This window comes from Carassius carassius, chromosome 19, assembly GCF_963082965.1.
Source record: "Carassius carassius chromosome 19, fCarCar2.1, whole genome shotgun sequence".
NCBI classification, from domain to species: domain Eukaryota; kingdom Metazoa; phylum Chordata; class Actinopteri; order Cypriniformes; family Cyprinidae; genus Carassius; species Carassius carassius.
The window spans coordinates 31,991,213-32,056,766 of NC_081773.1; the positions used below are offsets into that span (position 1 = coordinate 31,991,213).

Sequence of the window (65,554 nt, forward strand, 5' to 3'; positions counted from 1 at the left end):
CAGGTGAGCTGTGATTGATGTGTTGGATATTGCTCCTGACCGTACATTTTCAGCATATTTTTCACGTACAGGAGAGATTTATTAACCTTCCTCCAGTCCGAGCTATTGTTCCATTTAATCAATCACACTTCTCTGGATGTGAGTGATGTGGGTTTAAGCATCTGTTTCTCTAACATAAAGAGCTCTAATCAATCTGAGACCAAAATAAAGCAACATGTTTGGAGTGTTAATCAAACGTGTGGAGCTCGGATTGATTTGATATAAACCAACAATTTGAACTGTAGTATCCTGACCTGAGAGTTTCACTCAGAGAGTGTCGATAGATGAAACACTTGTTTCTGTTCGGCTCTGCAGCTTCACAAATTTAGTGTTTGCTTGGTGAGTTACTGTTGATGAGGACGTTTTTACTGCTGGGGTTTGAAGATAGGGTTCTCCCAAAAATTATTAATTACAGAGATGTACTCCCCCTCAGATTTGGAGAAATGTAAATATTATTATTATTATTTAAAAAAAATATTATTATCATATAAAATATTCATATTTCTAAATTAAAACAAAATAAGAAATATTACTATTGTAATATTTTACTATTTGAATTAGACAGAATTTATGGGAAAATATTTTGGATTAAGAAATTAAATTGGTCTTATTAACATAATTTTCAAACATTAAACCATTAAAGTTTTATTTTATTTTATTTTATTCAGAAGGTTGCTTCCATCTAAAATACGAGTCCACAATAATGCTTTCTTCATAATGATTTATAATCACAAGAAAATGTGGCCAAATTCAGCAGCCCTAATTTCTTTTCACATTGCAAATAAATTACAGTCACAGTTTTTAATTGGCACCAAAAAATAAAAAAAAAATCTGTCTTGTTAAGAAATGAAAAGGAAAAAATCTGAAACTGTCCATCATGTAAAAACAGGTAATAGCTGTGGTCCACAAAAAACAGACTGTAAATCTAATGTTACTCTGTTTGACAGGAAAGAGTTGAGGGAATGTGTAAAAGTACAAAACTGTCTAACATGCAGAAATCTCTCGATCGTTCAGTAAACACATTTCTCAGCTGTAAGCTGGTAATATTTTTAGCAACTTTTCTCAAAAAATGTCTGAAAGAAGATCTGTTAATTGACTGCTATCACAACCTCTCCGGGCCACTCACGTTAACTCTGAAATCTAATTAAATGTGAGGAAACTAGCAGCCTGACATCTCCAGAATGGATCAGAGTATGTTCTCATTTGCATGATTATAATAATAGTAATCTCTGACACTAATGCATCCATGGAATATTTTAAGCCAGTCATTAGAACTTATTTGAAGAATGGAGCAAATTAATTTTAAAGGAGGTGAAGGCATGGAGAGTAAGAAACAATAGCTGTGAGTGTTTTCTGACCATGTTTCTGTCAGCATACAAATATGTTTTAATAAATGGAAACAAGATGCAAAAATGTAGTAAACTATATAATGAGTAAAACTGTTTAAAGCCTTATTGATGTCACAAATATGAATGCATGTTTCCACCACAGGATATATAAATATATGTATATAAAAAGGTAATTGTTACTTTTTATCAAATTTTTATTTAATTTTATCTAATTTTGAATTTTTGTCCAAAGCAATTTACAACTGTAGCATACAGTACATTAAAGCGATTCTTCTTAAAGAGGCAAACAGACACAGGAAGTGCTTGCAATACAAAGTTTTAAACATTGTTCAAATAAGTAAAAGCCAGAAAGAAAAGGAATAAATAAAGAGAAAAACAATTTATTTATTTACTATTTTTATACAATGAAGTCAATTGAAAAGAGATGAGTTTATTATTCCGGATAGGGGTGGGAAGATCATTCCACCAGCTAGGAACAGTGAAGGAGAATGTTCTGGAAGGCGTCGCTCACTAGTGGATCTCAGACTTCTGGAGGGGGTGTAGATTGGTAATAATTAGTGGAAGTAGAGGAGTGCTGAGCCTGTGGCTGGAAAACCAGTTCAGAACACCTTAGGCTGTGTTAGGAAATTATGATTATGATAATAATTCATCATCTTAACTGAACTAGTTCTCCATTTAAACCCCACAACCTGTATTTAGTTGGGGACACTTCATCTACAGCGATATCGTTGACTTGATTGCAAATAAATGGACAGACACTATTTAACTGAACAGAGATGACATAACTGAATTCAATGATGAACTGCCTTTAACTATCATTTTTGCATTATTGACACTGTTTTCCTAATGAATGTTGTTCAGTTGCTTTGACGCAATGTATTTTGTTTAAAGCGCTATATAAATAAAGGTGACTTGACTTGACTTGATTATTTTACCAGAACCATGAATAAAGCAGCTGTTTTCCAAGACAAACTCCCCATCCAGACCCTATTTACAGATTGAACTTCAGTAAATGTGATGAAATGGTCGAGTCAGTCAGGTCTAAACTGAAGATATATGTTTTGGAATTATTAGTTTCAACATAAACTAATAAACTTAATGTGATGCATATTTTTCAGTCATACATAAAAGAGGTCTGAAACATTTTGAATCATTTCCATAATAAACAAATTGATGCTGATTCCAAGCATACATGGATTTTGGAAATGTGATTATTTAAGTAACACCAAAACACTTTTTCTATTTTGAGTGCAGAAATCGGACCGTTTTCATTTAAGTATGACTGCCATATTTGCATCATATTAAGTTTTATTATCATATAAGACTATATATATATATGTCACCTTTATTTATTTGTCAAAGTCACCTTTATTTATATAGCGCTTTAAACAAAATACATTGCGTCAAAGCAACTGAACAACATTCATTAGGAAAACAGTGTCAATAATGCAAAAATGATAGTTAAAGGCAGTTCATCATTGAATTCAGTGATGTCATCTCTGTTCAGTTAAATAGTGTCTGTGCATTCATTTGCAATCAAGTCAACGATATCGCTGTAGATGAAGTGTCCCCAACTAAGCAAGCCAGAGGCGACAGCGGCAAGGAACCGAAACTCCATCGGTGACAGAATGGAGAAAAAAACCTTGGGAGAAACCAGGCTCAGTTGGGGGGCCAGTTCTCCTCTGACCAGACGAAACCCATAGTTCAATTCCAGGCTGCAGCAAAGTCAGATTGTGCAGAAGAATCATCTGTTTCCTGTGGTCTTGTCCTGGTGCTCCTCTGAGACAAGGTCTTTACAGGGGATCTGTATCTGGGGCTCTAGTTGTCCTGGTCTCCGCTGTCTTTCAGGGTAGTAGAGGTCCTTTCTAGGTGCTGATCCAGCATCTGGTCTGGATACGTACTGGATCCGGGTGACTGCAGTGACCCTCTGATCTGGACACAGACTGGATCTGGTGGCCACGGTGACCTCGGAACAAGAGAGAAACAGACAAATATTAGCGTAGATGCCATTCTTCTAATGATGTAGCAAGTACATAGGTTGTTATGGGAAGTGTTCCCGGTTCCGGTTTACCTAATTAATGCAGCCTAAAAATCCTTTAACGGATTTGGATAATAAAAGCATATTAGTATGTTATGTGTATGCCAGGTTAAAGAGATGGGTCTTTAATCTAGATTTAAACTGCAAGAGTGTGTCTGCCTCCCGAACAATGTTAGGTAGGTTATTCCAGAGTTTGGGCGCCAAATAGGAAAAGGATCTGCCGCCTGCAGTTGATTTAGATATTCTAGGTATTATCAAATTGCCTGAGTTTTGAGAACATAGTGGACGTAGAGGATTATAATGTAAAAGGAGCTCATTCAAATACTGAGGTGCTAAACCATTCAGGGCTTTATAAGTAATAAGCAATATTTTAAAATCTATGCGATGCTTGATAGGGAGCCAGTGCAGTGTTGACAGGACCGGGCTAATATGGTCATACTTCCTGGTTCTAGTAAGAACTCTTGCTGCTGCATTTTGGACTAGCTGTAGTTTGTTTACTAAGCGTGCAGAACAACCACCCAATAAAGCATTACAATAATCTAACCTTGAGGTCATAAATGCATGGATTAACATTTCTGCATTTGACATTGAGAGCATAGGCTGTAATTTAGATATATTTTTGAGATGGAAAACTGCAGTTTTACAAATGCTAGAAACGCGGCTTTCTAAGGAAAGATTGCGATCAAGTAGCACACCTAGGTTCCTAACTGATGATGAAGAATTGACAGAGCAACCATCAAGTCTTAGACAGTGTTCTAGGTTATTACAAGCAGAGTTTTTAGGTCCTATAATTAACACCTCTGTTTTTTCAGAATTTAGCAGTAAGAAATTACTCGTCATCCAGTTTTTTATATCGACTATGCAATCCATTAGTTTTTCAAATTGGTGTGTTTCACCGGGCTGCGAAGAAATATAGAGCTGAGTATCATCAGCATAACAGTGAAAGCTAACACCATGTTTCCTGATGATATCTCCCAAGGGTAACATATAAAGCGTGAAGAGTAGCGGCCCTAGTACTGAGCCTTGAGGTACTCCATACTGCACTTGTGATCGATAGGATACATCTTCATTCACTGCTACGAACTGATGGCGGTCATATAAGTACGATTTAAACCATGCTAATGCACTTCCACTGATGCCAACAAAGTATTCAAGTCTATGCAAAAGAATGTTGTGGTCAATTGTGTCAAACGCAGCACTAAGATCCAATAAAACTAATAGAGAGATACACCCACGATCAGATGATAAGAGCAGATCATTTGTAACTCTAAGAAGAGCAGTATATTTCAGTATATTTCTAAATAAAAAAAAAATTAAGAAATATTACTATTGTAATATTTCACTGTTAAATGATAGGTTTCAAAATTATTATTATTATTATTATTACATAAAAATATAAACATTTCTAAATTAGAATTATCATTATTGTAATATTTCACTCTTAAATAAGAGTATTTAAAATTTGAATTATTCTTATTTCATAAAAAATAAACATTTCAAAATTAAAACAAATAAATATTACTATTCATATTTCACTGTTAAATAAACTGAGTATTTAAGAAAATTATAATAATAAAATGTTTAAATAAAAACAAATAAAGAAATATAACTTTTCTAATATTTAACTTTTAAATAAAAGAGTATTTAATAAACAAAAAAATGCATTACAACTGTAAAATTACAGTATAAACATTTATGTATGTCATCATTTTTTTCATATTAATTTCTCATTTTTAAACCATTAAACCTTTATTTTTTTTTTTACATAAATGTGCATGTGTTCTATTGAGAATGTGATTTTCTTTCTTTCTTTCCAGAACAGACTGGTGCTCTGTATTCAAGTCAAGTAAATTATTTTTTCTTTAGTGCTTTTTACAATACTGATTGCTTTAAAGCAGCTTTACAGTGTCAAACAGGAAATTATTGTTTCATTAATGTAAAAAATGAAAATCTGCTGTTTAAGCAGCTCTAAAAAGAGGGCAATAATAAGAACAACAATAAAGTCAGTGATGTGGTTTTTCTCACTCTCTGCTGGGATTGTACATTAGATTTGTTGTAAAAAGTGTAAATCTGGTTGACTGCGGTAAATCTGGTCGTGTTGTAAATCTGGTTTTGTGCAGGACGGTCTTCTCTTCTCTTCAGTCTTAATTTGTGTGGATGTCCTGTCTGTGAATAATAGGTTTCTGCTGGATTGTCGTTGGCGACAGCATGTGGACGGCTGCTGTATTACCCTCAGATTCTGCTGCTCTCCACATCCTCATCAAACACGTCCCGTCCTGTCCTTCTGATGAAGAAGAGCACAGACAGTCATCAGCTCTGTGCAGGTTATTCAGAGGAAAAACAGCTGTTTGTGTGATTTACTCTTGCTGCTTGCGGTTTTATTTATTTATTTATTTATTTATTTATTTTTGGTGTCTGAGTTGAAGGTGACATTGAGGTGACTATGAATGATTCATATGGCAGAGGATGCTTTATGAATGTCAAACATGTTTTCCTTAGGCTTTACAAGCCCAGAGCGGCCTGATGTCTAATTGATACACACAGTGTGTCCAGCAGAGGCAGCAAAGTATGAACACACACACACACACACACACACACCCTCTCACACACACATACACAAACACACAAGCACTCACTCACTCTCCCTCGCTCTCTCGCGCTCTGTATGTATTGGCCGTGTTGATTGGTTAATTGCAGATGGTTTGAGATGATCAGTATCAGCTTTTTTTTTGGGGGGGGGGGGGCAATGTATTTTGAACGTTTTATTACTTTCATGTTGTGCTGTTTAGATAAGGTTATTTTCCTTTTCTAATTTTAATATTTAATTTGAATTAAATTTATTTATTTTCCATTTTCCATTTCTATTTTATTAAAAGAAGGACATTAATATTCATTCTTTCTTTCATTGACCAGTGTTTTGCATGTATTTGAAGTAATTCAGGAGTTGTATTGTGACATTTGGGACACGTCCCGTCTCTGTGGGTAATAACCAACAGAAGAACACATATTAGCAGGTCAGAACATGCACTGCTTCTATTTCTGTGCTGGTGGAGACGCTGTGATTCAGAGCTGATTCATGCTGCTGCTGTCATCTTCACCTGCTCCATTATAACATCATATTCCTGCCCTTGTTATTTCTGCCCATGAGGCGGCCAGTTGTGCCTCTTCTGCAGTCAGAAAAGGTCCCTCATCCTCTTGAGCTGTTCTTGGATATAGTTTAGCACTGTGAGACATTGATGCCAGTCCTTCCTCTGCCGTGTTTTTGCTGTCATTATGCATATTGTATGCTTTGGTCAAAGACGAGCACCTGCTAATAACATGCAATGTAGAAAATTTGGGGTTATTTGTTCATTTATTTATTTTAAGGTGAGACACTACAGGCAAAACCATTTGTTTTCATGCACTGGTCATTTTTAAGATTTTTTGCTATTAATATATTTGTCATTATATATTTAAAGAGTAACTAAACCCTAAACCAACTTTTTTTAGTTAATGATCTATAAGAATGGGGCTTTATCAGTGCTGTTCATTGATTCGAGTAACTTTTTTTGACATTTGAGTATAAAGTGTTTTAATTCTACAATATATGGTGTAAAAACGTGTGAGTGCTGCCCTCTTCAGGTTGAACGGTGGCTACTGCAGTTGATCTTTCCTATTGGATGTTGCGGTGGCAGGTGACGTAAGCAGTTTCCAGCTCACCACGCCCCTTGGTACGAGCTACCACGCCCTTGGCAGTATAAAACCATCAAAATCATTGTAGTGAGTCAGGAGCTGGAATTGCGAGTATTGATAATGACCAGGATAGACTAATATAGCATCTATTTAGCATAGCAATTGTATAGTTATTTATATCTTCAAGTTAGCGTAGATTTATCTGTATTTAGTACAGTGGTCAGGATGGTACGGAGGTGTGTTGCTGGTTGCGACAGCACTGCTGGACTGCATAGTTTACCAGCAGACTTTAAAATTAGGCGCCAGTGGTTGCATGCACTTGGGCTGGAAGACCGTGAGTTCCCGCCTAGAGCTCGAGTGTGCAAACTGCGTTTTACACGGGATTGCTTCTCCAATGCAATGGAGGTGGAAATGGGCTTCTCCACACAGCTCGCGCTGAAAAGTGACGCGATGCGGGAGTTAAGACCGCAGTTTGAGCCAGCGGCTTGAATTGATATGAACAGACACCTAGACACCCTCCACTTCAGGTGAAGGTGGGGGAGAAAAGTCCTCTACTTCAAATGATCGCTCTGTTGCAAAGCTACTTGCGTCACTACAGTCACTCTCCATTTTAGCGTCTCTGACAGCAGCTGTCAATCAATCCGTCACTGCGGCTCTCAGGTTCACGCCGCACTCTCTCAGCCCCGCCCTCGGTTCGTCCCCTCTATCTCCGCTGTGATCTGCCCACTTTTCAGCATTTTTCAAATATTGTCAGTGGGTGGAGTCAGGCTCTGAGCAGGAGTTTAGTTACACTTTAAACACACATGTATATGTACACCTTACTAGTATTGGGTTGGACCCCCTTGGAAACATTCCTCAGAGATTTTGGTCCATGTTGGCATGATGGCATCATGCAGTTACTGCAGATTCGTCGGCTGCACATCCATGATGGGAATCTCTCGTTCCAGCACATCCCAGAGCTGCTCTATTAGATTGAGATCTGGTGACTGTGGAGGCCATTTGAGTAAAGTGAACTCATTGTCATGTTCAAGAAACCAGTCTGAGATGATTTGAGCTTTGTGACATGGTGCATTATCCTGCTGGAAGTATTCATCAGAGGATGGGTTCACTGTAGTCATAAAGGGATGAACATGGTCAGAAACAATACTCAGGTAGACCGTGGAATTTAAACAATTCTCAGTTGGCACTAAGGGGCCCAAAGTGTGCCAAGAAAATATCCCCCACACCATTACACCACCTCCACCAGCCTGAACTGTTGAGACAAAGCAGAATGGATTGATGCGTTCAGGTCCTTAGGCGAAATTCTGACCCTAACATCTGAATGTCGCAGCAGAAATCGAGACTCATCAGACCAAATCCCAGTAGATCAGCAGTTTTTGAAATACTCAGACCAGCCCAAATGGCACCAACAACCATTCCACGTTCAAAGTCACTTAAATCCCCTTCTTCTCCATTCTGATGCTCGGTCTGAACTTCAGGAAGACATCTTCACCACATCTAGATGTCTAAATGCATTGAGTTGCTGCCATGTGATTGGCTGATTAGCAATTTGTGTTACCAAGCAATTGAACAGGTGTATCTTATAAAGTGGCCGGTGAGTGTGTGTGTGTGTGTGTGTGTGTGTGTGTGTGTGTGTGTGTGTGTGTGTGTGTGTGTGTGTGTGTGTGTGTATGAACATCATTCCAATCAAACAATCATAATTGAGAGATAACTTTTCAGAAAATGTCAGTTTTAGGCTTATAATCAGGATAAGGTGCTTCATTATATAAGTCATTATAAATGTCATTTTTGTTTATATAGGGGTTATCATTCACACTGACTTAAACAACTTTACATTCCTAAAATCTCAGAGGTGTCAAGTAACGAAGTACAAATTACCTTACTTAAGTAGAAATTTGGGGTATCTATACTTTACTTAATTTTGCCGTTGTCAGACTGCTTGTGCATTCAAAATCGCACTAGATTATTATTAATATTAATGGCAAACTGATATTTCCTACTGGCACACTACAGCAAAAGATATAAATAACTGGCTTAAAACCCTTTTTTGGGGTGAAAATACTAATGTGCCTAAGACTTTTGCACAGTACTGTACTTTACAATCGACTCTGTTGCTACTTTATAAAGAATGAGCATACAGTAATTCACAGAACTGCTTAAAGACAGTGACAGACAGCACTCATCTTAACGAAATATCAGAGAGATTGACAGAGAAACAGTAGAAACATTATGTGTGGTTTTGTATTAAATAATGACCCAGATTGTGAAATACATTTATTAGCCTTAGATTAAGGGAAGCACAACTTGGGAAATGAGAGCATCCAAGGTGAAAGCTATGGATTTATTTTAAATATTTGTAATGTTCTTTAATGTTATCCATAGTTCTTTCGTGGTTCTTTTTTTTTAAGTATCGGTTCAGGCACCGTTTAGGCGCCAGTACCGTATTAAAAGTATCGAAATGGCACTGGACCCTACTTTAAAGTTATTATTTCCCACTGGCTCATTTACCAAATGGGTGCTTTCTCTTCGTCCTCCTCAAATTAAGCTACTGTAGGTAGTTCGGTAGCGAGATGTTTTAATAAATTATCGTTTGCAATTGACAACGCGATTGACAATGTTGTGATATCTAGGCTATACCAACTTTTTTAACTCGTTACCCCCCCCCCCCCCCCCCACACTGGACATAGCAGACGTATGTAGCGAATACAGGAAGCTATCAATCAAGAAGATATCAGGATTATGAGTTATTTTTCATTTTTAGTTTTTGATTAAACACTTGGATTAATCATTCATTTTGACAGCACTATAATGTTTATTGTATATAGACATCCATTCAAGAGTAATTGTTACTAAGCCTGCACCAATGTTCTTGTCCATTGCCCTCGCAGATTCCTGCAGCTAAGCTTGGATGTACATTTACATTCCATTAAAGCTTATTGATGACATGCTTCTGAATTTTTTGCACCATAACAATACTTATAGGCAACTAGTCATCATATCTCTAGTCCTTTAATGTATTTGCATTGTACTAAAGTGCGTTCATTTTCAATGGGCATGTATGCAGCTGAAACAGGTAACCTAGTGCATCCCAAATTTTTCAACATGAACATTTTAATATAACATTATAGTCATTATGGCCTATGGCCTTCAGAAATTTTTTTTTTGAGGAGGTGTGGTAGTGCACAATAGACCCCTGTGGCGCGGCCTAAGCTTTTGTTCTTAATGGCATTTTTTCCCCTTACATTACTTTTACTTTTATACTTTGAGTAGTTTTTTAAACCAGTACTTTTACACTATTTTATGATTTAAGCAGAACACCAAACATTTTTCAGTTTTATTTCTATTGATATTCTAAAGGATTTTACTGAAGGGTTTGTTCATATATCATTCATATTAATTTATATAGGAATTTGTTCATAAAAACATGAAAATGTACTTTCATTCATTCATTCATTCAGACTGCTGACAGTATTTTCTCATTAATGGAGGGATAAATATTTAAACAAATAAAAATTTGAACCTGGCTTCATCCAATGTCCTATTCATATTCAGATAATGTTTCATTTGCATATTTAAGCAAAAAATATGGGGAAAACCATTATTTGTAAATGGTAATGCAAAAAACAAAAATGTTTGCAACTCTTACTGTAGATGATTTATTAGTAATATTTTTTCTACCCTATTTACCTGATTTCTTGTCTTCATATTGCACTGCTCTTTTATAAAAAAAAAAAAAAAATGCTACACCAATCCTTCACAGTGGGAGACTGTGAATAAACTGCTATTTCAACTACAGCTGGTTTCAGCTAAATGAGAATGAACGGTCCCTGAGTCATTTCTATTCATCCCTGAGGTGTTTTTATTAAAGTCTTTTAATGAGCAATCGGATGGATTCAAACACATGAATGTGTATCTGTTATCTTCTGGCATTTATTGGACGAGAACTGGGCTCATCAAAGAGAAAATAAAGCCGTTCTCTTCAAACTGAACTAATTATGAACGAGAAAATTCTGTTTCAAGCTGTATGTCTTCTCACTTCTGGCTGGAAATGCTTTAAAGCTGGAAACAGAGCGCTGATAGGATCAAGAACATTTAAAATGAGATTTGCTTTCTGGTGAAGTAATTAAAATGTGTGTGTGTGTGTGTGTGTGTGTGTGTGTGTGTGTGTGTGTTATTACAATATTCCTACAAAACAAATGACATTGGTTGCATGTGAAACACTTAACTGTCATGAAAACAATCTTTGTAGCAGAGCATTTATTGTATTCTGATAGAATAAATTGCATTATTAGTAGCTGCATTATTTACAGCTACTTTTTGTCTCTGATGTTGTGAAAATGTCCTGGAAAATAATTTCCAGGGGAATTATTGTTTCTTGATGAGACAGTTCGTTCACAGTTGTCTGAGGCTGTATTCGCTCTAAAACAACAGACTCCAACAATACATACAGCCTTTAAAAGCAAAGTCAAACATGCTTGGAAATGTAAAACAAGTGTTAGCCACCTGAGCTTTCTAACAATTCTGTGAAGTTTTTAGTGCTTGAAGTGTTTGAGTTTATTTGAATTGTGGGTGAGTCCTTGATGAAGAAAAGTGTGTGAGTGTGTGCTGCTGTGATTGAAGTGAAGTAAATATGATGTTTAATCTTTGAGTGGCATGCTGTAATGTGATGCAGTGAAGCCTGAAGCATCGGATGTTAAAGCAGCAGTGCTGTATTCTGTGTGTGCTCCAGCAGAAGGTGATGCTGTACGTGAGCAAAGGCACCTTGGACTCGCCGTGCGTTCAGACTACAAACAAGGCATCCGGAGGAAGAGAGACTGATGATTAAGAGCGTAAAAAGTTAGTTTGGTGCACTTTATCAATAAGAGCTTTGACTGTGTGCAGACAGCGTTGTCTTTGAAGACTGAACTCTCTTTGTTTGTCAAAAATACAAGCAACGTCTTTGAATTCAGTAGATAGCTCTTAGCTATCAGTGATGCAAAGACATGCAGACTAATCTAGATGTCAAGATAAAAACATCAAGTCTGTGAGGAGAAAACAGCATGTAGTGAGTTTGATTTGTACAGAAAGCATTTTGAATATATTTATTTTATAGTGCTTTATACAATGCATATAGTTTTAAAGCAGATTCACAGTGATATACAATTAAAATGACAGTGTTAATGTCTTAAATTCATTTTATGTATATTTGCATTTTAATAGGTTTTGTTAGACATTTGATTCCTCTTAACCATTGTAATGTGTGTATGTCTTTAAGCTGCTCTGGGTCTGCCGGTCATGTGACTGATCACATGACAAGAATTAGGAAATAGACAGTATAAAGGAGGCAGCATGCCAAACAAGTGATCATTGCTCAGACCAGTTGGTGATCACCTGTTTTTACTGGAAGAGCGGAGTTACCTTTCCAGCCTTTTCTACACGGTTGGACACTTCTCACATTCACACTGGGACTTACAGCACGCTGGATTTCTTCAGGAGTGTTTTAATGGTATGGAACTGAAAGACTCTCAACAGAAAGATTTTAACAGCCTTGGATTACGTTCCTTGTGAATTCTATAAATACATGGTTTATTCATTCCATATTTATCATTCTCATTTTTTTAAAACACTTATTTTTTCCTCACGGTTTAATCTGACCCCATTTTAAACCGATCATTACAATGTTATTGTTTGTATACTACTGTTTTTTTATTTTTTTATATATATATTTAGAATTTGTTTTTATATTTTGTTTTAATTTAAATTGTAGTTAAAAATAGCAGTAACTTTGTTTTTTGTTTTGTTTTTTATTTCTAAAGTTGTATTCCTGTTTTAATTGTAATTATTTTAAGTTATATATTTTGTTTTTGTTTTTTGGAGGGGGCAGGTTGCCTATTAATTTATTTATTATAAATGTGAACTGTTTTTTTTTTATCATTATTGATTTCAATAATTCTAGTAAAATGATAATAATAATAATAATCTCTCACTGCGCACACACACATTATATACTATATATTTTAATTTACTTATTTTTAGTAACCAAAATGTTTTTATGCTTTTATCTTTGTAAATTTATCTTGTAAACATTGTACATTTTGTAATGTATTCATTCTTGTTGTAATTTCTCTTTGTAAAGTAATCTTGTATTTTTAGTATTTACCTTTTATTTATTATAGTTTTATCTGATTTAATTTCTTGTAAATGTTGCATTATCTTATTATAATTGTGTTAAAATTTCTGTTAAATGTATTTAAATGTATTTGTTCTAGCTGTAATTTTACCAAGAATGTTAATTTGTTCTTACAGAGATCCAGTCTCTTCCATGCTGTAAAATCTCTGTTTTATCCACACTGTTCCCCAACATTCACACAAATGTATTTACACTGTACATGTATTAATATAATAATGAATGTAAGATCAAGTGATTTCTCTCCAGACTCCTGCCAAACTATATTCCTGTGCTGATTTGTTGGCTTTAATCACTGGACATTATGATAAATTCAATAATGTGTTTGCCTGTCCAGACTGATAAACAGATGATATCAGCTGCAGCTGGTTCAATAACTAATTTAACCTCCTACCTGATGCCAGAGATGATGAATCCATCAGTCTCTGTCTCCATGTGCTGCTCAGGGGTCATTTGAAGTGTGCCTCATCACAGAAAGAGTAAGTTTACCCTTCATTATCTCCCATTGTGCTACAGTATAGTACAGTCAGGAAGTGTTTAACAGAGAATTCATCCGTTAACCCTGTAAAGCCTGATATATGGAATAATAGTTAGAAAGGTCTCTAGTGTTTAAATTGAAACGTTTATTTATTGGATCAAAAGAACTCTAATCGATCAATCAGACGACAGAAGACATGCAGTAGACCGTGTCATTAGAGAACCTTTAATATTCATGGAACCACAAAGGTTCTTTAGAGTGGAAAAAAAAGTTCTGTAGAACTGCAAGAAAAGTTCCATTAGGAGCTGTTTCACTGAAGGGTTCTTTAAGGAACCAACATCTTTATAACCCCTTTATAATTTATCATTTATATCATGTTTTGTGTTTGGGTCATTTTGGACCCAAGTGCCCTCAGGTGACAAATACTTTTTGTAAAATTATCAATAAGCTACATTAGTGCCTGAAAACATATGTAAATGTATACATTTACCCTGTTCTCCATATCTCTCACGCTTTGGGGAGTACATTTTGTTGATGAACATTGACTTGCATCTATTGACAAACCATTCCAGCCTTTTTTTAATCTGAAATTTAAGGTTTATACAAGTAAAATACATGTGTTTTATTTATATTTGTTTAATGCTCGTGTGTAATTTTAAAAAGTCAGAGTTTCTAATTGTTTAATTTAAAAAAAGCTGCAAATTCACTGTAACATTTTAAATATATTTCCCCCACATTCACTGATTAATAACAAACTGCTGATCATTAACGACGTTTTCTTTTTTAGTTGGAAAATAAGAACTCATGATTATTTTATAAAATAACAGTTCTTGGGGTCTAAACGGATCTGGAATGCGAAAATAGTACAAATTTTGAATGCATCATGCAAATTACCAACATCTCTGTAAATTAATTAATTGTAATTCCAACTCCTTGAATTCAAATTCAAACTGGGACCTGAGTTCGAATGCAGTGATGCATTAACCCTTCTCAGTCCGCTTCTGGATGCTGCACACAGTCTAAACGGTTTTAGGTGCGTGCTGCTGAGACACGAGCATCACTTCCTCCGCGTCCCGTCGTTTCTCAAGCTCTGTGTTGGCTGAGCTTCAATGCAGTCAGTCGACAGAGAGAAAGAGAATGAGAGAGCGCATCAAGACCCTGGCGTTGATCAGAGGACCCAGATTCTCGTGTGCGGGATTAAATGCGTGATTTCCACCCTTGCCAAGACGTTTTTTCCATCCTTTTGCGAAGCGCTGAATATTCGCTGTGTTTTCTGGAGGTTTTGCTTGTTGGCGTCAGTTTCCGCATATTTCATTCCTTCGGACGGTTTTTATCCCTGTTCTCACGGATTTAAGGGGTTTTCCACCCTTTTCATGCCGATCTGAAGGTAAGCAGCTGTGTGTAATAATGCGTTTTCTTAGTTCCCCGCAGGTTGCGTGTGTCTGTATAAAGATGTTTTTCCTCCTCTTAGATTTTTTTCGACTTTCTATTCATCATCTAGACGCGTAACCATCCTTTGAGTCACGAAAACGACACAATGTAGCGATGCAGATTGAACATGTCCATGTTTGAGTCATGTCTTGGGTTTAGCTGATGAAGAAGTGCAGGGCAGTGAAGGCTTGTCCAGGCGTTAGTCGCAGGACAGAACGCAGTAACCGGGTGAAGCAGGTAAGAGCTGACCGTCAGGGAATTAATAACCTACTTTACACATTCACATCGATTGCACAGCGTTAATGCTTCATTCTTTCGGAAAAACCCTAAATACTATGCTTTTCGTCTCGTTTCGTTCATTAAGATTTAGATGGTGCTCCAGAAGCCCAGTAAAAGCAGGTGCCATTGGATGGTTTATTAGGAACGGCCTGTGCTTCAGTGCAAAGACCCACTTCTATCCCACTTCTATCAATCTGATGCATGCATGATCAAAACAGATCCCATCTTAATGATGCATTGCAATTCAAAGTAAGAACGTCACAATCATGTTTTTGAGAGAGTTGCACATCCATCCTGCAGTAGAAAATCTTATTCTAGAGGTTCTTGGTGCATCACCACTTTTTTTTCCAGATATTTGATGGCCATATGATTTTGGGATTTAGATTTTTGTTTGCAGATCTGACTATTGTATTGGACATTTTCATCAAAGGGTTCAAATATATGGTTGATCATATTCAGTATGTTGGGTGGTTTGCATTGCAAATTAATTTTAGCATCTCAGTGTTCAGTGTCATCAAAATGACAATATAATTATTCCTATTTTCCCTTTCAAAATGTTTTTGAAAGAGTTGCATGTCTAGCTGCAATCCAAAATCATACAGAAGTTCTTGCATCACTTGCATCACTTTTTTTTAAGACATATTATTAAAATGCTCCAAAAGATCTAACCATTGTAATGGACATTTGCATCAAAGGGTTAAAATATACAGTTGATCATATAATGTTAGTATCTTAATGTTTTTTTCCATTTCAAAATGATGTTTTTGAGAGAATTGCATCCTGCAATTGAAAATAATGATAAATATTACAGATTCTTGATTCCACTGTTCAGCCGAGTTTATATATATATATGAAGAAAGTCATATGTAATAAAGAGTGGTTTAGATGATGATAGTGGCTTTTTGAAGATCTGACCATTTGCATCAAAGGGTTAAACAGCTGATCACATACAGCTTTTGGTGAGCTTGCATTGCCATTAATGTTAGTATTATTCATGATTACTGGTGCTCATCAGTGATTAGATAAAGCATCTTTTTAGATTCTCAACATGTAATCACTGAACCAGAAGCTGGTACTACAGTGTGTACATCTACATGATGCATGAATGGAGAAAGTGTGAAAGAAGACTAAATCACTTTTAAAATAGGGGAAATGCGTTAGTTTGATTGTAAATCAACAGCGTTTGTCAGTAGATGAGATCTGATGATTTGCATTGCAGCGTGTGTGTGTGAATCACAGGTGCATCATTATTAACTGTGTCTAGAGGAGCAGACGCGTCCAGCATGGAGAGAAAGCTTCAGCAGACAGGAGCAGGGACCCCTGCAGGGATAAGCAGCCCCTTCAGATAGTTTCTAAAAGAGTCACAAGAGAACAGCCACAAGCATTACCTCAGCTTTGAAAGGATTGTTCAGCCAAAAAATCTAAGATTTTGTAATTTTCACAAATCATCATCTCCATCGTCTCCGTACAGTATCTATCCATGGTGTCATATTTTTGTCAGTCTTCTGTCAGTCTTCCTCCTTCAAGATGTCAGGTTTATTTCAGTGTTACTTGCTATTTCTTTGTAATTATTTGTGAATTTTACTAGCAATTTCGAAGTGAAAATTGTATCAAAGCAGGGTTAATACTTGCAACAAACTGGAACGAAAATAAAATAATAAACTAAACATTTGATACATTAAATAAAATCAACTCCGAGCAAAATAATATATATATATATATATATATATATATATATATATATATATATATGTATTAGTGGTGGGCCGTTATCAGCATTAACGTGCTGCGTTATTGTGAGACTATTATTGATCGATTAAAAATTTAAAAAAATATCGCCGTTACTCTATTCTCAAAGTTGGGTTGAGAGCTGGCTCTATACTACGCGAGCTATGATGACTTTCACCTTGATATTTTAGCGCGGATGTATACCTAGCCGAATCTGTAGGGGGCGAGAACGAGTGAGATTACCACATCAGTCGTGACGTGCTAACATGGATGCAGCTGAGATGCCGGGTTTGCTTCAGGGATTTTTTTTTTTTAAGAAGCTTCCCAATGGAAACCTCGACAAGACGCACCCCTGTTTCACACATACTCCGTCTGCAGTGCGTATGCAGTCTGTGTGCATTTCGTATGTGGTGCAGAAGCAGCATGGACTCACACTCATTGTGCTTTCACACAGCACACGTTTGCAGTCCGCTACTCGGTACGTGAACGATCGCTGCACTGCTGCAGACGCAATGCTCCTGGAACGCACTAACGGACCGCAACCACGTGACCCCTGGAATAGAGCTTAGATCGGGCCCAACAAATCAAGCCCGACCCTACCCGAGCCCGAGCACGTTCACTGTAATTATGAGCCCGAGCCCGATTTAAACCCGACCATTTTTAATATGTGGGCCGTTATAACCAGGGGCGGCGCCAGATTTTTTATTTTTTTACCGCAGGTGCTGCTGTGCTAGATCATTTAGGCTACAGGGGAGCTGCGCAGTTATATATATATATATATAGATGCATGCCGCATTTAATGCACGAGACAAAGCCAACACATATGTTGTCACTCCCCAAGACTAGTTTAAAATGTTTCCATACCTCCGATTTTCCTCCAAACTTGCTCAAAGCTAATTCTCCTGTTTTAATTTTTTTCTTTGCTTCTTCAAGCTCCATGTTGCACTTAATCTACTGAATAGTACAGTACGCACAGCAGGTGTGATGCATCACGCATGCGAGACTGTGAGTGGACGAGACGCTGCGCATGACACGTGACGTGCTTTATCAAGGGCCCGACCCGACCCGGCCCGAGGACGGTGGCGGGAAATATCGGCCCGGCCCGCGGGTCGGGTCGGGTCGGGTCGGGTCGGGCTCGGGCTCGGGCAGAGAATCTAAGCTCTACCCTGGAATCCGTTAACATGGGTGCGTAAAAAAATACGAAACGCATACGCACTGCAGACGGAGTATGTGTGAAACAGGCGTAAGGTTGTTTGCAGCTTGTGCAATGTGGAATTAGTTTACAGCTTTCTCAAGCACTTTGTGATGCATTTTGGAAACAGGAGATGAGCCCCTTTTCTAATGCACCACCTAGCTTGATAAACCCCTTCTCAAAGACTTAACATTACTTTTAGTCATTATTTTATTTTGGTAGCACACAGATTCTGAATGCTTTCGGCAGAATTCAAATGAGCCATTTTAATCTAGATTAATTCCAAGATTACAGTGAGATTAAGCTAGATAAAAAAAATGTATCTATGCCCACCACTAATATATATATATATATATATATATATATGTATATATATAGAGAGAGAATTTAATTCAGATACATATTAGTGAGAAATATTTTTTATTTATCAGTCTCATTTTAATATACTAAAATAGCTGAAACTGAAACAGAAATAGACATATATTAAAATACACTACAACTACTAAAAATGACAAAAAATTATTAAGCCTATCTAAAATGAAAATAAAAACACTGATTTGTAATGTTAATTAAAATGTAGTATCTAAATCAAATTAAAATAACACAGTTTCTAAGTAAATCCTATGCCATTGTTTTAGTGTATGACCGAAATTAAGAATAGCATCTTAATGAGAAAGAGATTTGAGAACATTGTTGTATGGAAAAATCTTTGTGTTCCACAGAAAGAAAGAAAAAAAACATTTTTGGATGAATAATTCCTTTAAACACACATTATATTCTAAGCTTCATCAAACAGGTTTTATATCAGGAGTAAATGTTTTTATATATTTTTTTAACACCTACTGTATTTCCTGTGTATTTTAGTTTATGATGTTTAAGAATATTAATCTCTGTTGCATGCATCTCTCATATGCACACAAACGCACACTTATTGGAGACATGTATTAACATTCAATTCCGTCCAGACATTTCTGCAAGCATTATAATTCAAAGGGGCTCATTAGAGGTCCCCTGCTGGTTGATGCTGTAATTACACTTGTGCTGCATGACATTCATACAGTAGCTCAGGTGATTGGCTCGGCGAGCGTCCAGGAGAAAAGATGGCAGCATGCAGGCTGTGCACCAGATTTGGTTACAAATGTCTCGTCGTGAGTGCAGTATAAATGCATAGTAAAATACTAATAATTCACTCGAAAAGGACCATTTGTTGAAATTGTGCTCACCCTCAGTTCATCCAAGATCAGGATGAGTTTGTTTCTTCATCAGTTTTGGAGAAATGTAGCACTGCATCAGTGTCTCATCAATGGATGCTCTGCAGTGAACGGGTGCCGTCAGAATGAGAGTCTGATAAAAACATCACAATAATCCACAAGTAATCCACAGTCCATCAGTTAACATCTGGAGAAGACAAAATCTGAAACAAATCCAGCATTAAGATGCTACATTTCTCCAAATCTGATGAAGAAAACTGGAATGGGACATTTTCGGCAAATGTTCATTTTTGGCTGAACAATGACTTTAATCACAAATGAATGTAAAATAATGGAAATTGATGTTTCAAATCTCAAATTCATCACTGCATCTCAACATGTGGAACACGTTAATATTTATGCATTTATCAGAAGTGACTTACATTGCATTCAAGCTATACATTTGCTGGGAAACAAACCCATGACCTTGGCGTTGCAAGCGCCATGATCTACATGAAACACACAAAGAACCTGATTAAACATTTTCTAGTTAAAGCTGAGCACACGGCCTGTAAAGAAGCAGCATTGTTAGTTTTGAATCAGCAGGTTGAGAAAGAACGATGTGAAAACAGCGACACGTCCAAACCTGCCAAGAACAGAGTGCTTGTGATTGTCAAGGTTTTGTGTGAAAACGAATTAAAAGTTTAGTTTTTTTTTTTTTTGCTGTAGTATCCTGCTGATGAGAATATTATATTCCTGAAAATTACATTTCCACACAGCTTGCTGCTCTGCCAGCACCCAACGGAGACTCGATGTACAGCACCTTTCATTTCAATTATTTTAAACAAGCTCTGATTTGACTCATTTAAGCTCAGTAGTAGTTTATGTAATGCTCTTGTCTATGTCATGCATAATTCAAACTTTATGCAATTTATAACAAATCAACAGTTACTCTAATTCTGCTTACACTGCAGCAAAAAACAAACAAAAAACAAAACTTTGATTTGATTTGATATGTTTGGCTTGTTATCAGAGAATCTATTTGAAATTGTAGTCTATTCTGTCTTTGCATTTAATTCTCATTTAGTTTTTCAAATTATGCTTAATATCTTTATACTCCAGGTTCTCTGAAAAAGCAGCAATACAAATGCTCACACTTTGTGATTTATAACAAATTAATACTTACTCTTCTGAATTTTTGCTTCAGCTTGTTTACATTACAAAAGGTCAACAATTTGTTCTTAGTTTCGTCTTTTTCCTCACAAATATCTAATCATGCTTACAGCAAGATATTTATTAGAGAAGCAAATGTGATATTTTTGGCTTGTGTCAGAAAATGTATCCAAAATGAGCATTTTTTTTCTTTGCACTTTGTTTTCATGTTTTCCCCTGATTAATGCTTCATATTTTTTGTCTTCAAGATAGATTCACTGAAAAGCCAGCAATACAAATGCACAACTCACACTTTATGTATTTTATAACAAATTAATAGTTACTCTTCTGAAGTTTTGCTTCAGCTTGTTTATATTGCAAAAGGTCACAATTTATTCTTACTTCTTTTAGTCCTGTACAAACATATAAAGGTCCTTAAATCAGAAAGCAAATATGATTTCTTGGGATTGTCAAAGAATTTCTCTGGAATAGAATTGATATTGTCTTTGCAATTTTTTAGTTATTTATCTTGTTTATGCTTAATATCTTTGTTCAAAATACATTTTCTGAAAAAGCAGCAATACAAATGCAGACTCACAAGGTTTTCTTTTTGTTTTCTTTTTTACACTATGAAAAGACAGAATTTATTCTTATGCATTTGAACAAATACTGCAACATTCTTAAAGCAAGAAGCAAACTTGATATTTTGATACTTGCTTTTTTTATTTCACTTGTTGATGCCTAATATATTTATATTCAAGCATTTTGTAATTGGTAACAAATTAAAAGTTCCTCTTATTTTGCGTTAGCTTATTTACAGTGCAAAAAAATTCACAATTTATTCTTATTTATTTCTTCTTGTCCTGTTCAAATATTGAAATGTGGCTAAATATTTACCAGAGATGCAAATTTAATATTAAGAATCCCTCTGGCCTATAAGTGTATTTTGTCTTTGCCATTTATTTATTTATATTTTATTGATTGTTATATTCAAGATAGAATCTCTGAAAACAAGGGTTAATATTTGATTTGTTTTGACAGCAGGTAAATATTTGATGATTGATAAGAATGTTTTAACTGTTAAACGAGCCGAGGATCCTCATGAATGGTATATTTAGCTGTGAATGGCCGTGTTGCTCATCATTACGTTGTGGACACCCACAGATGAGATGTGTTAAGCGCTGCAGATGTCTGGCTGACAGCTTTGTTAATGGCTCTGAGCGTTCAGATGAATGTGCCAGATTTATACGGCCCACGATATTAGACAGCCTTGACTTTTCTCCCTGCCAGTGAAGACACTGAACGTTTCACTGTAATGGATGGTAGAGTGTTTTTTCACAGCCGCTCCATGGGCACAGAAACACCATTAGAACTGCAGTATTGTGGTGGTGTTACAGTTAGACAGCGTGATGCTTTTAGAAAAGATGAATGCATGGAAATGCAGAGGTGAATCTGCTAATGATGCTTCTGAGTCGCTCGTGAATGATGGTTGATGCACTGAGAAGTTGTTTGAGATTCTACAGGAGTGTTCGGAGATATTTAAGCAATCATATTTGTGTTATCATTGCAGGATGCTAACAATTGAACCTAGTTGGTGTTTTTGACTGAAAGAGAGGATATTTATTAACAACAGACTGCATTTTTTGTGAGTCTTTCCAGTTTAATGAGTCAAACCAAGAAGATATTTGGATAATCCAGAGATGAGAGGACGGTTTCAGGCTTTTGACGAGATTCTTAGAGTAAATAAATGTAATCTTGTGTGCAAAGACTGATGAAACCACTACCAATCACAACAGAGACACTGTTTGATATGAACACAAGACATGAGACAAGGAAAGATCATCAAACTTCAAATCGTTGCAATATTAACTTGCTGATTCAAGCTGGTCTATGAGCAGTGTTTATATTGCAATAACTTTAACCCCTTAACTGTCACTCACATTTTTTAACATAGACTTTATAGTGCACGATCCAAACTTACATTTTTTTTTAATAAATTTATGAATGAAAACATTTTGTAACATGATATTGATGTGCCATTTACATGGTAAAGCAATGTCTGATTTTAAAATGGGTTTTAAAGGATGAATTTTGAGATTTTATGTTTTCAGTCGATATATAACTTCTGATGATTTCTAAAAAGTGATAGAGAAAAAGGCAACGAGAAAGTCTCTTTTTTAAACAAAGGTCAAAACTGCTGTTATAATGTAGATGTCTGAGGGTGCACTCTTGTCATAAATTAATCTATTACTTTTCCTAGATCATTTTTTAACAAAAAACATTGGGTCAAATATATATTTGGGAGTCTTAGACCTTTCCAACGATAAATAGTTTGTCAAGATTAGATTAGGATTTAATTGTAATATAGTGAAGTAAATGCCGGCGTCCCGTATTCGGGACGGGGTGACAGTTATAGTTTTCATTCAAGTGTTTTAATGCTTTGAAGCACAGACTTCTTAGTTTTCATCTCATGAAATAGATTATTATCTGTTATTTATGTATATATATATACTGCATATGAGTGAAAGATGAGACATCCCAGTTTGATGTCGGCATCAAATTAAATTTATTTACTAAAGTGATTTTATATACACAGAAAGCATATTAAATACACATCTTCTTTAATGTTTTGTTTAATCTGAAAATAAATTGTCAAAATATGGTTGAAATAATCGTCATTTAGCATAACAGATATATTTATATACAAAAATGAAAGCACATACTACCTCTGACCTGTACATATTAACATGTAAAGAAAAGTGATCATACTGAATTGTATATTAAATGATTACACACTTCTTGCTGACAAATGGGTAAGAGATTTAAAATTAATTCATTCGTATTTTGAGAGTCTTTTAATGAAATCTAATTATTCTTGTTGGTTACATGAACTAATGTTACATTGAATAATTTTTTTATGTATATCATGGTACAAATGTATGATGTTTTGCTTAGAAAGTTTATTGTTTTGATGCATGAACACCCCTTCTTGTCCTTGACCATGTAGTGTCTCTTGCACAGCTATCTTGAGTTTATTTCTGATTTAAATCCTAATTTCAGTGTGCTCCTCTCTGTCCCACAGGCGGCTGGATCTGACTGGAATTAAATCAGGATTTAGTTGTGTTTCTGAAACATGGCAGGCTCTGTCTCCGTCGACTCGAGGGCTGAAGCAGCCCAACACCAGCAGCAGAAGGAGCTGGTCTGAGGACTAACAGATCTGCAGTCACACATTTGTGAGGATTACTCCTCTGACACGCTTCGTGTGAGAATGATCCTTCAGGTCGTCTCTGTGGTTTGGGGAGTTACGCTCGTCGTTTGTCAGCAAGCACAGTTCACCACCGTCAGCACAAACTACGGGAAGCTGCGTGGATTGCGTGTGGCTCTGGCCAGTGAGATCCTGGGCCCCGTGGAGCAGTATCTGGGGGTCCCGTATGCGATGGCCCCGACTGGAGAGCGGCGCTTTCAGGCCCCGGAGCCGCCGGCGTCGTGGCCCGGCATCAGGAACGCCACACAGTTCGCTCCGGTGTGTCCACAGTATCTGGAGGACCGGCTGCTGCTCACTGACATGTTACCGGTGTGGTTTACCGCAAACCTGGACACGGTCGCGACCTACGTACACGAGCAGAGCGAAGACTGTCTGTACCTCAACATCTACGTGCCCACGGACGAAGGTACGGCTTGCAAAATACATTACTATATATATATATATATGTTGTGTACCATAAAAAATGTGGGGGTTTGGGAAGTTTTATAAATGTCTTGGAAAGACATGCTCACTGATCTTTTATTAAAAAGTGAAGCAGCACAGTTTGGTCATGTATAGGGTTATAACAATGAGAGAGACACTCACATCAGCTGTTATATAAATGTTTCCTCTAATGCTGTGTTTATGTGAAGATAATCTTTGCTAAAGTTGATTTTAATTATCATGAGAATGGTTTGATGAAACAAAGCTCTTTTAACGCTCCTGGGAAACACGGTAACTTATAAGAGTAAACATCCTCTTTCTCATTAAACACTGTTTCATATTTCATACTTAATAGAAACATCAGCAGTTTTTCATAATTGTCTGGGTTTTGTCTTCCCTCAGTAGTGAACAGAAATGCTCAGTTTTCCACAGCGCTCCAGTGTTTTCTGTTTTATATCTCGTGTCTAATGGAGAACGTAATGACTTAATGGATGTGATATAAAACACCAGCAGCTAAAAGCTTGTGAGGAAACGCCCAGAAATGACCTCAGACGACTCTATTAAACACAAAAAACGTTCATATATTTCCTTTAAGACTGAGATGAATTAATGGAAGAGTTCATCTGTCAGTGTTTACTGCAGTCATTGTGTTCCAGTGTTTAACAGAGGGTTTATTTCTGTTCTCTGAAGTGGTTGTATTAAGTGATTTCTTTCTGTTTCAGAAGCACATGAGGACACGGGCTTGAAGCCGGTCATGGTTTACATTCACGGCGGCTCATACGTGGAGGGAACGGGGAACATGATCGACGGCAGCGTCCTGGCCAGCTACGGCCAGGTGATCGTCGTGACCGTGAACTACCGGCTCGGGGTGCTGGGTGAGTCTCTCGAAACTGATTCACACAGGCATCAGGATCTCATTTACACCGCTGCTGAAGAATAGAGTGCTTTAATTCATGAAGGATGCATTCATTTGATCAAAAGAGCCAATAAAGACATGATACAAAAGATTTCCGTTTTTAAAAAAATGCTGTTCTTTTGAACTTTCTGTTCATCTGTGAATCCTGAAAAATAAAATGTATCACACTTTCCACAAAAATATTGTGCAGCAAATCAGCATCTTAGAATCAGTGTTGTTTTACTATCACTGAGATATAGTTTTTATTAATAAATTGAATCCATTTTTGTCATTTTCATTTTAGTATTTTTTGTTGTGTTTTTGTGATTTTTATTATTATTATTTTATTTAATATTTTATTTTATTTATTTATTTATTTTTATTTCAAGTAACAAATTTATTTTATGTGTTTGGTTTTGGTTTTATATATATATATATATATATATATATATATATGTTAATGGTTATTTTATTTCAAGTAACAAAAATGTTTTTTTAATTTTAGTTAAATTAAATATTTTTTTCTTTTATATTTTTAATATTTTATATTATTTTTGTTAATGGTTGTTTTATTTCAAGAAACTTTAAGTAATTTTTTACAAATGTTTTTAGTTTTTGTAAATGGTAAGAATTCTTCTGAAGGATCATGTGACTCTGATGCTAAAAATTCAGCTTTGATCACAGAAATAAATTATATTTTAACACATTGTCACATAGAAAACAGGCACTTTAAGTGATATTAATATTTTACAATATTTGAAATATTTTTGATCAAATAAATCTACCCTTGGTAAACAAAGGAGACGTCTTTATAGATTTTTTTTTTTCATATAAGCTGAAGATAATGAAACCTGTGAACACAGAGTACATAAGAGATGACGTTAGAAAGCCTCAGATGGTCATTAAAAGATCTTTTATTCATTTTCACAATGAAGGTTGTTGGTTATTACAATTTCTGCCAAAAATGGATTCCTCTTCATACAATAAAGCTTTTCTAACTCTGTTTCTTTGGACAGAAGAACACAGTGAGGATTTAAAAGATTATTAAAACACAAAGAACACAAAGCAGCTCTCGCACTCAAAGAGTTTTAATTTGCATTCTAAGTGTGCAGATTTATGATTCATTCACTTTGAATTTACACATCCAGTTTATAATATTTATATGTTTGGTGCAGAACAATTTATTTTATATATTTGTATTTCTATTTCTTTCTTTTGAATGCGGTGACCTTGGTGAATTCAGCAGATACTGTCTCTCTTTCTCATCAAAATATTGATCAGTTTTCGTTTGAAGGTTCTTGGCACTGATTTAAAGATGAAAAATCACGCTTTTAACAACATCCCTCTTTTAAGAAGAAAAAGCTGTGTGGATTTCGATCCAAACACTGAATCCAAACACTTCCCGGAGGCACTTTTGGTCATAATCATCATATCTTTTTATACCAAATGATTTGAACAAAGCATCTCCTTATTAAGTTATGTTCAGAACGAGCTGGATGGAAGAGATGGATGTCTCTCAAGTCCATCATTAAATTCACATTCAAAATTGTTGTGATTACCAAATATTGTCCAAAAACTCACTCTACCAGTCAAAAGTCTAGAACAATTATGATTGACAATTTTAATAATATTATTATGATTTCTGAATATCATGTGACACTGATTTACTGCTCAAGAAACATTTCTGAGTATTATTAATGCTGAAAACAGTTGTGCTGCACAATATTTTTGTGGAAACTGTGATGCATTTTATTTTTCAGGATTCACAGATGAACAAGAACAGCATTTATTTGAAACAGAAATCTTTCTTAACATTATATAAACACCTTTACTGGCACTTATGATCAATTTAATGTGTCCTTGATTAATAAAAGTATTAATTTATTTAAAAAAAGTTGCTGATCTCAAACTTCTGAAAAGTAGTCTATGTAATATTTTGGACAAACACAGTAAGGATCCGTTTGTTGACATAAGTGAACTACATTATTACATGAATCAGTTAATAATCTTAGTAATGTTAATGGCTTATGACTTGTTTCATGTCTTGGATTTCATTCACAGTTGATGTTTTTAGGATTATCACTATTAACTGAAACGGCACTCTTGGTTCATCCTCATCTGCTTCATGTGAGCTGCATTAACACAATGATCTGTTTATTCAAAAGAGAAAAAGAATCATAAATCTTCATGTGATCATCTCAGGTGCCTTTTGTTCCAGGGATTCATAAACATGTTAATCCGCAGGCATTGGTATATTTGATCACATGATGATTGTCTGATGGAGATGTTGGCCTGTCATGGTCATTATTAGGAATATGCAAAGCGGTCTTAGCCAGAAAAACTTTATACTTAGGCTGGTTTCAAGATTGGGATTAATGAAGAAATGTCATGAAAAGTTCTAACACCGATAATAAAACATTTGGCGGAATCTTGTTTAAAATGTTTCTAAAACAGTACAATATCATTTTTTCTTGTCATGATTGTTACTGTATTTAAAGGGGAATTTTTTTTTGAACATTTATTTTGAATATTCTAAGAACGTTAAAATGTCCAGTTTTCTTGTTGTAATTATAACATTATTTAAAGGTTACAAAAACATTTCTTAGAATGTTTATCATCTACAAATAACATCACAAGGGCATTTTGAAAATGTTGATCACTCAACATTATGAGAACATACAGTATATTAAATATTAATATAATTAAAAGAATAAAAAATAAATAAGACTTTTGTTTCTTTCTGTATTCAGTTAACTACATTGCAAATATTATCTACCATATATTAGTATTTTCTACAATTTATGCAAATTTAGAAGCTTTTTTTAACAGTTTAATGAGTTTTTATACTTATTAAATATCTATTTTTTATTATTTATACTTATTTTCTTTTATTTATTATATTAGCATTTCAAGTTAAACTAAACGATAAAAAAAAATGCTAATATTAAATAGAGTTGGCTGACTTTTTATGGTGGATATGCACAATATGATATATTTTTATAGTGTATATAATTCATCTTCTCATCTGCACTTCTGACTAGAGAAACGTCTCTGGTAGATTCAGTGTTGAGAAAACAAGCAGTTCGAGTCTCATTTAGTGCATGATAAATGCTGCTTCCCTCACGGCATTGTGCCACAAAATAAGCAGATGATATCAGAATCCATCTCATTAGACATCAGATGTTAAAGAGCTCGTTTAGCTTCTCGCTGTCATAGATAAGCAGAACAGCCCAGTCTTTGTGGTAATGGCTGCATGGCTCATTGAAGGACTCCAGTGTTTATTCCTCTGGAATAAATTGTCCAGTTGAAAGTCCTACATCACGGACGAGGACTTCAATTAACCTTTATCAAGAGCTGGCCTTGAGTCAGGAGATGTGTATGCATCACAGGTGAAGGTCAGCCAAAGCGGGTTTTATTTGTGCACGGTGCTGGAATTAATAATGCAGCGTCTTCAGAGATGCACCAACATGATGGATGAAGCTCATCAATAAATAACACAGAATTATTGACAAGGAGTTTAGGCACTGCACTTTAGTTTTTTCCAGGTGAAAGTGCTTGAGCTAAAGAAAGGATAGATGCATTAACAGGTTTTTAGTGTCGTGGTGATCTACCTGAAGCTTGTGACAGATGACAGTGTTGATCCTCGAGGACAGACTGAAGGGAGATTGAGTTTGCTGTTTCATATCTCAAGCTGCTCATGATACTTACATCGAGAGAGAGTGTGGGGGATTTCAGACGTAGACGTGACGTAACCGCTGAAGACCAGTGAAATGAACAGAAAAATAAAAAGTGAATGTTAATTATAAAAATGTATGTTTCGTAAATTATTTAATTTTAAAGGTTTAGTATTTTTAGCTTTTTAGGCATATCTATTTATTTACATATTAAATAATTTATATATTATATAATATTATATAATTTAAATTTTTATATAATTTATTATATATATATATATATATATATATATTTTTTTTTAATCAGTTAACAAAAATGTATTTTGTCTTTTTAATGTATGTCTAATACATATATGTAGTTTGTATTCATTTTGAATTTATTTTAGTTTTAATTCTATTTTTTATTTCATTTTAATTTGAATAAAGTTAAAAATAAATTATACTGTACATATTGTCTTTTATTTCAGTTAACAAACACACACATATTTATTTATTTATTGTTTGTTTGTTTTTGTTTTAGTTGATTCAGTGATTCTAAATCATTAGTGACATTTTCAGAATCCCAATAAACCTCAGTTAAAAACAGATGAATGTCTGAACGTGCACTGCAGTGTTTCCTGATCTCTCAGCTGTCTCTGTGTTTCAGGTTTTCTCAGCACTGGCGATCAAGCAGCCAAAGGGAATTATGGTCTGCTGGATCAGATCCAGGCTCTGCGCTGGGTGAAGGAGAACATTCAGGCTTTTAATGGCGATCCGGAGCGAGTGACCATCTTCGGCTCTGGAGCAGGAGCCTCCTGCGTCAGTCTGCTGACCCTCTCGCACTACTCTGAAGGTCTGCTGGAGATCTCAAGATGAAGTGCATCAATATATAGGGCTGCATGATTCATCAAAAATCTGAAATCACGCTTTATGAACTGCATAGTAAATTCAGAGTAAATGCTGCTCTACACAAACATGTCAACTTGATTTTTGTTCATTTATAACATGCATTTGGGAACACAAATGCAAACCATCTTCCCAAACTTGTAATGAGAAGCGCTGATCAACAAAAGAGAAGTTTTAATGGCTCCCTGTGGTTTTTCATTTATTTATTTTTTAATCTAAAGTGCCTTGCAAATGAAAAATATAACAAGCCATTCATCTTAGGGAGGCAATAAACACTAGAAGTGCAAGCAATACAAAGTTTGAAGTATTGTTCAGAAAAGTACTAGCTACAACAGGGAGGACTTTCCATCAAAATAAAAGTTTGATGGTTTAAACATTTTTTTTTACAGTTGTATGTATATATTTTACAGTATGTATGCATGTAAAATAAAACAATTATATAATTCGTTAAATATTTAATTTCAGTGAAATATTGCAATAATAATAATACCTAAAATAATAATTATTATTATTAATAATAATAATAATAATTAGTTTGTAGACATAGATATATAATCACAAAATTATTTACATTATAATTTATAAATAATCACAAAAACAAAGCAGCAAACCTGGATTTAAAAAGAAAAATCACAATACAAGTAAAAATAATACTTCTTTTTTATAATTCATTTTTATTTTTTATAATAATGATAATAGGAATTATTATTATTATTATTATTATTATTATTATTATTATTATTATTATTTTGTATCAATATTTATATATAATCACAAAATTATTTATATGATAATTGACAATAGATGCGCTACAAACCTGGATTTTTTTATCAGAAAAACACAATATTTCTTATTTTTTGTATCTAGTCTTTTGGTGTTATAAAAGTATTATTTTAATAACATTTTAGGTTTTTATTAATATTATTATTATTATTATTTAGCCATATTGATATTTAATAACCAAACCATAACATTGCAAACCTGGATTTATTTTAAATCGCAATTGCAGTATTTATTAGTATACATTTTCCCCAGTCTTATTGAATAATGATGATATTTAAATGTTAAAATGTTGTATTACTCTGACAGGGAGCGTTTGTGTCCCAGATCTCTTTCAGAAAGCTATCATCCAGAGTGGGACGGCTCTCTCCAGCTGGGCCGTCAACTACCAGCCGGCCAAGTACACACGCATGCTGGCCGAGAAGGTAGGCTGTAATGAAGACGACACGGTCGAGCTGATCGAGTGCCTCCAAAACAAAAACTACAAGGAGCTGATTGAGCAGAACATCACCCCCGCCAAATATCACATCGCCTTCGGACCCGTGATCGATGGAGACGTCATTCCGGACGACCCGCAGATCCTGATGGAACAGGGAGAGTTCCTCAACTATGATATAATGCTAGGAGTAAACCAGGGCGAAGGCTACAAGTTTGTAGATGGGATCTTAGACAGCGAGGATAGAATAACAAGCAATGACTTTGAGTTTGCCATATCAGAATTCGTTGACCACTTGTACGGCTACCCGGAAGGAAAGGACACCCTGCGGGAAACCATAAAGTTCATGTACACAGACTGGGCTGATAGGGAAAACCCAGAGATGCGACGAAAAACACTGGTTGCACTTTTCACGGATCACCAGTGGGTGGCGCCGGCCATTGCGACGGCAGACCTGCATGCGCAGTACGGATCGCCAACATACTTTTACGCCTTTTATCACCACTGCCAGAGCGACATGAAGCCCGCCTGGGCCGATTCGGCACACGGAGACGAACTTCCGTACGTTTTTGGCATTCCCATGATCGGCCCCACGGATCTCTTCAACTGTAACTTCTCCAAGAACGACATCATGTTGAGTGCCGTGGTCATGACATACTGGACGAACTTTGCCAAAACTGGGTGAGAAGGACGCATATGTTTAATAAAAGCTATTTTAATAAAATGCTTAAAGAAAATAGTTTTAATAAAATATAAAAAACCGGTCAAAATGCATAAAGGCTGCAGGTTAACTTTTTCCATTTAAAATGGATAAATGGATTTTATTTAAATTGATAAATTAATACATTAATTTATAAATTAATTATAAATGATATATAGAATAACATGATTGATTGTTGCTGGAGTATTCTGGGTGACTGCTCAAGCATTACTAGGCAGTGGAAAGTGACATCACTAATAATTGACCCTTTCATGGCAGCTTTTTTGTTGTTGTTGCTTAGGTGTTGTTAGGCCGTTGATAAGGTATTCTGGGTGGTTGCTACAATGTTAATATGCAGTTGCTAGGGTGTTGGTAGGCAATCAAATGAAACATCACTAATTCAGTTCAATTCAAGTTTATTTGTATATATATTAGGGGTGTAACGGTATGCAAAAATCATGGTTCGGTATGTACCTCGGTTTTAAAGTCATGGTTCGGTTAATTTTCGGTACAGTAAGGGAAAGGATTGCAAACATTAAACTGCAGGTTGTTTATTACTATAAACTTTTTTTAACAACTTGTTTACACTTTTTTAAAATACTTTTTAATAAAATAAATAATAAAATATAATTTATAATAAAATAAAAAAGAATAAGAAATAAAATACTGCTGCAAAGTTCTCCACTAAATAGAAAATACTCTCAGTCTCAAACCAATATCATATAATAAAATATAATGAAAAATATAAATAAATAACTATGATTACAGTGCAGCATTACCAATCCCAGATTGTAGGCCTGCTCATATTTAAAAAATATATGTAACTTTTCCAAAGTGCAGCATGCATCAGTTTCAGTTTTGAGATCTGCTCAGATCTCGTTATTGCGTTGGACCGATTGGAATTAAGAGCAAATGTCTGTTTAAATGCAGACGGGAGCTGCGTTTGAATTACAATCATTTTTTTCCTAGTTGTAGTGAGGTTCACACTCGCATGATGCCTTTTGAAAACCTTAGGCCGGTGACACACTGGCATATTGCACCTGTCAAACATAGTCTATTTTGCCGTAAAGACACAGAAAACGTGAAGCAGCCATCACGCAACTGACACGCAGCAGAAACGCCACGCTCATGCCACGCAGCCAGTGTGTCACCGGCCTTAGAATCAGCTGCAGGGCAGGATTTGCGCTGAACGCGGAGACTTCCGCCACTTAATATGTTCGTTTGGAAACAGGAAAATGTATATGTTCCGCAAACAAAATATTGCATTCGGTCATTGGGTACACACATGCACCGTACCGAAAGCCCTGTACCGAAACGGTCCGGTACGAATACACGTACCGTTACACCCCTAATATATATATATATATATATATATATATATATATATATATATATATATATATATATATATATATATATATATATATATACACTGTATGTATATATATATATATATATATATATATATATATATATATATATATATATATATACACTGTATGTATATATATATATATATATATATATATATATATATATATATATGTATATATATATGTGTATATGGTCAGCATCATCTCTTCTCAGGTGTTCTGGATCCAGACTGGAGCTTGTGTAAATCCTAGTTACCACGAGATGTGAATCCCATGGCAGAAACAGAGAAACAAATAGAGTCTTAATCAGCTTAGCTGCTATTCCAGAGTTTGGGAGCCAAATGTGAAAAAGCTCTACCTCCTTTAGTGGACTTTGGTATCGTAGGTACTATCAAATGTCCAGTTTTGTGACCTTGGGGAGTGTGATGGATTGTAACATGGTAGAAGACTAGCAGGAGAGTAACCATTAAGGGCCTTTATAGGCAAGTAATAATATTTTGTAACTGATATTGAACTTAATAGGTAGCCAGTGCAGAGACTGTAAAATTGGGGTAATATGGATCATATTTTCCTGATCTGGTAAGGACTCTCACCGCTGCATTTTGGACGACCTGTAGCTTGTTTATTGAAAATGCAGGACAACCACCTAGAAGTGCATTACAATGGTAAGCGTGATTTGACCAAGTACAACATGTTCCTGGATCAACATCCTTGATGATCCTGGAGCAATATTCCGATCAACGAATCAGAATTCAGATATAACTTTTCAGGAAATGTCTGTTTTAGTCTAAAAATCAGGGTTAGGTGCTTCTACACCCTAGTATATCAGCTATCATTTCCATCTGATTTTATGAATAATTTATAGGTAGGGCTAGGTTTAGGGGCAGGGATTGGATTAAGTCTATATTTTTGTACAATAATGTTGATCCAGCATCAAAAGATGTTGATCCAGGAACATGTCTTACTTGGCAAAATCACGGTGACCGCATTACAATAGTCCAGTCTAGAGGTCATAAATGCATGAACTAGCTTTTCTGCTTCAGAAACAGATAACATGTTTCGTAGCTTGGCAATGTTTCTAAGATGGAAGAATGCAGTTTTTGTAACATTGGAAATATGATTTTCAAAAGACAACTTGCTGTTTAAAATAACACCCAGATTTTTGACTGTAGAGGAAGTAACAGTACATCCGTCTAGTTGCAGATTGTAATCTACAAGATTCTGTGTAGTGTTTTTTGGTCCAATAAGTAATATCTCTGTCTTATCTGAATTAAATAGGACAACATTATTGGTCATCCAATCGTGTACATTTTTAATACACTCTGTTAGCTTAGATAATTTAGAAGTTTAATTGGGTCTTGTTGAGATATATAATTGGGTATCTTTAGCATAACAAAGGAAACTAATTCCTTATTTTCTAATAATATTTCCAAGAGGTAACATGGATATTGAAAATAGCAGAGGACCTAGGACAGATACTTGTGGCACTCCATACTTTAATGGTGATAATTAAGATGATTCCCTTTTTAAATAAACAAAATGGTAGTGATCGGACAGGTAGGATCTAAACCATCTTAGAGCCTGCCCTTCAATACTTGTATAGGTTTGTAATCAATCTATGAGTATGTCATGATATATAGTGCCAAACACAGCACTAAGATCAAGCAAAACTAGCAATGAGATTAATCCTCGGTCTGAATCAAGAAATAAGTAATTTGTAATTTTGACAAGTGCTGTTTCTGTACTATGTTGGGGCCTAAAACCTGACTGAAGCACAATTGAGCAGACACAACTTTTTCAAAAATTTTAGACATAAACGAAAGATTTGAAATTCGATAAATGAAGCTAAAGTATTAGACACTATAGATTCTAAATTTGTTATTGTATTTCTGATGTTATTTATTTTATTAGTAAAGAAATTCATAAATTTATTACTATGAAATTGTGAGGGAATATTTCAAATGGGTGGTGTTTGGTTATTTGTTAATCTAGCCCAGGGGTTGGCAACCTATGGCATGCGTGCCAACAGTGGCACGCAGAGGAATAATCGCTGGCACGTGAGCAATAGGGAAAACTGCATACTGATGAACATTTTGAGGTAATAACTTCTGTTATGAGCTATAAATACTATTAAAGTGTTAGAATTAACTTGCGCTAGTCTACGGATGCGAGTGTGACTGCTGCACATACTAGGCGCTTCAGATCAAATCAAATTAAAGTAGGCGGGGTTTACTGTTCACAGAAGCAGAGCATGAAGCGTCAGTTTAATGTTAAAGAGATCGAGGTAAGATGAAGCTGCAAATCATTTAATATTTGTCAACTTTTAATAATACGTTTTACGATAGAAATGTTAAATGACTGACAGCTATATCCACTGATGAAAAATGTTCTCAAATATGGCCATTGTGAGAGAGAGAGAGGGAGAGAGATGTGTAAATTGCATAGACTGCGTCTGTCTCTCCCTACCCCCTTGTGGTTGAGAAATATAATGTAGCGATTCAGTATCGATTAATAAAAGGCACGTGGCAGCACTGACAAGTTTATGAGCTTCTGAATATTACTTTTGGCACAATGCGATCTCAGATCTCTGTGTGCGAGTGGTGTGAGTGTGTGTGTGTGTGTGTGTGTGTGTGTGTGTGTGCGCACGCATCAATTAAAGCAGTGCATTAACGGTGATTAAACCAAACTGATTTAATGCATTGGCCTTGTCACACACACACACACACACACACACACACATATGCCACAAAAAGTAAAAAAAAACTCTTTATTAAAAATATTCAGAAACTATTTGCATCAACTTTTTTTATTGTATCATATAAAATGTGTATGTACGGTTTAAATACCAAATATTGGCACAGTAGTTAACCAGAAAAATAAAACATGGCACATCATGATGAAAAGGTTGCCGTCCCCTCTGTGCTAAATAAAAACCCAGGATTGTTTTGGTTATTTTCTATGAGTTTGCCTATATACTCGCCCCTGGCAGTTTTTACAGCCTATCTCAGAATCAGAATCAGAATCAGAATCAGAACTGGACATACAGTGTTTCAATGCAATTAAAAAAAAAATCCAAGTTAGTTTTCCTCCATTTGCACTCAAGATTACAAGTTTCTTTCTGGAGAGAGTGGGTATTACTGTTGTACCATGGAGCAGTACATCAATTTGATGGGGGCAACAGCTTCTAATGTATTAGAGAAAATAGTGCCCATGTTGTTAGTCATTTTGTCTAGTTCATATGTGTTTATGGGTTCACAGACCAGTTGAGATAAATCATGCAGGTTATTTGTGAATCTGTCTTTGGTGCCTGGAACAATAGGTCTTCCTGGATGATAACACAGAGCCATATAATTAATATCAGTAATACGCAGCATGCACGATACAAAGAAACAGTCAGTAACATCATCACTTTGATGTACAATATCTATATCAGTAAGATTGATTCCATGTGATATAATCAAATCTACCATATGATTAAAATGATGAGTCGGCCCAATGGCATTATGCTTGACTCCAAAAGAGCTTATTAAGTCAGTAAATGCAAGCCCTAATGCATCATTTGTATTACCAACATGAATGTTAAAATATGCCATTAGTGCTTTATCAACATTTACGAGTAGGTCCTAGAGGAGATCTGAAAATTATTTTAGGAAATCTGTATATGGCTCTGGTGGTCTATACACAGTAGCCACAGCAAGAGATATAAGAGATCTGTTTTGCATATCTGACAGTGTAACATTAAATAGAAGTATTTCTTACGAGTTAAGCCTGTATCCTGTTGCAACACCTCCTCCATGTCCAGTCTGACGGGGCTCATGCTTATAACAGTAGTTTGGTGGAGTAGACTCATTTAGACCAATATAATCATTTGGTTTTAGCCAGGTTTCAGTCAAGCAGAGTACATCAAAACTATTATCTGTGATCATTTCATTTACAATAACTGCTTTGGGTGTGAGTGATCTAATGTTTATGAGCCCAAACTATAAAAATAGTTTTCTTCATTTATTTTGCATTTTTCTGGTTTAATCACAATCAGCTTTTAGACTGCATTAAATGCATATTTTGATATGATTATTTAGGGAACAGACACAGTCTTTATAGACTGGACAGTGCATGTATCTCTATCATTTAAGCATGCAGAACAAAGCCATCATGGCAGTTATTTGAGAATTGGTTACTAGTCATATGGAGCGTAGCGTCCTGGAGATGTTGTCCGACAGGAGTTCTGCTTCGAGTTCTGCTTGCTTCCAGAAAAGATTCCAATTATTAACAAAGAGCAGTTTCTGTTCTTTACACCATGACAATAACCATTTGTTTAAAGCAAAAGGTCTACTGAACCTTTCGTGTCCTCGTCGATACGTGGGAAGTGGTCCTAACACGATGATCATTGTCACGGGGCGATGTGTTGCATAATTGACCCTTCAGTTGCTGCTTTCAGCAATTTATTATTGCTAGGGTATTCTGGGTGGTTGTTATAGTGTTGCTATGCAGTTGCTAGGAAATCAAATGTAACATCACGAATTGTGAGCCATTTAATTGCTCCTTTCAGCTGTTTATTGTTGCTAGGGTGTTGCTAGGCAGTTGTTTGGGTATTCTAATTGGTTGCTACAATTTTGCTATGTAGTTGCAAGGGCATTGCTAGGTAATGTAGCATCACTAAATGACCTCTCAGTTGCTTGTTTCAGCTATTGTTGTTGTTGTTGTTGTTGTTGCAAGGCAGTTGAACTTAACTTCACTAACTAATTTTTTAATTGCTGCATTGAGTATTTTATTTGTAATGAGTTTTGACATTTTAGTATTTGACAAGAATGATAAAAAATGCTAATTGAAGCATTAACTACTGTACAGATGTTACTTATTTGATGTTACTTTATTTGTTTTACTGCACAGAGATCCGAATCAGCCGGTTCCTCAAGACACAAAGTTCATCCACACTAAACCAAACCGCTTTGAGGAGGTGGCCTGGTCCAAATACAACCCTAAAGACCAGCTGTACCTGCACATCGGCCTGAAGCCTCGCGTCCGGGACCACTACAGAGCCACCAAGATCGCCTTCTGGCTGGAGTTAGTGCCACATCTACACAGCATCAACGAACTCTTCCAGTACGTTTCATCAACGACCAAAATACCACCACAGGACACGACGCCGTTCTCCTACACCAAACGCCTGTCCAACAAACTCTTGCCATCGACCACCCGCCATCCGCCCGCTCCTCCGGCCAACACCAAACAGATGTCGGATCAGCAGAAGACATCTGAGCACGGCGACGGAACGGTTATCATCGAAGTGCGAGATTATTCAACCGAGCTGAGTGTGACGATTGCCGTCGGTGCATCTCTACTCTTCTTAAACATCCTTGCGTTCGCAGCACTCTACTACAAGAAGGACAAACACCGGTTAGAGTTGAGTCGCAGGCACAGTCCACCAAGAAATCTCACAAACGATATCCCCCGTGTGCCAAGTGAAGAATTTATGCCCCTGCAGATGAAGCAGCTCAGCCACGATCACGATTGTGATTCCCTGCAAGGCCACGATATGATTCAGCTGACCTGTCCTCCGGATTACACGCTAGCGTTGCGTCGTTCACCTGACGACATGCCACTGATGACACCAAACACCATGACTATGATTCCTCGCTCTTTTGCTGACTTGCCGCCATCATATCACAACCCTTTCAATGCATTTGGGAACAGCACTCCGAGCAGCATGGGTCTCCCACATGGACACTCTACAACACGAGTATAACTCGCCACAAGTTGACGGACGATTTAGATGTGCACACAGGTGCTCAAACACAAAAAACTGAGTGTAGGGCTACACATTTAATCTAAATCAAATTGCAAGGGCGAATAATTGTGATTAGACAGAAGTTGTGATTGTCATGTGTATCTTTAAGGGAAGCACGGTTCTGTGATCAGCAGTAAATCTCCATCCGAAGGCCAGAGAAGCTCCAAATGCACCTTGCAGAAATGCCTAAAGCAGTTGCTGAATAAACAGAAGATATATCTGCTTTTAATAATTCAATGTGACTAATAAACATACGACAACCACAATATATGGTTTATCTGAGTTTGTTTTATTATAATTTGTATTATAATAAAGTATATAATAATGCAATGCTAATCGACATTCTGTGTAAGAAGCCACATCATCTCACAGAAGGATCGATTTCAAACACTCGACTGACGTTACGAAGTGAGTTTGGAGTAAAAACGTTATTAAATCTGGAAGTTTCAAGTGCTTTCAGATAGAGCAGCGTTTACTATACAGAACCATAGTTCACTGACAAGCTATGCAAACAGTTTTCATAATATTAGAGTGGTTTCATAATCGCGTGATTAAATTGTGATTATGAATGCGATATTACCTAGCTTGTCAGTGAACTATAGCTCTATGTAGTAAATTCTGCTCCTTCTGAAAGCATGTGATGATGATTTGCTACTAATCACAGAACCTGCTTTACTGACAAGATGCACATGACAATCACATTCGATTAATCGTACAGCCCTAACTGAGGGAGTTATTTTGTTACAGACTCTTTTATGAATAAATTACGTTTCACTTATTAACCTGTTTAATTTGATCAGTGAATGTGATCATTTCGCATTCATGGTACAGCGACTGGAGCTTTCAAAAAATATGATTACGTAAATGAAGAAGTATTATTTGCAATCCTGATTTCCTGGTTAATGTGAGACACGATAAATCGCTAATCACTTGCATTGCAGCACAAATACCTGGTAAACAATTTTGCTGTAGCTATATATCCATAATTATGTTGGGTGTAGAAAGCCTGGTCATTTAGATCTAAATGGTTTTAATAGCTTGAAGTTTAACGATTTTATGACTGAAGTTTAAAAACTTGGAATTTGATGGTTTTAAGGCCATGCTGTCATAGATAGATAGATAGATAGATAGATAGATAGATAATCTCTATGCAGTTGTTAGGGTTTTGCTAGGATGTTCTAGGTTGCTATGTAGTTGCTAGTGTATTCTAGTTGGTTTCTAGAGTGTTGCAACGCAGTCAAAATTAACATCACTAATTGAACCTTATATTGCTATTTGCAACTTTTTTTTGTTGCTAGGCTATTCTAGGTGGATCCTAGAGTGTTGCTATGCAGTTGCTAGGCAGTCGAAAGTAACATTCACATTTATGCATTTAGCAGACGCTTTTATCCAAAGCGACTTACAGTGCATTCAGGCTTTTATTTTTATTTTTTTAACCAGTATGTGTTTTCTCTGGGAATTGAACCCACAACCTTTTTCGCTGCTATCACAATGCTCCACCACCGAGCCACAGGAACAGTAATGTGAACTTTTCTTGGCAAATCTTTTAATTTGATTTCTTTTTAGGGGGTTGCTAGAGTGCTGCTGTGCAATTGCTACTGTTTTGTTTGGCAGTTGCTAGAATATTCTAGGTTGTTGCTATGCTTTTTTGTTTGCTAGTCAAGTTAGATTTTTTCGGTGGTGAATAGAGTGTTGCTATGCAGTTGCTAGCATGTTCTATGCTACAATGTAGTAGCTAGGGCAGAGCTAGGGTTTTTGCATGGCATTTTCTAGGATGTTCTAAGTTGTTGCTATGTAATTGCTATAGCGTTGCTAGGGTTTGCTAGATCTATCTATCTATCTATCTATCTATCTATCTATCTATCTATCTATCTATCTATCTATCTATCTATCTATCTATCTATCTATCTATCGATGTCGTATACAGCAGTGATTTACGGCAGTTCGTTGTGTCTATTTCGCAGCCATAACCAGCAGTAGCACTGATCACTGTGGCTGATTTAAGAGGGTTTCTGAAAACATTTCATCTCTGTGCCAAATCAAACTTTAATTAACCGTATTCCCAGTGTCTTTCTTAGTGTAAATAAAAACATTTTTGAATACTTTGTAATCTTAAGATTTCTTGAAAAAAAAAAAAAAACTTGTGCCACAGAAGAATCACAATTTCTTAGGTTTTAAACCCAGTGTGAAACTCTTGTGCCATCTGAGAGGATCTGCTGTCAGATCTTAAAGGTGCTGGAAGATATTTCAGCCATTCTGTGCATTTCTTCAAATCTCTAAACCCTGCCCTGCAAAGATATGGTTGACAGAGAGTGTTTCTGATTAGCCAAACTCTTTTCTAATGTTTTTTTGCAGTCTAGTCCTGTGATTTCCCATAGCAAATGTTTCACTGATATACTGTATATCAGGTTGTATTGAGATTTTGTACAGTATGTATTCTTCTGTTAAAACTATTGCTTGCAGCACCTTTAAGAGCAATGTGGTATCAGTATAGTAAAGGCCTTTATCTGACAGTAAACTTACTCTCAGCCTGAATAGTGTCATTTTAGTTTATATAGCATATAGAATAAATTATTTAAAAAAATCATCTACAGCTTGTATTATGAAACTGCCTTTTTCTGAACGTTTTTTTTTTTTTCATTTGATCGTATACTGTTCTGAATGTACTTTTGCCATCTTCAACTCTCCATGTTTGACCATTTAAAAATAATATTTATGTGACAGTGGATTGTCTAGTCCTCATTTCAGTCAGTCATTGTATAACAGGAAACAAATTTGACAAAACCTTAAATATTAAATCCATATGTAGTTTTCTTCTGCTTTAAATCTCATTAAACTAGCAAAAGTAACGGTTTTCTGAACACACTCTCCCATTGGTCAGTCACATAGATAGCCCCGCCTCCAAAATCATATGATTGGCTGAGTCAGAAGTTGACATGGCAGGCCACCTATAAATTAAATACATTGGTATAAAATGGCTTTGTTGGTTTCCAGAAATATGAGATGAGCTGAAAGTTTAACTTCCTGTGATTGCAATCTGTAAACAGGAAGTTTGCATACTATTTCTTATTTCTTTATAATAATGTTTCTGTAACTATAGCTCAGTTCCTGTAAGTATGGTCCATTTGCAAAATGATTTATAAATCCTGATAAATATATTTGAATATGTTTATTTTTCTCTGTTTATTTTTATGCATTAAATGATGTACTCAGACATTATTTGTACTTTTCCTGTAACAGAAGCTTCACAGTGGATCCACAGCGCTGTAATGATGAATGATCATTTTTTCACTATATATTAATCAGTCGTCTGCCTAACAGGGTACTGAAGGACATGTACATGTTTCAGTCTCGCTCTGAATCATGTTGCTTCTTTAAAACTTTCCTCATACTTTATGCTGTATGAATATCATTTGGTTTTGCCTCATTGAAAGGCTTGTTGATGGATACTGTATATGTAAGAGATTTTTTGCTGCTTTTTCTAAAATTAAATAAACTTAGATTTTACTCATTTGCTCACTCACTTTTTTAAAAATATAATTCATAATGTTTAATATGTGTGTGATATGTTAAAGGAATAGATCATCCATCCAAAAATAAAAACTTGAAAATGTGCTCATCCTCAGCTCATCTGAGATCAGGATGAGTTTGTTTCTTCATCAGATTTGGAGAAATGTAGCATTGCATCAGTGTCTCATCAATGGATGCTCTGCAGTGAATGGGTGCCGTCAGAATGAGAGTCTGATAAAAACATCACAATAATCCACAGCACTCCAGTCCATCAGTGAACATCTGGAGAAGACAAAAGATGAAACACATCCAGCCACATATTAGTTTAATGCTGTTTAAACAGTGCTTGATCTGTGCAGATTTCTCTCCTGATTCAGACCAAATCACTTTTTTCACTGGAGGATGTGTTATTATGGATTATAGACTCTTTTAGTTAAAAACATCTTGATGCTGGATTTGTACACCAGTGACAGAACGTAAGCAGATTGTGTTGATTGTTTGTTTTCAGTGAAATGTCTCAAGAAGCTGAATGCATTGCATTGATAAATGGAGAAAGCAGGTAAGTGTGTCTCTCCATCACACGCTCTGCTGTAGAGACTCTGGAGTCCTGACTGTCATCTGAGAGACAGACGGTGGATCTGCAGCTTGAGCAGTAACTGTGCTCGCTCAGTCTGTGGCACCACAACCATCTGTGGCACTCATGGACCACAGACACATAAACACATGAACACCTCGGAAGGCTTGCAATGGAGCATGAAAACATAGTGGGTGAATGCAGATTATATATGGAGGTTCCAGCATGTGATTCAGTACTGCAAATAAAAAAAGGGCACAATGTACTAATATAAAGGATTTTCCTCATTCATTTTTATTTTATTTATACAGGTGATATGTTCCTGGATCAGCATTACTGTCCAAAAATATAGATTTAAACCAATCCCTACCCCTAAACCTAACCCTATCAGTGTGAAATGATAGCTGATTTCTCTTTACAGAACCATCTCTTTCTTACCTTTTCATAATCTCACAGAACCTTCTTTAACCACAAAGAAGTTTTTGTGAGACAGAAAGGTTCTTCAGATGTTAAAAGTTCTCCATGGAACCATTTACACAAAAAGGTTCTTCTATGGCATTGTGAAGCATCTTTATTTTTAAGAGTGTATGGTTAATGGAGATGTCTGTAAATAGCTGATAATGACCAGTGCATTTTCTCCTTAATGCTATTCAATTTGTTTAAATGTTCATATATTCATGTAAATGGAAAAAAAACCCCATTAAAATCATAATTTCCAAATAAATAATTCAAAGTTATTTTATTATCACTGATGTACTATTATAGTTTTAGTTAATATTTGTTTAAATTATTTAGCTTTTATTTATTAGTCAGTTTAAGTCAAATAAGAAATGTTGCGATTAGCTGAAATAAAATGAGTTTATTTTGTTTGAATTAACTTTTATTTTTTTATTCAAATAATGATTGCGCTAAAATGAAGAAAAAAAATGCCAAAAATGAAAGTATTAATACTGTAGATGTAGTGTCCTAAAAATCACTAGACTTTTTTTTAAAAACCCTACAACTAATAAAAGTCACTTCCTGAATGACATCATCCCACAGGAAGTGACATCATGATTGGAGCTCACACATCAGTGACTATCATCAATAGATCTGGTAAATTCTGAGATGTTTTTTGATGTTAGCTGCTTTGGCTTGCTCTAAAGCTCAGATTGATCACAGTAAAAAAACAAACAAAAAAACAATAATGCATTTATCACAAATCACGTGGCATGTAAAGTAATCCATAGCTACACTGCAAAAAAAAAAAAAAAAATATATATATATATAATATAAATATATATATATATATATATATATATATATATATATATATATATATATATATATACATACATTCATCTTTCTCTACTGTGCACATTTCTAGGGTTTATCTTTTTATTTCACTTGGTTTTGCTTTAATAAAAAAGAAAGTAGTGCTCAATTTTTTTGTCTTGTTTTCCAGCACAAAAACTATTGCAGTCACTTTGTTAATGACACTTTGCATGAATATTTTGCTTCTTTATTAAAAAAACAAGTTTGTGACGGGCCTGACTTTGAGTACTCCTGCTATAGAACATAAACATCAGCATTTTCTGTTTTAAATCAGATTATATGATGTTCTCAGGACAACGATCCGTGCACCAGTTTCTGTCTGTATCAGGGACTAGTGCACTTTTTTAGAAACCGCACATGCAGACAATGTTTCTGTTTTTGTCCAGCATTATGTAAGCCTCCAGATCCAGCAAATGAAGACTTTTAATGTGCTGACCTCAGGTGTTAAGATACTGACCACTGGTTTCCCTTCTGGCCAGTTTACAGCAGCTGCTCATTACTGTCAGTTATTATTGAGTGATGCAACAGTGTAGTGTCCAGTACTGCGAAACAAATCTGTTTTCAAATCTATTTTAAAATATACAAAAAATAACCAAAAATATATATTTTATAAAATAGGTTTCAAAATGCAAATAGATTTTCTTTCAATATCTTTTTAGCCTTTCTTGTAATATTTTTATGTATTTAAATATTTATTTATAAAAACATTTTTAAAAAATGTATTTTGCCCTTAATATATTCCAAGATTCACTCATCAAATCTGAACACAAATGTTGACTATTTCAGTGTTTATAGTGAGTTTTCTTTCCTTTAGAGAATCCAAGTCATCAATTGTAAGACGAGTCAGATGTGAAATTGTGATAATGTCCTTGTGGATCTCTTCTGTGTTTGTTGCCATCAGTGTTCGAGTCAACATCTTGCTGCTGCTCTTGTTTTGCCAGATGCACTTTTTCTCATTACTAGTGTCTCTGATGAAATATGTATGAACATTTTCTGTGGACTCCGGGAAAAGCTTTTTAATTTGTTTTCTGTGGAAAGCCTAACAAAGTATTTGGTCCTTGAGAGATGATGACGCTGGAAACACATTCAGAAGAGGAGATTCACATACATGTCTCACTGCATCACTGTCCACACAAGGGATGAATGAATAAATGTTCATTAAAAACACATTAGTTAATAAAATGTACATTGAAAATAAATACATTTGATGTAAATAAATACACTGATAACTTTAAAAAAAGATAATTAAATTATATTTATATAGATAAATACTTTGATAACTGAATAAATAAAAATGTTTGATTAAAATTACTGAAATAAAATTAATAAATTAAATAAAAATAAAGGGAATTTGATTTAAATAAGTACATCGATAACTGAATAAAAAAACATTTTATTAAAAAAATAATATTAAAATAAACAAATTAATTAATAAATGAATTGATAATTTAATAAATGTATAAAAATAAATTACAAAAAAGTGAATAAAGCAGAATAAAATTTTATTTAATACATCAAACACTTCAACAGTGGAATGAGCAGAAGAAAAATGCAATGATATCATGTAATAGAAGCTAAATATTTCACAAGTAATTATTTTTCCGCATATTTAAATATTAATTGTTCCACAGTAATTGTATGTTTAAAGTGTAATTTATTTCTGTGATGCGCAGCTGTATTTTCAGCATCATTCCTCCAGTCTTCAGTGTCACATGATCTTCATTGTGTGTGTGTGTGTGTGTGTGTGTGTGAGAGAGAGAGAGAGAGAGAGAGAGTTAGATAAGCAGCAGTTTTCTAACCTGTAATGTTCTTCTCACCGACACAAATGAGAGTCGAGAGCGTCCAGATGCAGGTCCAGCGCTCCTATTTTGGGCCTGAAGCTGTCTGGGAGGAAAACACTCCTCCACATCAGCTGTTTTCTGCAGAACTATTGAACTCATTCAGGGAATTAAACCAGGAGATCAATGTGTTCACATGTGAATCACTGCAGCGGACAGAAAAACAGGACTTCACCGTCAGGCCTGATGAGCAGAAACACACAGCGCTTCAGTAAAACATCTGAGAACAGAATAAATCCAGATCTCACTGGATTCATCCCAGTCTCGCAGCATTAACACTCAGAGAGGTGCGAGCGGCCGACTGACCTCTCAACAGAGTCTTCTTCTCATTCATATACCTGCCAGAGTCATTCAGTCTGAGACATCACTCTGTGTTTGCTGGAAACATCCTTGACATGTTCCACGTGGAGCACGCTGATCTGAATCTGTGAACTGAAGAAACCACACTGATCTAACAGAAGATGTACGAGCTGATCAGTAGAGCTCTGATCTCATCTGATTCATAATCCGAGCGTTGAACAGAATTAGACCGATTTGATCTGACTTCACTAGGCTTTCATAAGTTATGGTTATTGCACACGGAGTCTAAACAATTTTTACGTTAAAAATAAAAATGACCTCACGTTGTATTAATCATGTTTACACACTGCCTCCGAAAGTTTTATTCTGACATAAAACATTTGGATCCGGTTCGATTTTAATTTTTTATTTTTGCATCAAAATCATTTTTATATGAATAATGACGGGAAAAAAAATCACGAAAATTTCAGACTCATTGAGGTCCCAAGTATTTTCATTATATTATAGACATGCACTGGTCATTTTTTTTTTTTATATAAGTCTTTTCTGCTCACCAGGGCTGCTTTTATTTAATCAAAAACACAGTAAAAAATGTAAAATTGTATTAGAATTTTAATCATCTGTTTTCTGTGTAAATCTGTGTTAAAGTGTAATGTATTCCTGTGATGCACAGCTGTATTTTCATATTATTTGTAATAGAAACCTTTTGTAACATTAGAAAATTATTTATGATCCATTTAATGCAGGCTTGAGAAATACAAGTATTATTTTCTTCCAACAACAACAAAATCCTGTGAACTTTTGAACAGTGGTGTTTTAGATCAAGAAAAAACTTGGTTCACTCGTTTGTTTTCTCATCCGTTCATGTTCACAGTTCTCTTCGTCTCGTTGGCACACATTAAAGTCTTGTTAAAGTGCTTGAACATGAATCTGTTTGAGAACAACTGATCTTTACTCCTTCTTCTCTGTGCTGTCAGAGATTACAGATAACAGGAACCAGAGACCAGCGTCTCATACTGACACTAAACTCACAGCAGATGCTTTTGATAACGGCTCAGAGAATGTGTTTGTGCATTAATAATGCACTTCATTATTGATGACTGAGCTCATGCATTTAACATCACATCTGACTCGTCTATGTCAACCTTTTTCATCTTTCTCTCTTTCTGAGCTGTGTCACTGTTAGGTTAACGTTTAAAGAGCCCGAGAGATCAATAACTGATCGATTAAAATGTGCAGAACATTCCCTAAGCAGCAGCTAACTCTCATCTCTAAAATAAAGGATCAAAGAGGATCAAAGTTCATTTAAACTAGTCATTGATTTTTACAATGTATTATTTATATTTGCTCTATTATTTTAATAATTTTCATTTTCATGAGTTTTACTTGAGTCACACATCGAGCCTCCAGTCTCTAATGCTCAGAGCACAAGTGCTTTCTTTAAATGAAATATTACCGAGATCTTTTCTGGGATTATATGATGTGATGTTATTTCCATTTGTCTTTATATCTCACTGTCCACGTCATAATAGTTGCAGGTTAATTGGTGTAACTGTCATTAATGTTCCAGATGAATGGTGTAAATACATGAGTGTGTAATCCTTTGCACAATGAAACAACAAGCAAAATACTGATTCTTGAAAAATACATTAATTTCTAATATATCAGATTGTTAATTATTAAGTTTATCAGAGTAAATGGTGGATTTGTCAAGTAAAAACTAATTTATTTATATTTTAAAATGTGTCCCTGCAGCAGAAAAGCAGTCATCAGTAGCACAGGTATATTTGTAGCAATAGACACCAATACCTTGCATTTTTTCTTTTATGCCAAAAATCAAGATATTAAGTAAAGATCATGTTCCATTAAGAGATTTTGTAAATCAGCTAGAGTAAATATATCAAAACTTAATTTCTGATTAGTAATATGCATTGCTAAGAACTTAATTTGAACAACTTTAAAGATGATTTTCTCAATATTTAGATTTGTTGCACCCTCAGATTCCTGATTTTCAAATAGTTGTATCTCAGGCAAATATTGTCCTATCATAATTGATTTAGCTTTTAGATGATGCATACATTAAAGAAATCAATTAAGTCACCTTATGACTGGTTTTGTGGTCCGGGGTCACAAATAAAAAATGTTTTACCAGCTTCATAAAGAGGAAAATAAGAGTGTTAATGGTATACATTTGATCAGTTATGAAACAAGTATAATTCCATCATTATTCAGATCGCTTTAGTTCAGATGTTGTGAAGTGTTAAGGATATTCCAGTTGCTGCTGCTAAAGTGGTGTGTCTCAGTCTCTAAATGTAAATCAGATTTCTGTCACATGATCTCACATGATGATGAGCGACAGGACGTTTTGTCACTTGCTTGTTGAAGAACCTGCCCTTTCACTCGTCTTCATCTCGTGGATTTCTGGCTCATTTTTCAGTGTCTGGCTTTGTGCTTTTCATCGAGCACCAGCGTGTGATTTAATTATGAGTGAGATGACAGCAGAATAATTTACGTCGTCATTCTTTCCAACGGGGAAACATGCAAATCAGGGTAATAGAGGTTAGTTGGCATATCTGAGTGTGTCTTAACTGTAATTTATTTCCTAATGCCTTTGCTGCAGATGAGCAGAATCGCTCAGAGCTTCATATGTTTGTCTCAAAAGACTGAATCATTCAGCGCTCACAGACTAAACCCAAATTCAGACGGGGTCATTTGTGAAGCAGATCTATTTGAGATTGATGATTGGTTTCTCTTCCCCAATCATATACAGATACAGACCACAGTTCATTAGACAAAGTATATGTCATCTTTTACACATTTCTGCTACAGAAGATGAAACTGTAGCGAATAAAACTGCAAGGCCTTATGCAGTATACAGGGCCTTATGCAGATTTCCTAAAATAATTAGCAGATTTCCTCTCAGACCTCCCCTCTCTCTGAGACTTTGACATTCATGTTGATAATACAAATGATGAATTAGGCATTCATCGCATGGAAATTATCTTATTAATATAGATATTGTACCTCAAAGTGATGATGTTCCTGACCACTACCTTGTATCATGCATGCTGCATATTACTGATACTACATGACTCTGCGTTATCATCATTATTTGAATTTTACTTGTTATAATTACAAATGACTTGCTTCTTGTGTCAGACCCAGGCTGCATCTCATTGCTATATCAGTGCTGTGTTCGACACTATAGATCATGACATACTCATACATAGATTACAAAACCATACGAGTATTCAACTGCAGGCTTTAAGATGGTTTAGGTCCTACCTGTCTGATTGTTGTCACTTTGTTTATTTAAAAGGGGAATCATCTCAATTAACACTAGGAAAGTATGGAGTGCCACAAGGATCCGTCCTAGGTCCTCTGCTATTTTCAATATACATGTTGCCCCTTGGTAATATTATTAGAAAATACAGGATTAGTTTCCACTGTTATGCTACTCAACTATATATCTCAACGAGACCAGATGAAACTTCTCAATTATCTAAGCTAACAGAGTGTGTTAAAAATGTAAAAGATTGGATGACAAATAATTTTTCCAATTAAATTCGTATAAGACAGAGATATTACTTATTGGACCAAAAAACAGTTCACAGAATCTTGTAGATTACAATCTGCAGCTAGACGGATGTACTGTTACTTCCTCTACAGTCAGAAATCTGGGTGTTATATTAGACAGCAACTTGTCTTTTGAAAATCATATTTCCAATGTTACAAAAACTGCATTCTTCCATCTTAGAAACATTGCCAAGATACGAAACATGTTATCTGTTTCTGATGCAGAAAAGCTAGTTCATGCATTCATGACCTCTAGACTGGACTATTGTAATGGACTTCTAGGGGGTTGTCCTGCTTCTTCAATAAACAAGTTACAGGTCGTCCAAAATGCAGCAGCTAGAGTCCTTCCCAGGTCAAGAAAATATGATCATATTACCCCAATTTTACATTCGTACCTATAAGGCACTAAATGGTTTAGCTCCTACGTACCTAACTAGTCTTCTATCACATTACAATCCATCACGCTCCCTAAGGTCACAAAACGCTGGACTTTTGGTAGTTCCTAGGATAGCAAAGTCCACTAAAGGAGGTAGAGCTTTTTCATATTTGGCTCCCAAACTCTGGAATAGCCTTCCTGATAATTGTGGCTCAATATATATATATATATATATATATATATATATAGAGCCTAGAAAAATCTAGGATCCTTCTGCAAATTTAAGTCCCTCTATCAAATTACATTAAAAAAATAGCATGTAAAACTGTAGATATTATTCCACAGGCGATATCCGACTGTGGAGGCGAGTGATGTCGATGTAGGAATGAATATAAGTGCTGTGTATTCAACTCACTCATCAGATGTGTTTCTCCTTCAGAGGAGAGTGTTTCTCATTAGTGTTCATGTGGATGTGTGTAAGTTTCTCCATCATCTGTCCATCCATCAATCAGTCAATCAGTCAGTCAGTCGATGTCCTGATGTTTACTGGAGCTGATCATGTAGAGAAGTCTTACTGCAGTAAAACTACAGCATGCTGAAAGAGCCACATCTCCCCCTGCTGAGATCATGTGACACTGAAGACTGGAGGAATGATGCTGAAAATACAGCTGTGCATCACAGAAATACATTACACTTTAATAGAGATTCACACTGAAAACAGCTGTTTTAGATTTGTAATGTTTCACTTTTTTTACTGTATTTTTGATCAAATATTGTTGGCCGCTTTTGTTCCTCTTTAATTGGTGCATGACTTTTGACCTCTAATTATTTCCCTGTGCATGACTGTTATTAATGTTAGTTGTATTTCATTTTATTATTATTAGTATTTGTTGGTTCCGGTGGGAAAAACAACTAAAATAAATATTACTAAATGCATGGAACACAATATGTGTTTGTGTGTGAGCTGGGAGGTGAATCATATAAAGATATAAACACAGACACACACATATTGTCTCTATTTACTATTTACCCTTCACATCTGACTTAATTAGACTCAGAGATGTTCAGTTCATTCATCACTGCATGTGCATCTGCGCAGCGGTCATGAAGTCTTTCACCAATTCCTGTTTAATTGCTCTCAGGAGGATCACAATGGACTCTTGCATTGTATTACAGTCTGACACATTATAACTAATAATACCTCTCCTTTTAAATATTCATGGCCAAATGTTACCCAGTGTCTCTCCCTGCAGAAGCGTCTCTTTAATAATGACTTGGGAGGATATATTTTCAATTTAAAGCACGGCTGCCCATGCTAATGATACCTTACGTTGTTTTGCAGATTTTGATTGTGCGCCATGAACGTCACTAACAAGTGATTCTTCTCAAGTTGACAAAAACATTGAATCCAAGATTTGGTGATAATATTCCATAACGAGAGATTAACTAGCAGTTTTTTGACTGGCTTTACTAGCATTGTTGACTGAAATCACTAAATTAGGCAAAGCATTTTTAGCACAGCATAAGGTTAAAACAAGACAATAAATAATTATAATACACCAGCGGAGTTGGAAAATGATTCAATTAAAAAAAAGAAGATTGTTTTTCTGACCCTTTTGGCAGATATTTATCTTGCTTTAAGCAAAAACTCACTCAGTTTTGATCAATATTTCAGAAAACAAGACTGAAAAGAAATACTGAGGAAGAACTTTTTTTTTTTTTTTGCAGTGTTCAATATTGAATACTTGAAAGAGTTATGTTTGCTAGCATCAACATTGCGAGGATGACATTGACAGTCTAACACGATGTTAACACCAGTTAATTGGGGTTTATGATCACACAGTGAAGAGTCTGACATGTTATTGTTGTTTCTTGATTATCTTGCAGCATGAGCTGCTTCACAGTTAAAAAAGCAGATTGCATAACATCAGTTAGACCACAATGGCATTCAATCAAATGATGTCCCCTCACACTTTAAAAATGGGAATGATTATTTATGTTCTGAAACATTTCATGCACTTTTCCTCCAAATGAATGTTCCTGTGAAGAGTGGTCAGGTTCCTCTCTGGTCTGCTTCTGGTTGAATCTATAAGAAGTGTTGAAAGAGAAGATCCCGCATTCATTTATCGGTAGACTGCTTCTGTCCTGTTTTTGTTGACTGGAAGCCAGAACCCATTCGGCTTTATAATGATGCAGGGAATCTGCAATACATCTCTAATTAGCTTGCAAATTAACGTCATAGTCCTATAAGAGCTTGTGTTTACTCTAGAACTCAAGCACTGATTGTGATCGAGAGATTTACATCACGTGTTGAGTGAGTAAAAGAAGCGAAAAGTAAAAGTCTTCTCCAGATGTTAACTGATGGACTGTGGTGCTGTGGATTATTGTGATGTTTTTATCAGCTGTTTGGATTCTCATTCTAACGGCACCCATTCACTGCAGAGCATACACTGATGAGACACTGATGCAATGCTACATTTCTACACTAACTCTTAATTTTACTCACAATTTGTTAAGGACATTTGGTCGTTAGAGTCAGTGAAAACCACAGACCTGATTCACCTGAAATGACAACAACATGTTTACAATGAAAGCGCTGCTCTGATGGAGGTCAAACATCCATTTGTCCACTTGTGTTTTCTATTCTTTCCTATTTTTTCAGTTCCTTTTTTCTTTGCTTTTCCCCTGACAATAACAATGTGGAATATTTTCCACTTTAACGTATTGTGAAGTTACACTATTATTGATCAGTCAATCTCAACTGTTCACAGTCTAAAAAATGTGCCACCATTCTATCCACAGACAATATGGTGGAAAAAATACTACATGCAAATAATGATATAAAATAGTCTACAATTAATAGAAACAAATAATATACAGCTGTGACAAAAAGTCACACAAATGTTGCTTTGACAGGTTATGATGCTGGCTGTTTTACATGTATTTTTTCTATATTGTCTGTGCCATATTAATCACAGTAATTCATATTGATTTAAATCACAAACTAATATGAGAATGTCTCAGTATTTGGTGCGTCTCATGAACAAGAAAACAGATTATTATTGTTACCTAAAACTGAAATCAAAACCATAAAAGAAAAAGATTTTATACTTGAAATAAACGGAAATAAGATCATATATATTTATACACATGTAATTTATAAAACATTGCTTTTTTTAACTAGTTGCCAAGGCAACATTTCTCATCTTCATCTTAATGTACTAAATTTAACTAAGACTAATGAATAAAAATGTACAAATTCTAGACATATTTTATGAAAAATAACAAAAATACAAAATAACTGATAATAACTTGAACTAAAATGAAAGCGGAAATAGAAATTCTAAAATAAAAACGTACACACATTAACAAAAACTTAAAATAGTCAAAAACTTTAACTTTGAGCCGAAGAAGATTCGAAACAGAGCACAATGTGAAAGCTTTCTGCTTCATCTTTCTACATTTTTTTTTTTAACATATCACATTTTTCAAAACCCAGTCATTACTTCGTTCATTATTTCTAGTTGTAAAACATACAATAACTCTGTATGTAACTAATTACCATGTAAAGACATTTTGAGATCTGTGGAGGGTTCGGGACATTAGAAAGCTTAAGTCGAGAGCAAATCGACTTTACGCTCCATGTACGTGGTTTTAATGAAGCCTCTGGAGAGCCTACAAATGTGAGGAGCCACAGGGGCCGAGACGGCGCAGACAGAGAGGCGTAAAGACACTCGTCTGAGGGCCGCTGGACACATGCTGCTTTATGCCACATTCGGCATTTATAACCCCTCATGCATCTGAGCTCATAGCCATGTGACACAGGAATACAGAAAACCAACAGAACTGGGTCATTGACTATAGAAGCACATTCAAACCACTAAGCCTGTTGAGAAAACTGCTTCTCCTGCCCTCAGATTGATTGATTTAATAATTCAGCTGCAGCTGCATCGATATATTATTTTTCATGCATGCTTTATCCAAAAGAGGAACAAAGTCAATATGTCAAAGAGCCAACAGTGTTTGTAATACACAATGGCAGGTTTTAAACGTATTAATATTATTATTGTCGTCGTTATATACGGTAGCTGTTCATTTTAGTGAACACTCGTTTGAGGTTTTGATGGTGCATTATTATGTAGAGCAAAACATGTTATTAACTTGAAGAGGAACACTTTTTAATACAATTCAGGCAGCATGGTTATCATTGGGCCTACCTTAAACTAAGACTATTAAAGTTATTTTGATAACTCAAACCAATTTTAGATAAAATAAACATTTTATGTGAAATAAGTACTAAAAGTTGTAACTGAATTAAAACAAAGAAAGCCTAGAAATATGACAGATGACAAAATACTTAACCAAATAACAATTAAACAAAAATAATACATGTATAAAACTGTAGGCTAGTAGCATTTCAAGTTCAGCAAGAGCCAATAGAAGTCATGTTGAACGCCATATCCCTTACGAAAAATAACCATGGTTTTATTATAGTAAAACTGTAGTAAACCATGTTTTTTTGGCGTGTTGACTACCATTTGTATAACCACAGATTTACTACAAATACCATGGTTAAACTATGGTTAATTTAGCAAAACCATGGTTAATTTGTGGTTACCATGGTTTAACTATAGTAACCATGGTTTTTTGGTTTTATTTGTAGTAAAACCATGGTTAATTTTCATAAGGGATTTAAGTTAATGCAGATTAAAACATGTGGTCTAATTTTCTTAAACCACAACTTTCAAAACTTTTTTTTTTATGGAGGTTTATTTTTGTCTACTGTGAGTTATGTTCTTAATTTTCTTCAGATGAACAATGCTAGTACTATCCTGAACACGCTGTATTTCAGTCTCTCACAGCCCCGTTTTCATTCCAGTCAAAAGCTAAATATGGCGCCACGCGTTCCCGCGCGCGGGCAGATCAGATGCGTCACGTGATGATGGCGTCAGCAGGAGCCATTACCTGAGGACGCCAGACGCCAAATATCGACGTCGCTTTTTTCGGTATAAAATGTATTGTACCGCGATGTTTATTTTTAATATATTTAATACAATATAATGTATATTTAAACCAACTCTCTCCCATAATCTAACATAACTGAGAGATGTAGTTCAACACAAAATCAGCACATAGCCTATCATCACAACACGATCGATACCTGATGAGCAATAATCATCTGAGACTGTAAGTAAACAAACTCTCACCTTGATGTGACTGTGTGTGAATATGAGTCTTTAATTTCACTAGTTGTGGTCAGTGAGTTTGTGTTGTTCCGCTGGTGACCAGCAGAGGTCAGTGTGACACTAGGAGTCTGCTCAGAACTGTGCAAGACACCGGGGCATGTTGTCACAATGGGAATGTAACATTAAACAGCATATTGTTGTATTTTCAGCTAAATGTAAACAGTAGAACAATTATATACAGATTCAACAAACTTCAAAACTACTGAGATACACGCCGTGTGACAACTAGCCCCGATGTACATTTGTTTCACAGTGCAAGCTGTGTGCTTTGTCTTGATATATTTTGCCTGATGGAGTGATTAGGCTTTCTAAATGCAGAGTCATTTGGGCATACATTTAATTGTCTTTCTGTCCCTTTAGTTTTTTTATTTCACATCATGACTCTAGTGCTGATTGGTTTGGGACTGAGTTGCTCATTCAGGAAAACATTACGGCACAAATGTGTGTGAAATTATCTTTGTTCCCAGAATACTGCACGAGAGAACTGCATTCTGAACCACAATGGTTTTGTTAATGAAGCACTTTTGAACGATTCTGGTGGGGGTTTTACTGTTAAAATATGCCCTTTTCTTAATGTTTTGAACCTAACAGTTAAAAAAGAAACTGTAGTGCTATGAAATTTTAGTTAAACATCTAATTGTCTCACATTTAGAAGGAAAGCCAAATTAACCAGTAGACTGTTTATTTCTGAAAGTAATAAGCTGTGTTTGTGATATTTCATTGCAGGTAGACAATAGACAGTGTTTGTGAGGAACTAGTATTCAGTTCATTACTCTTACAGAAATCTGAGCCGTGACTGCGGTTGAGTTGTGATTGGCCGCTGGTCTGTTCTGAAGAAGGAAGTTGAGCTTTCCTCCGTTTACTCTTTCCTGTCAGCAAACACAGTGACCGTATGGGAATCGTCTCCTGAGTTTCCTCTCTTATCTCTGTCAGACTCACACAAGATAAACTACATTCATGTGGAGCAGACCGGGGCTAGTTGTCACACACTTCACTCCAGAAATAAACCTTATAGTCTTGACCTCAGAAATAAAATGTTTGAACATGTACGCTGTTTATAACCTGTAGAAGGTACAGAAGCTATCGCAACGATGGCAGTCTTTCTAAAGTTACACCTTTGTACATATTTACCCCTAAAAGGTGCATTTTAGTATGGGGATAGTGCAAAACAACGATGGGGCATGTTGTCACACTATATTTACATTTTATGTTCATAAAGCTTTTCTTAATAATGAAGCATAATATAAGCCTAATATTTAAAGAAAAATGTTAAAGAAAATTTGAATCTAAATGAGAGATAAATGCGAAATATGAAGAAATTATTTGATTTAAGTTCAAATCTACACTCAACAATATTTAGGCCTGAATTTAAGATTGATGTAATTAAATTGCATATGATATTTCCATGCATTTTGATTGCACAGTTTAACATAAACTGATAAACGAAATGTGATGCAAGTTTGTCCGTCGTGCAGAAACTGGTCAGATTTTAATGCTTTAATTACACAATAACCAGGTTTATACATTTATCGTCAATAAATCTGTTTGTCTTATCCATACATTTGAACTAACTGAATATTGCCATGTTCATACTTTATAACGGAAAAAATTTACGTAATAGGTTTCTTGATGAACTAATTTATTTGAATACATGCAATTAGAAAATGTTTATTTAAATAATTTTCAAAGAAAATTTACATTGTTCATTCAGATATGACTGACAAAAATACAAGTTTATTAGTTGTTTGTTAAAACTCTCTAATTGATGGGCATCTCAATTTAATTCAAACACATAAATCTGAACGTGATTTCCTCTTGTGACGACTTGCCCCGGTCTCTTCTATGTATGAGCGTTTGATGAGTGTTTCCCTTCTGGTGAGTTTAAGTGCTTTATTGCCCTGCACTTTGAAAGGTCAGGGTGCACAAACTTTCTTTCCCGTAGAGAAGTGTTCGAGGTTCCTAACCTCCTCCTTCAGCTGGAGAAATACAATCTGTGTTTCTCAGGCTTTGAAGTCACGCGTCCACATCCTTCGGCTTTGCTGCTCCTTCTGGAGAGTCCCTCTCTGGTTTGGGGAGGTTTAGAGAGGTTCTCCTCCTGAATGCTTGCTCTGTCACAGAGTTAATGTGTTTCAGATGTTCTGTGTGAGTGTAAACCGTCTAGATGTTGCTGTTCACACGGAGGTGTTAGATGGCTTACACGTATACTTAACATGGCTTTTCTTCATGCACTACAGGTTGTGGGAATGGCATGCACACATGGACATTGAAGAGGGATTTTTTGATTATTATTGTTGGGTAGCTGATGCACAATATGTACATTAATAAACATTTGATCACATTTTCCTCCTTATTGTGTAGCGGATCCAGACTCAATTTGTTGAACTGTTTGACATACTGGTTAAATGGTTTATTTCCTCTTGAAATTTGGTGAGCTTTTCTCATTTTGAGTCAAGAATGTGCAAGCAAAGTTTCAACACATTTTTTGCTGCACTGATTGTGTGCAACATGATTTATATTGGTTTCCATGCAGTTTGCCACAAATCAACACTTTGAAAAGCAGAACTTTAATGTTGTCAAATAATACGTTTTTAAATACATGAGAACTTGGATTTTAAGAGTTGATTATTGTTTTATAAAAAAATTTCTCAAAAATGAGACTTGTCTTCTGAATCAGATCAAGGCGAGTTTGCTATTTCTTCCTCTGTTTGAGTTTAACAGTCTAAAACCCAAGACTGAGAAACCCATTTTACCCTCACAAGGGTTTGAGAATATGACGTAAAAAGTGCAGAACCATGTACAAATAATTTAAAAATAGTGATTTACATAAAATCAATAAATGAGCAACAAATAATGATAAAAAAAATTAGAAATTAGTAGTTGTGGTTATTTGCACCTTATACTTAGTCATAAAAAAATCTGAATTTACATGACTCTTTTTCATACTGGTGATTTTTGTCAAACTGCTTGGAAACCAATGGAGGTCAGTTTGAGATTTTCCCAGATTTTCAGCACAACAGGACGATCAAATGAATATATTCTGACTATAATACTCATTTCCAGCATTTGAGCAGGAGCTGTATTTTAAGATGAGTTGTTGCTTGTGTCCGAGCGGTGACGTATATCTTAGCTGTCAGACCAGTTACACCAGTGTCTTCATCATTTAGAGTGAATGCAGACTGACACATCCTGCACAACCTTTGCTCTTGTCCAGTTCTGGTCATTTGTGCCGTTGGTCAGTCAGCCGTCAGCCGAGCGTTAGATGAGGAGAGTCTCGGGGAAGTCTCCTGACATCAGTCAGACGCTCGGAGGAACAGAAGACACACTGACACACATCTGGCTTCACACTGAGAGGATCAGGAGGATCAGTGCTAAAAGCTAGAGTCTCTCCTGTCAAGTATGTTTTCATGTCTCCATCATATGTCAGAAAAAACATAGTCAACAACTGAACATGTCAGAAGTTTGGAATAATTAAGATTCTTTAATGCTTTTGAATATGTTCTGCTCATCAAGGCTGCATTTATTTAATAAAAAATGCAGCACAGATTGTTAAATATTATTATAATCTAAAACAGCTGTTTTCTGTGTGAATCTCTGTTAAAGTGTAATTTATTTCTGTATTTTCAGCATCATTCCTCCAGTCTTCAGTGTCACATGATCTTCAGAAATCAGAATAATATGATGATTTACTGCTCAAGAAACATTTCTGATTATTATCAGTGTTGAACACAGTCGTGCTGCACAATATTGTTGTGGAAAAATGTAATAAGAAATAAAAAGAAATTATTTTGTTTATCAAGGGTGCCTTAAATTGATCAAGTGACAGTAAATACATTAATAATGTTAATAATGATTTCTATTTCAAATAAATGCTGTTCTGTTGAACTTTCTATTCATACAAAACATCACTGGTATAAATAAAATTGTATCTGACCATTAAAATTAAATATTTTAAAAATGATTATTTTTTACAGTATTTTTGATGAGCAGAAGAGACTTGAAGTATTTCAAACTTCTGACCAGTATTGTATATACAATATATATATATATATATATATAATTTTTTAAATATGTAAATCATATTTGGTTTTCTTTTATCATGAAATAAGGGACACTGTTATGAAGTGAACATTGCAAACTAGGAAAAATTGTGCATTTATCTGCAATACACAACTGTTTTAAATGCAGTTCATCCAGTCAGTTTACTCGAGTCTGGAGTTCATAGTTTGTGAAGGGACTCAGCAGGTGTCACACACACACACACACACACACACACAGCAGCTGTCTACACTGAACACTTGCACATAAAGAGCTGTTGTGCTGAACAGATCGGAGCAGAAGGGCGTTGGGACAGTCAGAGACCTGATCACTGAGCTCATGCTGAACACTGACAGGATTCTGATGATCTCACTTGCTGTATGGGATTGAATTAAAGCTGACAGTTTCCACAGGCTTTACATATGTGCATGCATCTAATTTAATTGTGTTAAAAGTGTGTGTGTGTGTGTGTGTGTGTGTGTGTGTGTGTGTGTGTCTGTGTGTGTCTGTGTGTTCATTGTGAAAGAAAACGTCTTTGTAAATGTCTTAAGACTATATATACATAAATATATTAGGGATGGATGGCCAAAATGTATATAATGATATATTTCTTATTTTCGGTCAATACAATTCCAATATCGATTTTATTTTTGTAGCATTTTGAAATAAAAATCTTTTGTAGCATCATAAATGTCATTATCATCACTTTGATCAATTTTAAGAATCCTTGCTGAATAAAAAAAAAAAAAAAAAAAAAAAACATTGGTAGTGTAGGCTGATTATTTGTATAAATTTGAACAAATAAGCTTCAGACAGTAAAACAGTATAAAAAAGTGATCTGAGTTGCTGCAGAAGAAAAAAAGAGCAACAAAAACTTGTTGCTCATTGAGAATGCAATCTGATTGTCTGCCAGCAGGAGGCGCTGCGAGAGCAGCAGAAACAGCAAGATACATTCAGAGATACAATCATATAAAACACCAGAGGTCTTTTGATTTTGAAACTGCACTGCTCATGTTCATTCAATGAAGTCAAAAGCCACAAATAAATACATTTATGGGAAACACTGGTAATATATATCTACTTTTTGGAAATGTGTTTAAAAATCATATCACTGCCATTGAAAAAAATTTAATCGCGATACATATTGATACTGAATTATTGTCCATATAATAAGACCAGTATATATATATGGGTGTGTCATTATTTTTACCTTTATATCAGTATTGATTTTTAGTGCAGGTAAATAATGACTGTAGACATTAAACACTGGTGCCCAGTGAAGGAGTCCGTGTCTGTCTGTAATGACATGTTTCCTGTAAGTGAGCTCTCTGCTGGATTGATGAGCTGTGATGCTGCAGTCTCTGATCTCTTCATGAGGAGCAGAGCTGCTGTTAGTGAAGGAGTCTGATGCTGAGTGTTACAAGTGTCTGTAGGGCGTCCCTCGGGCCGCAGCGGGGTGTGATGAGCGCCCCATCACTAACATCCTGCTTCAGAGATCTCCTTCCTTGTCTTTGTTAGCAAGTCCTCAGAATTATATTTTTGTTTGTTTGTTAGTTTTTTGTTTCAAGTCAAATCAACCAAATGTGGGTCATTTTGTGTCAGAGGTCCCGGCTAAAAATTAGTCCTATTTACAACTTTTTTTCTGGTGAATGAAATGTGTAAACGATAAAGAAAGCCTAAATATGTTTACTGAGTAATCCATATGTTTGTATAAGGGTCAAAATGACGATTTCAGCCGAGATTCAGAGCCAAATTACAGGGGGTTATAAATGACTTCAGAAAGATGGCATCATCATGATGTAATTCTTCCTCAGAGATTGGTAACTTTATTAGTAAAATCTGTTGTTTAGCTATCCTTGTTGTATTATATACCAATGGTGACCGTTGAAAAATGGGGGGGGGGCACTTTTTTCTGTGCTTTTCCCCAAAATTTGCAAGTAATATTAAAGATATAATTAAATATCCTTTTAGATTCTGGTTCTTAACAAACTATTCTGTTGATATCTTCATTTTAAAGGCCCAAATATGATTCAGACATAAATATATGGGGATCTCAATGCGGCTGCGTGAGTAAATTGTAAAAGAAAAGAAAAAAACTGTGTTTTTCCTCAAATTTTGCATGGCTGTAACTTAAGAAGTATTAACGGAGTTCTTAATGTCCTTTTATATTTTTGTTTTTAACAAACCTTTCCTTTAGTATCTTTATTTTTATGGCCCAGTATTGTTTAAAGCCAGAGATATGGGGATCTCAATGCACCTCCATAAGCACATTTTTAATTTGTACACATTTAAACTGGTCATAAACCAAATATTTCGTTTTGCATACAACTGATGCCTCTGTCCTTTTAAAGAGGAATATCTAAAGAACAAATTATGTTGAAACTGTTGAAATGTATCTGGTATCATAACAGTTGCGTAGAACATACCAGTCTGAACGCCAGAAATGATCTTTTAACATAGTTTCCATGCCGATAACTCAGGAATCATTTAAATATCTAAATATCCTATTAGATTAGGGTTCTTGAAAAAAGCTTTTCTCTTGGCACCTTTTTTAAAGCTCTATATGGTTTAGTCCCACAGGTATGAGGATCTCAAAACGGCTCCATGTCCATTTATATTAGTCAAAAATCAAATGACACTTAGCATAAATCTGATACTTGTACTATACTGTATCATTAACCTTTGACTGGTTATTATTATTAATATATATATATATATATATATATATATATATATATGAAATCCCTCAAACCATCAGGAGCGTAAATGACTTCAAATATAAAGATGTAAAGCTCAAACAAACCAAAGTTAAGCACAGTTTGTAACCCACTCAAACACTGAGGTCCTGCCAGAGCATTGAGAGCAGCTTCTGGCAGCAGTTGTTTCTGGTTAGCAGGACTCTTTCACAGCGCTGACCTGCACCCCGCAGAGATTCCTTCCTGGAAAGTTGGTTTTGTACAAGCGTCTCTGCCGTTAACCCTCACCCTTCCTGTGTTAGATGTGAAATCCTGGTTTGTGGTGGCTGTAAATGGCTCAGCTTCAGTAAGAGCCTGCGCTGTGGTGCTGTGGTGCTGTGGTTATAGGGTACGCAGATTGGAGGGATTGTGAGGTAATGAGTGTGATTTCACATCTAGCTTCTGTTTCCTCTTCTGCAGCGACGGTAGGACGATTCGTTGACCGTTCTGTGGAAGGATCTGCTAAATGATTAAATGTGAATATCGTGGCCCAGAGGTCAGAATCCAGAAAATAGCAGAGAAACGCTTGTATTTAAGTATGAAATTTCCATGTCATGCACAAAAAGAGAGTTTCTAAATGGATATTTTTTATTAGATTTCAGTACACAATGTTGGATCATTTTAATTACTGGGATATATGAGTGCTAAATGATCATACACATGCTCCTCAGGCGTATGCATAACATATTTACGCTAGTTTCTGCCTTTATAAATCCTGATTTGCTCCTCACTTTTAATTTAAGATGAAATTTTGGTTTTTACACCAAACCACAAGACGTCTCACATAGAGGCAGATTTAATTTAACAGAGTGGTCATATAAGTATGACGTAAGTTGGACTTGACCTGATCTGCTCCAGCATCTGTGTTTGTGGAGTCTCTCTGATGGTTAAATCGTGTCTCTGTCCTGAGTGAGCAGAATAATGCTTTCAAAGACGCTGATTTCAGAGTCCGTGTGTGTGTGTGTGTGTGTGTGTGCTGACTCAGATCTGTACAGAAGGACGTGAGGTCAGCAGTGACACATGTTGTAGTTCAGCAGATTGTTGAGGTGTTTGCTGCTCCATGAAAGACGTCCAGCGTCTGCCTTGAGTCTCCAGGTGTTCACTGAAACCTTCTTGTACTTCTCTAGAACTGGACGGAAATACAGCGAGGTGCAGCTTGTATTGTGTTTGAAAGCAGCTGCTCTTTCTCTTTCTTCTCTTCAGTCTCTTCAGAACAGTTAGCGGCTCGTCGTGAATGACTCTTTGTGTAAGAGTCTGTGGGAGAACCTCTGTAAAGCACATTATTGAATTACTGCATCAAAAGACTGAATATAACATGAACAAATAGTGTAGAAGTGCTGCCTGCCCAAACGAATACATTCATGACAGAACCAGGGCGGAGAGATTTACTTTATTAACTATTGAAATGATAAATAGTATAATAATAAAGTAAAATAAGTAATTTTAAATATATTAATTAAAATGGGATTAATAGAAAGATGGAAATTAAACCAAATAATAATTTAAATTATGTTAAATAAATAAATGAATTAATTAAGATTAATTAGGGGAAAAAAATAACCAAATAATTTAAATCAATCTGTCAATAAAATCAATGAGAAAAATAGAACATTAAAACAATAAATTAAAAAAAATTATAAATTTAATAAAAAATGTAATAAATACATTGCATTTAACTCATTTTAATAATTTTATTACAGTTTCTATTTTAATTTAATTTTTATTATTATTATTATTATTGTTATTATTATTATAGTAAAATATATAACTTAAATAAATTACATTAAAAGAAAAATCCTTAAGAAAAATAGATACAAATTAATAAAAACAGAAAAGTAAACCCAAGTAAATAAGAATCTATGTAATATTTTTTTTCTCTGCTCAGAGGCCGAGGCCGAGAGGTGTAATACTGACTGGAAGCAGGAGACGAGGACATGCTTTCACATGACTGAGAGACTCTGTGACCTACAAAGACCTCAATACAGGGATTTACTGTATTTACCTTCTAGTGTCTAGTTTCTTAGAGATCTGGAAAACAAACTGTGCCTTTCAGTAACTGTTTCGCTTCCAGTGTAGAGGTTTTGACAGGCTTGAGTCCCCAATATAGCTTTGGATGTTGAGGAATCTGGTTAATGGACGTGTTGTCATCTAGACGACGATAAATAATGTTGGATTCATTGTGTAGGTCTTTGAATTATGCATTGCATTGTGCTTTAGCTCTTACTTTAAATTAGTTTAGTTTTCATTTTAATGCAATTTTCTGCAATGCTAATATATTTCTCTGTTTTTCCTTCAGTGTAGAAATTGAGTGTTTGTCAAGAAAACATTGATGTTGGCTTTAAAAAACGTTTCAGATCTACAAGTTTGAAGGGGTTAGTGTTGTGCTTACTGTAAATGAGTACAGTAGTGGGTTGAAGCAGGTTAATGGTGTTTTGTATGTTCAGCTGATGGACAGATTGAAATCTTCGGGATTTTGATCATCTGATGTGTTAAAACTGTCTGGTCAGAGCAGATAAAACACACTCAGACTGAGACATGTGCCAAGTTTAGTGGATGTACAGATTCACAGTAGCAGCTCGTTTACCTCAAATCAAGACACTTCAATCTTCTTCAGACAGACACCTGAAGATCGAGGTCAAGAGGTCATCTCTCACATGAGCTTGAGGTGGACATGACAAGGTTAACATCACTTTCTTCTGTGTGAAGATTCACCAGCGTGAGGATGTATTTGACACAGTTTCTGCTCCGTGTGTTGTGTCCGGAGCTCAGAGAATGTGTTCAGTATTACACTTCTGTAATTGAAAGCACATTATACACCTGGTCTTTCTCTCCTGAAGCTCTTCGAACACTTCCTGAGCCAAACGCCTGTAAACATGTAATTAGGACGGTGGAAGCGATTTTTAAAAGTGCATCACGATTATCTGGGCCTCACAGAAGAGCTGGAGGGCAGAAATCATACCAGTGAAACTGAGCATTATTACACTTCAATCATGCACAGAGAGTCCTTCACTGCTCCTCTGATATATCTTTATGAATACATGAATTGCATTTTAGAATGACTTCATGCATTCATCAAGAGCATAGTCTCATTTATTTTTATAGCACTTTATACGATAG

At 35.4% G+C, this 65,554-nt stretch overlaps 1 protein-coding gene across 1 annotated transcript; it reads left to right on the forward strand.

The window, feature by feature from the left end:
* The first annotated feature begins 14,726 nt into the window (after window positions 1-14,726).
* nlgn4xb (neuroligin 4 X-linked b) lies at window positions 14,727-39,170 on the forward strand. The gene is made up of 6 exons (XM_059500723.1): window positions 14,727-15,129; window positions 23,797-24,385; window positions 25,125-25,277; window positions 29,618-29,803; window positions 30,964-31,753; window positions 38,036-39,170. The coding sequence occupies exons 2-6, from the start codon at window positions 23,983-23,985 to the stop codon at window positions 38,889-38,891; spliced, it is 2,388 nt and encodes a 795-aa protein (XP_059356706.1). The 5' UTR covers window positions 14,727-15,129; window positions 23,797-23,982; the 3' UTR covers window positions 38,892-39,170.
* The last annotated feature ends 26,384 nt before the right edge of the window (window positions 39,171-65,554 follow it).

Bases quoted from the DNA above. Each gene is read 5' to 3' on its own strand.
- nlgn4xb (XM_059500723.1), top strand. From the start codon at position 23,983: ATGATCCTTCAGGTCGTCTCTGTGGTTTGGGGAGTTACGCTCGTCGTT. The intron at 25,278-29,617 runs GTGAGTCTCTCG...TCTGTGTTTCAG, and splicing joins CTACCGGCTCGGGGTGCTGG to GTTTTCTCAGCACTGGCGAT. The intron at 31,754-38,035 runs GTGAGAAGGACG...TTTACTGCACAG, and splicing joins ACGAACTTTGCCAAAACTGG to AGATCCGAATCAGCCGGTTC.